Source organism: Sminthopsis crassicaudata, chromosome 1 (genome assembly GCF_048593235.1).
Source record: "Sminthopsis crassicaudata isolate SCR6 chromosome 1, ASM4859323v1, whole genome shotgun sequence".
Lineage (NCBI taxonomy): Eukaryota > Metazoa > Chordata > Mammalia > Dasyuromorphia > Dasyuridae > Sminthopsis > Sminthopsis crassicaudata.
Window position 1 is genome coordinate 153077211 of NC_133617.1, and position 72089 is coordinate 153149299.

The 72089-nt window shown below is 34.0% G+C and overlaps 1 protein-coding gene across 2 annotated transcripts; it reads left to right on the forward strand.

The window, feature by feature from the left end:
* The first annotated feature begins 32111 nt into the window (after positions 1-32111).
* TMEM64 (transmembrane protein 64) lies at positions 32112-59892 on the forward strand. 2 transcript variants are annotated; one of them, XM_074269886.1, is made up of 3 exons: positions 32346-33157; positions 48180-48335; positions 57461-59892. In XM_074269886.1, exons 1-3 carry the CDS (start codon positions 32375-32377, stop codon positions 57650-57652), a joined length of 1131 nt encoding a protein of 376 aa, XP_074125987.1. In that variant the 5' UTR covers positions 32346-32374; the 3' UTR covers positions 57653-59892. The 2 variants fall into 2 exon arrangements, with proteins under 2 accessions (XP_074125995.1, XP_074125987.1); XM_074269894.1 differs by lacking the exon at positions 48180-48335 and having other exon boundaries at positions 32112-33157.
* The last annotated feature ends 12197 nt before the right edge of the window (positions 59893-72089 follow it).

Consider the following 72089-nt stretch of genomic DNA (forward strand, 5'->3'; position numbering starts at 1 on the left):
TTAGAGCTCTAGGATGGTATATTTAAGCAAAACATAACAATTGCCAAAAAGCAAATGTGTGACATGATATTCTCCACTATTTCTGAAGATACATGTTTCAATCAAGATTCTAAAACAATGACCCCTGGGGAGTCATAAGTAGTTCTGGGGAGATTTACTTCCTTAGTTAATTTTTTGCACAGCTTCACACTTTCATTTTAGCATTGCTTCAGGTACTTATCTCCTTGGAGATGCTGTCACAGTTTAGCTTTGTTCTGATGTCCTGCAATGTATTCAGCACAATTTTCTTTTTTAAACAGCAAATATAAAATAACCAGAGACTTAATAATAGTCTTTTCCATTATCAGGAAGTTGCTAAAACAAAAGCCCCCTTACTCTTTATGAATGTTGGAATCCTTTGCATTTATCTTAATATAGTGATATTTGTAGATTTGCAAAAGGAAAGCGATTAGGTGACAAATGTGGAGATTTTCTGAGGGCCTCTTTCTCTCTCCTCTTTCTCCCTCCCTCTCCTTTTCTTCTTCCTTCCCTTTCTTTCTCTCTCTCTCTCTCTGTGTCTCTGTCTCTCTCTCTCTCTGTCTCTCTCTCTCTCTCTTTCTGTCTCTCTCTCTCTCTGTCTCTCTTTTTACCTCTCCCCCATTTTTCCCTCTCTCTTTCCTGTCTTTCTTTCCCTTTCTCCCTCTGTCTCTCCCCCATCACACACACACACACACACACACACACACACACACACACACACTTTGTGTGTACACAAAGAAGCTAGCCTTCAGCATCATCCACAAAGGAGATACCTGACTGATTAAGAGAAAGCATTCAAAGTATCTGCTACAGTGTGCCTTGAAGCACTCTCAATGAATTTCCTCATTCCTGAACATTTTCTGATTTTTCTTCTTTAACTGCCATTGCCCCTTTACTCATATAAAGTATGGAATGCCTTTGTCATTGAAAAGTAGGTCTTGACATCTTACACAGATGCTGGAGGTATAGAAATCATTATAGAATGTTCACAAATGATGTTCATTTGTTGCTAGTTCATATACAGAGAATGAAAATTTAATCTTGGCTTTACTTAGGTTGAGAGAGGAAAGAAAAGATGGTTTTGTTTTTAGCTACAAGACCAGTACAAAGCAATTTCAAAACTTATTTTTGTGAATATTTGGGTCAATTGTTCTGTGACCCAAATACAAAATGCATATTCAATTACAATGCAATGTGACTAGAATGAAAAATGAGGCTTATTTTTAAAAGTATGCTCTTTTTTTCCCTCATAGATTTAGTTTATGTTGCATTCTTTGGGTTGCATTAGGAGCAGATTACTTGCTGTGCAGCTGTGTGCCCATACATCTCTTAACTCCTAGTGACTCGAGTCAGTACTATAGGACTATAAGTTTCAGAAACGATGCCAGCCTGTATGGTGTTGGGAAACTACTCATCTGAGTGACCCCTATATCGATTAAATCATAGATCCAGTCTTTAATCCTGCCCTAGGAGCAGGTAGAAGTGGGGAAACAGAAAAAAATGTGAAACAGGTATACATGGGAATGCTTCCAACTTCTTATATCAGAATATCCCATATAAAATTATTTTTTTTAAATCAAAAAACTTGTTTTTCTTTTTTAATCAGCATTTACACATTATCAGTTAGAAATAATGCAGCTTAACAACTAGTTGCTATTCAGCTATTTCTGTCATGTCTGACTCTTCTTGACTCCATTTGGAGTTTTCTTAGCAAACGTACTGGAATGATTTGTTGCTTCCTTCTCCACCTCATTTTACAGATGAGGAAACTGAAGCAGCAAACAGTGTTAAGTAACTTGCCCAGAGGTCACACAGCTAGTGAGAATCTGTAGCCAGATTTGAAGTCCCAAAGATAAATCTTCCTTACTCCAGGCCCAGCTCTTTATCCACTGTTCTACTTAGTGGCCTTAACAACTAGTTATCTAGAATAATTACTTACAATAGTAAGCTAACAGTTTCCTATTTTCTACATTCTTGGTTAGCTATTCTGGGCCTGCTTTCCAACTCTGCTTCCCTCTCCTCAAGCTTTCTCTTTGCCTAAGCCGGTCTTGTATTCTTGTATCTCAATCCTTTTTTATAATTTGTCTCTGAGACAAGCAGCTTTTGAGTTCCCTGACCTGAATACAAAAACTATCCAGATAGGCTACTTCAACTCTGATAGCTTCTACTTCTTTCACCATCTCCCTCTTCTATCCCCATCATTTTTACCACCACTGACACCATTTTGCCTTCTTTTTAGGAACTGTCCCAAGTTAAATCACTTTCATTCCCCTTCTAGCTCTATTTCTGACTTTCTGGACTTCATCACTAATATATTTTCCACTCCTTCATGCCTAAGTTTTTCTAGCTACCGAGCTACCCCTATTAGAATGTAAGTTCCTTTAAAGCAGGGACTGTCATTCTTTCTTAATAGTATTTGTATTGTTTAGAACAGTGCCCGGCACTTAGTAAAACTTTAATAAATGTTTATTGCCTCTCTCTCATTCCAGTACCAGGCTTCAATACTACCCATTTGGCCAACAAACAGCTACCCAACCCACTGACTTGCCTTTACTCTCTTCCATATTATGAAAACACATGCACATATATTTTATATATATATATATATATATATATATATATATATATATATATATGTATATATATATATATATGAAAACAGAAGTGTAGATATGAATACATGTGTGTGTGTATCATTTAAAACGGCTGACATGCCTCCCCTGACAGTGGCATAGGAAATTCTCAGAAGTCAAGGGAATGACAGCTGCAATATGCTCAGAATAACCGTGGACGTGGATCACATGTATTAATAGTTTCACCCTTTACCCAGAGTCTTAAATGAGACCTGTAAACAATGCATCCTGGTAATAAGCTGTTATAGGACAAGTCTTGCTTGAAAGGAAATTTCTATATCTCTATATCTTCCAGAAATTCTTTCTTACAAAGATATACTGAGGCCCTCTGTATCTTAGTCATTTGGGACACAGCGCTTTCCAAATATTTAAGGAAATGATTCTACTTCTTTCAGAAAAAAATGCACACCTTCAAACCAATGGTTTACTTCTGGCCCTAAATGACAAAAGCATAAAATATCCATTGCCCACTGGGTTTAAGGTGTCCTTCATTAAAATAATTGGTTGTTTAATTTAAATTCCTAAAGGATAACCACATATAACCCAGAATCGGCTCTTAAAAGGAAAACTAATTGGTTCCATTGTTATCTCTTTCATCAGAGGACAAAAACATTTAAGTGTACTTTAGTGCAAAGTCTATTAATATTCATCTTATCATGTAATTATAATATTCACCTTTCTGTTCAAAATTTTTTTTCTCCCCATTTTCCCTATGTTAGGGCACAAATTCTGTGACTTCTTTCAAGTTTCTTCTCAGGTGTAATATTCTTAGATAACAATTTCCTAATATCTTTAGTTATTATATTCTTTACCTCCTTGAATTATACTAACTTTTTTTCAATTAGTTAAGATCTATTTCATGTTCTTTCTTCTGCTTCTCCTGCACTGGGGAAAAAAATCTTTGTAAGAAATATTCATAGTCAAGTAAAACAAAATATGTCCAACAAATATGTATCTTATTTTTAATTGTTATTTTTCCTTTAAGAGAATAGCATGTTTCAGCATCAGACCTCTAAAAATATGGTAGGTCCTTGTTAATCACATTTCTTAAGTTTTCAAAATTATCACTAACAATATTGTTGCTGTTATTGTGAAAATTGTTTTTTTTAAACTTCTATAAATTTTGTAACTTACTCTACCATCTAAATATTAGACTGAACAAAGAAAGAAAGCAATCTGTCTTATCATCACTTATTTTTGTCTAAGTACTCAATTTGGGGCACAACTCCTGCTCATAGCCCTTGATTCAGGGAAAAGACTTTGGTACCAGCCCAAGTTCTTGGTCTTAGTGGAAGAGTGATGAGGCCGGACTCCTGTAGGTGGTCAAACATGGAGTCTGTTTATTCCAAATTCTCTATCCCTTATATACCCTAATAAAAAGTTAGGTATACCTAATATACTTTATACCCTTAGATAAAGATATATATGCCTATATGCTAAGTATATACTGCATATGTGGGACCACGTGAACAACTTGCTATTGTGTGTAGTTTGCCACCTGGTATCACTCTGCTTCAGTCACAACACAGGTTGTCACCGCCCCCTGACTTCTTAGGAAGGTCAAGAGCCCTTAGAAGAGATGGGGAGCGGAACCAGACATTGTCAGCAGGTTCTCTCTGGACTAAAAGGTCTTATACCTCACCCAGAGCTCCCCCACTGTCTGTGACTCTCTACAGAGGCCTGATTCAGCCCTTGATTTCTATATTCCCTAAGTAAAGAATCTGGATACAAGCACAGTAACTGAGTCATTATTTGTATCCTGGATGATAGCCATTGCCTCTAAGAACACAGCTAGCTTGAATGAATCACTTGGATAAAAAGCAGCACTTAGAATGGAACAGGTAAAGAAAGTAAAGTGAATCGGCTTTATGAGGGGTAGTTAGTGAGAATGAACTCAAGACAGTCTGCTGAGATCATGGATGCATTAGACACTCATGGTAGAGAAGGATGAATTATAAAAGGATTCTTACCTTGGTCAAACAGAACAAGACATTGGGAACTTGGGGGCAGGTCAAGATTCAGGATTGGTACCAATACACTGGGAGGAACATAAGAAGGGATCAATGGCTAGTCTAGATGAAGACCCAGTACAAGAGGGGAAAAATAATGGTCTTTCTTTCATCTTTTACCAATTGAGAAGACTCATTTTTGAGGTTTGGGGTTTTCAAGTTGGTCAATCTCCTACTCTCTTTTTGAGCTTTTGGTCCTCCTTCTGCCCTCATTGCTATCTAGCAGATGACTGCTGGGAAGATTTTGATATCATTCTCCTCCAGGGCCACTAACTCACCCAAGTTTATTTCTGCTGAATCAAGGTCAGAGTCCCTCTTGTTGGGGAGGGACCATTTGTTGATTTTTTTCTCTAAACAAATTATTATTAAGTTGTCTTTGGGGAGTTCCTCTGTCTTGCCCTTTAGTGTAAGTGGCTTTTACATTGAAGAATTACTGAATTACTGCCAGTTTTATAGCAGTTCATCATTTCCCTAACTTCCTCAGCATCTCTGAAGCACACAGAGCCCTTCTTCATAAGGGCTTTCCTCACACCACAGTAGGAATGTACAGGTTGTTCAGAAAGGGTCAGCACCTCTGATTGAGTCCTTTTCAGGGCTGTCCATTCATGTTTAGTATCTACCTTTCACCCAAATTTTACTTTTGGACCCAAGAAGCTATAGCATGTGCAGTGGCTCTAAGTAAAACTGGCTCAGCTGTCAGACAAAGCAAGTTGAGAATAAACCACAAACCTCAGAATGAGTGGTGAGTTAAGGGGATGTCTTTCCCCAATGAAATGGGCAGATGAGATAAATTTCTTCCAATGGCTGTGAAGGCAGATGAAGCAGGACTTGTGGAGTGCTTAGAGCTGGTCAGACTTTGAAGACACCAAGATCATCAAGGCCATTGCCTATCATCCTGACTTTTATCTTGGTGTTGGATTTCAGTGACTGCTAGACTGTGATTAATGACTTTGTGCAACTCTGCATCACTTAAATCCAATTCAAATGCAAGTTATTGGTCCTCTTCAAAAATAAGGAACAAGGATTCAAGAGAAGATAGCCCTTGGGGCTAAGCCTCCTCCCCCCGCCCCCATTAAAGCAACAACAATAATGTGTGCTTAATTCTCTGCCTAGTTTCCTATCTTGTCACAGCTAATTTATTTGAGAAGGCTGTTTGGAAGGTTTGGGCTGCAAAGTGTTTTTTTTTTTTTTTTATTCTTTGGAGGCCAGCAAAACTTACCTTTCCAGACTCAAGGATCTCCAGCATAGGGAAGCCACCCTGTAGGTAATTCAGTTTAGGCCAGTGGGAGCAGGATGTTCCCACATTAATTCAAATTCTGAAAACCCAGTCATGTGCCTCAGTTTTAATTTGGACAGCTTCTAAATTTCCTAGTCAGTCTCAAAAAATCCGTTTTGGACAATTCCTCATAATCTCAGTTTAGGCAGTTTGCTGTGTAGTAAAGAGCTCAAGCAATAATCAGTTCTTTCAGAGCAAGCTTCCCTATTAATGCTAGTATTTTGTTCTTGCTAATTGTCTTATCAGATTTAGGAAAACTCAGGATAACAAAGTATTATGAGGAAGAATGCAGCTCACAAGAAAATACTAAAGTAAATCAGATTTATTGACATTTATTTTCAAAGCTTAATGATATATATTCACAAAATAAAGGGCAGTCAGGGAGAATGAAGCAATCAGGTCAGGTTTGCTGAGCCTTGGAATAAAATTTGTTTTATTCCACTGGGGGCTTTAGAGGGAATGAAGTACCCTATTCCTAAATAAGAAAATTGTGGTGGGTTTTTATAAGTTTCTTATGGAGTAGTTATAGGGAAATGGTAGCAAAAAGGCTGATTGAGGGAATGGTGTTGATTTTTCCTACTGAGGGACAAGCAGAGTCCTGAGGAATTGAAGGGTAGATACCTGCTAGTGGAGCTTTGGGCTGCTGATCCCATTATGACATTTTTTAACTCATCTGGGGGCTTTTTTGTTTAGCAATATGGGACTGTTAATGGGGTCTTTGTGATGAGGTTTAGAATTGGGGTAGTGGCAGATTCAGGGCACAAGGAGTCAAATAGAGCTCTCCTGCAACCCTTTTGGATTCGGCACAATGAGGTTTAGTGGCGGCACAGAGTCCCCTGAAAAGGAATTTACAGACCTGAAAACCTAGATTGATAAAAGAGGTTTATTATGGGGTTTGGAAGCAAAGTTAAAGTCTAGTTAGTAAAAGGTGAAGGTAGAGATAAAAGGGCACCAGCAATAGGATTCCAGTGGACAGAGATCCTTGGCAGCCAGGCATAAGGCTGCCATGTTAGGAATCTCTGCCAAGAGAGAGCCAGTTTGGCTCTTTTATAGCTAAAGGGGCTTGTGGGTGATGTCCCAAGTTGGCTCAGATCCAGTGGGAGCTGGGACAGGCCCAGATCTCCTATTGGAATTCAAAAGGGTACTTTTGACAGGATTTGTGAATCAAATTCTTGAATTGATAATTCATCAGCTAGGAGGGGTTGGGAATCATAAAGGAATAAATTCATCTGAAAGGATTAGTTTCCCAAAGGGAGCACAATCCACATCATTCCCTGAAAGAATTAGTTTCTTTTTTTTTTTTTTATTAATTTTGATAATTATAAATTTTTTTTGACAGTACATAATGCATGAGTAATTTTTTTTATAACATTATCCCTTGTATTCATTTTTCCAAATTTTCCCCTTCCTCCTTCTACTCCCTCCCCTACATGACAGGCAATCCCATACATATTAAATGTGTTACAGTATAACCTAGATACAATATATGTGTGTAAATACAATTTTCTTGTTGCACGTTAAGAATTGGATTCCGAAGGTATAAGTAACCTGGGTAGAAAGACAGTAATGCTAACAGTTTACCTTCAATTCCCAGTGTTCCTTCTCTGGGTGTAGCTGTTTCTGTCCATCATTGATCAACTGGAAGTGAGTTGGATCTTCTCTATGTTGAAGATATCCACTTCAATCAAAATATATCTTCATACAGTATTGTTGTTGAAGTATATAGCGATCTTCTGGTTCTGCTCATTTCACTCAGCATTAGTTCATGTAAGTCTCTCCAAACCTCTCTGTAAGAATTTGTTTCTTAAAGGGAGCACAACTCACATCATTTTACCTCCCCACCAATCCCTCCCCAATAAGCCCATTGGCGGTTCTGAAAACCTATTAGATCAAACAAGAAAACTGAAGCTGAAGCTCCCTGAGCCTAGTGTCTTGCCTAAGGATGCCCAGGCTCTGGAATTTGAACCCAGGCGCTCAGATTCCTGAGCCGGTCTTCTTCACTGCTGTTCTATTGTTGAACCTCAGTCATTTGACACCTAATCATTTCTTGTGCTGTGTCTTAGGGACTAAGTGTATTTTAAATGTCTTTGTTAGAGCTGACAGTGTTTAATGTGTTTCTGTGCATCTAATAAATGTGATAGATATAATTAAACTAACAAATGTTTGTTTAATAATAAATGTAATGACTCTTCTATTTGGGAGTATCCATGATGTTTTATCATAACTAGCAATAGTCTGAACCTAACCCAGAGTCCAGAGGGTCATATAGTTTTGAACTTTATAAGTGAACTGGATTGCTGAAATATTTTATAGGTCCAGAATGGGGTGAGGAGGAAGGCTAACCTTGGGGACTGCTAGTAATTAATGATGATGATGATGATTTACATTTAATGTTTAAATGTTCTAAAATTTAAATCATATGACAGCATGTTAAAAAGGAAGTTGCTGCTGTAGACCACAGCCAAGGCAACTGAAAGTATAGTATGAGAAATATTACCAAGTTTCTATAACCCATACTTACCAATTTAGTCATTTATCTTTGGTTCTGAATTTTACAGTTAACAGTAATATTGGGCTAATGTAACCCCAGCTAAGGAATTTGCTCCACTGTTTGAAAAAGTGATAATCTTATAATTGACTTAAAAGCTAACATATAATGATTTTCTCAAGAAATCTATCAAGCAATCAATCAAGGAGCATTTAACAAGCTTCTTGTTCTAGGCACTATGTTAGATACTAAAGACACAGTGACCAAAAAAAAAATTAAACATCCCCTATTCTGAAGAAACTTACATCTTATCAAGGAGACAAAAGAATCTCTCTTTTTCTCCCCCTCCCCTTTCCTTTTGTCTCCTTTTCCCTCTCCCTCTCTGTCTCTTCTAATAAAGAAAACAGTTCAACAATCATGAGAACACTAAATATCATATCTTTGTACCTTCAGAAAAGACAATCTTTATTACATATTTTATATATTATTATTTCTGGGTTGGTAGATATTGTATTGGGTTTTACTCTTGATTGTTAATGGTTCTGAGGATATCCTTAAAATGATTCATTCTGTCACAGCTCTCATAGAGCTTAGACTAGTAACAGTTTCTATCCAGTTATGAATCAAGCTAGAATCAAAATGGTTCAGCAATACACATAAATGTTCTCCTGTTTTGTCTAGTATACACAAGCCTGAAATATAGAGGTTAACTCTCAATGTATATGTTACGGTTTTTTGTGAATAAAATTTAAAAATTATTTTCCTTCATGTTACATGATACCTCTGCATCAAAGGGTAAAAAATAGGTTATACTCTGCATCAAAAGGTAAAAAATAGGTTATAGTATCAATAATGAAACCAGAGCAAAAACTAGCTACTCTAAACCCCTATTTGTTTCATTGCATAAAATAGATTACAGCAGAGTAATATTGGTTTATTTCTTTTTCCTGAGAATTATATACTTAAAGTGAAATTTGTTGCTTAGAGTTTTCCATAACTAATTAGACTTTTCTATTTTTCTCAATGTAACTCTGATAAGAAAACCAATATGAAGTTTGATTCTAGTTTATGATGTTTACATGAATATTAAGTCTCAGAATATCTGAGCAAGATAAGGGAGCCCAGGTGGATTTATAGTAGATGTCAATGCCATAACAAAAATGGAGAAAGAAATAGTCCTTAGATAAGCAAGGATATGGGATAGAAAAATAAAAAAGGTTTTAGTGATCACTAACAAAGTAATTAATGAATGGGAGAACCTATAGTACATTCAAGTACATACATGAAATCTATCCCAAATACCTGAATTTGTAATTAGTTAAGACTAAGGATCATCTGGGTATGATCTCTAAAACTAAAGATACTGTACAATTATATTTATTTTCTGTTAATACTGTAACAGACATAGGGCAATTGTAAAAATTTATGGTTAGGGATACAAGACTTGTTCCAGGCAGAACTCTCCACTCCATAGGTAACAATCAGCAAAAGATTAAATTGAGCAATCAAGCATTTTTATCTATATGATTTGCAGATGACACAAAATCAGAAAGAACTGCTTTCCACTATCCCTACATGACAGATTCAGGATTCACAAAGATAATAAGAAGCTAGAACACTGAGAGAGAATGTAATAAATTGAAATTTAGAAGGGATAAATTTAAAGAATCTGTTTTTGGTTTCAAAAAATCAATTTCATAAATATAAAATAAAGTATGAGTAGGTAGCAATTCGCCCCCATAAAACTCGAGGGCTTTAAGTGGATTGCAAACTTTGCATGAGTCCACAGTATGGTAGCAGCCAAGAAAACTAAAGCAATATGAAACTGCTTTAAGAATTACAGTACATAAGCATTGGAAGAGATCTCAAAGGTCTTCTAATTCAAACTGTATCTTACAAAGAATACCTTCTAAAGCATGCCTAGCAATGCTTATCTAACTTGACCTACTGACTTCCACTGAAGGAAAATTTATTACCTTATCATTACATTTTTGGATAATTCTGATTATGAATAAATTTTCCCTTATGTAAAGCATACATATATTTCTTTGCAACTTCTACCTGTTCCTCTTGGCCTTGCCCCCCCAAAAAAAAAAACTGAGAATGATTATTTCTAAGATATTATATTCAATTCTGAACATGTCCTTTTAGGTTGGGCATTGATAAGATAGAAAGCCTCCAGCTATTGTTTTCCTGAGCCATAAAATATGAATCGACAAAAAAATACTTTTCATCTTAAATTCTATATTACTTTTAATTATTAGCTTATTTCTACAATTGAGTCTGAGGTGGGGAAGTGAATATTATAGATTATTTTTACTTATTTAGAAAGGCTGGTTTGACTAACAACTAGATCCAGAAAAGAATAAACCTGCATAAATGCATCCACAATGACATTCCCTCTAAAATGAATAGGAACTTACAACCTTCCAAGGCTTTTTTTCCATTCCATGTCTAGATAGTTTGGACTATTAGAGTATTTCTTTTACATCAAGCCTAAATCCTTTTCTTTGCAACTTTCATCCCAATTTTATCTTCTAGTCAAGTGAAAATTCTAATCCTTCATCCACAGGACAATTTTCAGTTACTTGAATACAGCTATCATTTGAATGGGATAAACTGAGTGAAGACTTTTCCTGGGAATGTGCCTTCAAACTATGCCCTAATTGTGACTTGAGATTTTCCAATAGGTTGAACTATAGTTAAAAAGCTGCAGGTGTTCGATTATTTTAAACTAACATTTCCAGTCTTGTTACCACCACCACACACACACACACCCCTCTCTTAATTAGCATTTAAGTACTTCTTTTAAAGGTGATTATGGTTTTGGGAACTCAAGTAACAGAATTCTTCCATCCAAGAATATCTACTTGTATAGCAGTTCTCTATGGAAATTTAAATTAAGAGTTTGTTATTTATTAATATTCTTTTGTTTCTGGGATAGATTCCTTCCTTTAGAGTGTAAGCCTGGCCTCCTCCAGACAATGAGAGAAAAAGTCACAGGGAGGATGGGCTTCTATTTAATCTTATGTTTTGCAGTTTGTGTTTTGCACTCCACTATTGACAACTTCTCTGTTGTGGAGTTGCCCTATCTTGCAAGAGCACAATAAGTCTTTTTTTTTTTTTTTTAATTTTTTACCTCTAGAGTCTCTGATTTTAGTTTAGGTAAGGTGTCCCACACATATCTCTCCTAAGTCTTTTCTGCAGGTTAAACATTCCTGAATCCTCTAGACAGTACTTATATTGTATGGTTTAGAGGCCTCTCACCAATCAGATCACTCTTCTGCAGGCTTAAATATGTGATAAAATATATGTGAATTGATCTATCTATCTTTAGTGTTAAGGATCTTTGAGGAGAAAGTTATAGTATTGGGTCCCTACTAAAAACATAGATCAATTATCACCCATTCAATGAGATGTCTGTGTCCTTCCCACTCATCTTCACCTCTCCTCCTCTTTGAACTCCTTCAAAGAGTTCAAACAACCTTTCTTTAGCAGTTGTAGCTAAAGTATCATTTTACCATCAGCTGGAAAAAGTTTTTTTAAGAGCTGACAAATACATGTCTGTGCTCTCTTTTAACTTTTAGTTCTAGGATCTCTGAGCCACAAAACTAAGGTCTTATTTTGAACCCTAGAAATTACTTTTGCTGTCACTGATTCATCCGCTGATTGGAAACATTCCCATGTGGCCACTTCACTTACAAAAGGCCTTATTAGCATATCTAACAAAGATGAAGCATAACACTAAAACTATTAATAACTAAATGGAGAAGGGAGAGAGACAGAGAAAAATAAAGAAAGAGAAGCAAAAGAGAGAGGAAAGGAGAAAAAGTGGGAAAAGGGAGAGGAGAAATAAGAAATCAAGAAAAGCAGTGAGAAAAACAGAAAATACTACATATATCTCCTCAAAGATATATTTGTGTGTGTGTGTGTATGTTGAATTATTTAAAAGATGAGAAGAAATAATTTAGTTTAATTGTCCTATAAATTTTCTATTTTATATGAAAATGAAAATTCTTGATAAAATGATTCTGTCCTGGACCAGTTATGAGAATGATGCAACCATTCTGGGTAAGTGGTCAGACCACATCTTTATAGTTCAGGTAGGTTACAAAAAGACCTTCTAATAGCAAATAATTAACAGTGATTTATTCAGTATCCATTATATTCCAGGCACTGGGAATTCAGTGAGAAATGAAAAAGCCTTACCCTGCAAAGAATTTACACTTTATTAGAAAGCAAACAACCCAGAAATCTAAGTGATTTTTGTTTAGCATTGTTCCTTTGTTATTACTCACAATGGACCTTTTTGCAAACACCTTTGGTTAACACTTAAACTCAAAAATATAACAAGGATACTTACTACTTTTGAGGAAGTTTACAATTCACTAGGGAAGATGATAAGCAGTTGGGGGAAAATGTATTTAGAGTTACAGTCCTGAGTTCTATTCTTAGATTTAAGGTAACTATGTAATTCTTCTTTCTTTTTCTCATTTGCTTAAAATGTTTTCTTTTGTGTCATGTAGCCTTTTGGATCTTTTGCTGATGTATGGGAGGGATATAACAGAAGTATCCGTATCCATAAATTCAGAATAGCAGTTAGCAAAAGAACCAGTTAAAACAGGATGTCTTGCTCAAGGACTGAATATAATTAATTGGGTAATGGTTAAACTTTACTTAGAATGTTCATGCACAATAATCTCATAAATATTACTTTCTCCTCCTCTGGAGGAGCAAAAATTCATCTTAATGGTTATGCAATGTATGGGATAGGGAAAGGGAACATATCTAGGGGTAAATGTATAATAGACATACCAGGAAGTTGTGCACTCTGTAGTACCCTGCAAATGGGAAAATATGGGAGCCATTTTGTGACTAGGAATAGGGATATAATGTATGCTCTTGCTTCTGTAAGCATGTGCCTATTCCATAGGACACTTGATTTTTGTGACTCCATAATAAACTGAGCTTTTCACTTCACTCCTGAGAACTTATCATAGGTGTGAGGTGTTGGCCTACATCTAATTTGATAAAACTAATTTCCAGTTTTTCCAGCATTTTTTTTTATCAAATAGTGCTTGCCCCAGTGACTGAAGATGTTACTGTGTTGGTGTATTTCTATATGTTATGTACATAATCTGTTCCAAAAATAGTTTTCTCTCCCCTCCCAACTAGCATCAATTTATTTTAATGGATACTGCTTTATTACACAATTTGAGATCTAGTACTATAGACTTTTTTTTCTTCTCTCTCTTTTTTTTTTATTATAGCCCTTAAAATTTTTGACTTTTTGTTCTACCACATGAATTTCATTATTACTTTTTCTAGCTTCATGAAATGCATTTTTGGGATTTTGATTGGTACAGCACTAAATACATAAATTAATTAGGTATTGTTGTTATTTGTATTATATTGACTTTATCTATGAACAATTAATTTTTTTAGGTCCATGCCTATATTTATTTCCAAGGTTTTCATAAAGAACACATGAAAATGCCTGGATTAGATGATATCTTGAAAATAAGCCAATTTGGTCTAAAAAAAAAAAAACAACCCAAAAAACCTTTTTTAATACCTGAAGAGCTAAAAGACAATAAGGAAGAACTAAAGGCTTAGAGGTTGAGTCACAGACAAAAGCTAATTGTATATTCTTCCCATATATAATTTTTTCTAAAGGATGCTAATGTTTTGGATTAATAAATGTTTTGGATTAATACAAACATCACAATTTCAATAAATCTACAATATTATAACTTAAACATTTTGTACTCAAGAATGACTATCATTCTTTGCCTCATCTGGCTTCAGTGACTCTTTCTTGTATTCTATGCCAGTTTAAATTATTTATCTCAACCTAAAAGAGCATCTCTAGAATCAAAGGCCAGATTACAAATCCTAATTGGTGAGTTTTATGAATATGAATAAATCACTTCCTGTCTGAGCCTGTTTCCTTATCCAATCAGACAAGGTCCCTTTCAGCTCAGAATTTTATGATCCTGTAATATAGTCTTTAATTTTCTCTTCTTATTGATTTTATTCTGGTCAAAGAAATTAATTCATTAAAATTTTTTTCCTCCATTTTTTTCTTCCACCATGTTTTTTTTTCCCATACTATCCTTTAGTTACAGAATAGATTTCAAATCAACCTTGCTGCTATTCAATATTTTCAACTCACTAGAAAGGTACCTATATTTTTCTCTAGGAAGTATCCACTAATTAACCCAGGCAAAATGTCAAGTAAGATTAAGGTATGAAGTTGGCCATATTTTGTTCTATCTTGGCAAGTCAAGAAGCAATCAAATAAGCCCATTTATAAACAAAATTATTTGTGCTCTTGTTAACATGCACATTCCTTGGCAGGAAATTATTTGCATTATTTCCTAATTTAATGTATTTTAAAAATTATTTCATTAGTGAAAATATTTATTCTACTGGTACAGATTGGTACAGATTGCAAGCCCCTCCACATCTCTCCATGGTTTGCCACAGACAAAATATAATATGTAATTATGCAGTGGACAAACTTCTGATAAAAAGCCTCTTTGAAACAGTTTTCAGATTACAGTTCACTTGATGAACCTATGCTCAAGATCTTTTTAGCTTTGTAGAATCTGCTAGAACTTAAACTCAGTCTTCAACCCAATCACATCTACAGGAAGATGAGGCATCAGGATGGGACTTTAGTGATACTAAAAAAAAAACCCAGCAAATATTATTTTTACCATATTCAATTGTGAGTACTATTGTACTATGTCTAATCTCATGTGATTCTTACCTATGCCATCTCATATATTCTTCCTTGAAAATATATTCAATAGTGATAAAAACAAAGAAGTACTGGCATCTACAAAGTATAGAATTTTTTTTTTTGGAGGAGCATTTTTTCTTGTCTATATTTTATCACTCCTTTCCTCAAACATATAGTAATTTCTTGACTGAAAAATCTGACCTATGACCAAAATCATAATGGACAGAAATTAAAACACAGAACCTAAGTAGCATAGATTCACAAAGTTATAAGAATCTAAAAAATCACAGGTAACAATTTTGTCTTGCTTTTAATCCAATAAAACTTTGCTAAAATAGGAGATTGCATAATTTTCCTTGTAACATATCCAATTCTAAAAGGGAATGTCTTTTGTATGTACTAAATTTGCACAACTGTCTTTTAATGTGCTGAATGCAAATAATCATTGTGATATATACATGCTCAAGAGAAGTATTTATATTATATTTCCAGATTCTATAATGTGGTAGGTTATTAAATTAAACCAGTAATTGTTGATTCATATTCAACTATGATTTGTTAAAATTTCCAGATCTCCATTAAATCAATCTTTTCCCATCTCTTATTAATAGAGTTATTTTTCTCTTTCAGTTTCAAATACAGGATCAGAAACCTAAAATTTAAAGGGACCATTTAGCACAATCTTCTCATTTTACAGATGAGGATACTGGAAACAAGGTAAAATAGGTGATTTGCCCAAGATAAGACAAGTTCTAAAGATGGAAGATAAATGCAAATCTGACCTTAGACCCGGGTCTTTCTACTACACCACTGACTCAACATCCATTGTAGCATACTTATGTACTTATTTTTTCAACTAATAATGACCAATTTCCATTTAAATTAGAGCTTTGTATTACCAGATTCTCCATCAATTTTGGGTTGCTGTAATATCTGGGTATATTGTACAAGTTTTAACAAAAATGAAAAGTAAAAGCAACTAGGTGTATAGAAAGTTGGACCTAGAGTCAGAAAGCCCTGGATTCAAATTCAGCTCAGATGTTTATTAGCTTTGTTACTATGTGCAAATCACTTAGCTTCTAGCTGCTTCCATTTCCTCAACTAGAAAAGTGATAATTACAGCACTTCCACATGCTGTTGTGAGGATCAGATGAGATAATATTTGTAAAGCACTTAGGCACAATGCCTGTTTCCCTCCCTTCTTCCTTCCTAGTCAGTTTCATTATTAATAAAAATAAAAATAGCTGGTACTTGTGTAGCATTTTCACATTTGCAAAGTCTTTTATAAATATTATCTCATTTTATCCTCACAACAAACCCAGGAGTTAAGTGCCATTATTATTGCCATTTTTCAGATAGTGAAATTGAGGAAGACAGATGAAGTGACTTGCAATCAAAAAGTATCTTAGGCTGGATTTGAATTAAGGTATTTATGAATGTAAATCTAATGTTCTATTTGTTTTGTTACCTAGGAAGTCTACTTTTTTTTTTTAACACAAATATGAAATGAAATATTCTATGAAGTTTTAGCTGAGATATGGGAGTCAGGATTATTAAACTGTAATACAAATTTATTATACTATATTACTAAAAACAATACTAGATTATGATCACAAATAAAACATCCTTCCAGTTATAAAGTTTTATTGAATCGCTGAAAAAGGATGTTAATTTATCTACTTTATAAAAAATTAGGGCTATGCCTTCATACATTTTTTTATCATATATCCTTATCAGCTAAACATTTAGAATATATATTCCAAATTTATGTATATACTTTTTGATAAGACATATAAATATAATACTCTGATTTTATGTGCATTACAAAAAAGGGGTTCTCAAACTACGGCCTGCGGGCCAAATGCAGCCTGCTGAGGACTTTTATGCGGCCTGCCGGGTTATGGCAAATGGGCCAGGAATGGAGACAGAGTGTGAGTTTTTGTTTTTACTATAGTCCGGCCCTCCCACAATCTGAGGGACATTGAACTGGCCCCCTATTTAAAAAGTTTGAGGACCACCGAAAAAGATAAAATATTTGCTCCTAAAGTCAATAAGGAGCATTTGAAATTTGTTGAATAGAGGAGCAATATGACCAAAACTTCACTTTAGGAAAGTTAATTGTCATTATATGGAGAATGAATTGTAAAAGGAACAGATTTGAGACAGGGAAACCAATTAAGATGCTATTGCGTAATTCCAGAGGGAGGTGATGAAGACCTAATTAGGTTTGTGGTCATTTGAGTAGAGAAAAGATAGACAGGTTTACTCTTCCTAAACTATTCACTTCCATTAAAAATTAACTATATAGTTGGGAGGGAGAGGCTTACTTACTGCTCCCAATCAAGTGCACAGCCTTCCCATCAAAGGGTATCTGACAGCCCAGTGTGTGTGTGTGTGTGTGTGTGTGTGTGTGTGTGTGTGTGTGTGTGTGTGTGTGACAGGATGTGGGGAACCCAAGGATTGGAATTTTGCCTATGCAGCTGCTGTAAGTCTGGTGGGAGGGGAAAGAGTAGGGAAATATTGAAGGGGGCATTGTTGTTCTGTTGGAGATAAGCCCAATTGGCTATGGATTAGGGGAAAGTGAGATGTAACCCATCTTTCCACTCTCTGATTGGTTGGTCACACATGCCTTAGGGTCAAGCTACAGACTTTTGGGTGTCATTCCATAGCTCCCCAAGGAACCCTAGAGTTAGTAGTTTGGAAACTACTAGACAATTAACTGAAAATATCCTTCCATATGCATGCCAAATCATTAATGACTATTTTTTGTATCTAGTTATTCAACCAATTCTGAATTAATCTGGTTGTTCTAGTATCTAACTCATATCTGCCCACTATTCCACAAGAATGGCATGAGAAACTTTGTCAAAAATTTTGCTAACTCTAGGCAAACTATATCTAAAGTATTCTAATAAACTAAAAATTCATTAACTTTATCAAAAATTAAATGTTTAATCTCATATGACCCATAGTTAATAAAACCACAGTGGCACTTTCCTTTTCTATATTTTCAGAAATCATCCCATATCATAATATATTCTAGGACTTTGTTAGGAATTGAAGTTAAATTCATAAACCTATAATGGAGTGAATTCTCTTTCTTTTTTATTAGGACACCATTATCATCCTGTACCATCTCTCCTATTCTCTAGCATCTTTCAAAAATTACAGACATGTGCTTAGTAAACCCATATGTCAGTTCTTTAAATACCTGCAGATAATTCATCTGGGCCCAGTGGCTTAAATTCACTAAGGACAGTTAAGTGCTCTTCTATCTGCCTTACATATTTTGAATATCCATTTATATTGAATATCAATTTCCCATTAAAGAATACACAGGATTTTGTAAAGTATTAATCACAAATAGTATCTACATTCAAGTGTAATTATTTAAATATAGGAGTCACATGAATTGTATGGGTTAATTATAAAAAGACATTTTCATCTAATGAAATTCATAAGAAGAGCCACAAAGGAATAAGCACTACTAAGGAATCATGCTGACATGTTCATTTCAACTAAAATAATACATTTTTAGAAGACATTTTATTTGACCTTTTAACATCAGGTATAATCTTGTGGGTGGCATTTTTAAACACCTAGACTTGCTTATCATAGGCATTTAGCATATTTTCTATTATCTGCTAAATCCTGAAAAGTTCCTAGATTGATTGCACAAAGAAATTTTTCAAGGAAAATGTACCATACATGAGAAATTATGTTAATAATCTTAAATAATGACATAATTATGAACTGAATTTCATATATCCAATTAAAAGAAGAAGAAAAAGTTCTGGAAAAACACTTATTTGTTCCTGAATGGATAAAAACTCTGACACAAAGGAAAATTTATTTTTAAGGCCCCAGTTTGGTCTTTTTTTTTTTTTAAACAAGTTTTTTGCACTTCAATAAGCACTTACCCTTGAAAACTATAATATATTATTGTGTTTTTGTTTTTGTCAAATAGTGACTTCTTATTCCAGAAGCTGGAGTTTGGGGGTTTATCAAATGGTAGATTACTATAGGTCTTGATTTTTGTGTTGTGTGTACCTAATCTATTGCCCTGATCAACCACTCTATTTCTTAGCCAGTATCAAATGGTTTTGATGACTGCTGCTTTATAATATAGTTTTACATTTGGTACTGCTAGGCCACCATCCTTTGTATTTTTTTTTCATTAATTCATCCTTGATATTCTTAACCTTTTGTTGTATCAGATGAATTGTTTTTTTTTTTTTTTTCTGTAAAATAATTTTTTTGGCAGTTTGATTGTTATGGTACTGAACAAGTAGATCAATTTAGGCAGAATTTTCATTTTTATTATATTAATTTGGCTTACAATTTTATCTCTCCTTTGAGTGTCAGAATTTCTAATTTGGTATTTAATTGTTTTTTTTTTTAATTTATTCTTTTTTCTAGTTTTTTTAGTTGTGTACCCAATTCATTGAGCAACTGATATTTTTTCAATTGTTTAGATCTGACTTTATGTGTGTAAGAAGTTTTTGTAATTATATCTATATAGTTCTTGGGTTTGTCTTAACGGGTAGACACCCAAATATTTTATTTTTTCCTATAATTATTTCAAATGGAATTTTTCTGTCTCTTGCAGGTGGGCTTTATCAGTATTATTTAGAAATACTGATGACTTGGGTGGGTTTATTTTATATCCTGCTACTTTGCTAAAGCTGTGAATTGTTTCCAGTAGATTTTTGGATGATTTTCTAGGATTTTCTAAGTATATCATCATATCATCTGCAAAGAGTGATAGTTTTATCTCCTCATTGCCTATTCTGACTTCCTTTAATTTCTTTTTCACTTCTTAGTGTTAATGCCAATATTTCTAGTACAACATTAAATAATAGTGGTGATAATGAGCATCCTTGTTTCACCCCTGATTTTTATTGGGAATGCATACAGCTTTGCTCCATTACACATAATGCTTGCTGTTGGTTCTAAATAGATACTGCTTATTTTAAGAAAAGCTTCCTTTATCCCTATGTTCTCTAGTGTTTTTAATAGGAATAGACACTGTATTTTGTCAAAAGTTTGTTCTTCATATATTGAGATTATCATATCTGTTGGTTTTATTATTGATATGATTGATTATGGTAATAGTTTTCCTAATATTGAATCAGTCTTGCATTCCTGGCATAAATATCATTTGATCATAGTGCATTATCCTGCTGATAAGTTTCTGTGATCTCTTTGCTAATATTTTATTTAAAATTTTTGCATCAATATTCATAAGGGAGATTTGGTCTAATTCTCTGTTTTGGCTCTTCCTACATTAGGCATGAGTACCATATTTGTGTCAGAAGGAATTTGGCAGGACTCCTTTACCTATTTTTCCAAATAGTTTATATAGTTTTTGAATTAATTGTTCTTTAAATGTCTGGTAGAACTCACATGTGAATGCATCTTGCCCTGGAGATTTTTTCTTAGGGAGTTCATTAATGGCTTTTCTGATTTCTTTTTCTAAAAGGGGACTATTTAAGTAATTTATTTTCTCTTCCTCTAATCTGGGCAATTTATATTTTTGTAAATATCCATTTCTGTTTGATTGTCAAATTTACTGCCATAGAGTTGAGCAAAATAACTCCTAATTATTGCTTTGATTTCTTTTTCATTGGTGGTAAATTCGCTCTTTTCATTTTTGATGCTGATGATTTGGTTTTTTTTTTTTCTTTCTTTTTTCTAATCAAATAAACCAAAGGTGTATGCATTTTTTTTCTCACAAAACTCTTAGTTTTATTAGTTAGTTCAGTAGTTTTTTAGTTTCAATTTTATTAATCTTTCCTTTGTCAAAATTTCTAATTGGTATTTAATTGGGAGTTTTTAATAAGTTCTTTTTCTAGTTTTTTTTAGTTGTATGCCCAATTCATTGATCTTCTCTTTCTCTATTTTATTCATGTAGCTATTTAGTAGATATATAAAATTTCCCTTAAAAATTGCTTTAGCTCTTTCTCATAGGTTTTGGTAAGTTATCTCATTGTTGGTTTTCTCTTGGATGAAATTATGGATTGTTTCTGTGATTAATTTTTATTTTGACCCACTCATTTTTTAGAACTAGGTTATTTAATTTCCAATTGGTTTTTACTCTGGTCCTTTATTGAATATAATTTTTATTGTACTGTGATCTGAAAAGGAAGTATTTACTATTTCTGCCTTTCTGCATTTGATTGTGAGGTTTTTATGCCCTAATCCATGGTCAATTTTTGTGTAGGTACCATGTCCTACTGAGAAAAAGGTGTATTTCTCTGCATATATATTCAGTTTTCTCTATAGGTCTCTCATGTTTAGGTTTTCTATGATCCCATTAAGCTCCCTAGTTTCCTTCTTGTTTATTTTGTGGTTAGATTTTTCTGATCCCGAGAAGGGAAGGTTGAGGTTCCCCACTAATATTGTTTTGCTGTTTATTTCTTCCAGTAACTGGCTTAATATCTTCTCTAGCAATTTGCATGCTCTAATATTTGGTGTATATATATTTAATATTGTTACTATTTCATTGTTTATGGCACCCTTTTTCAAGAAGTACTTTCCTTTTATCTCTTTTAATTACACCTATTTTTACTTTTTCTTTATCTGTGATCTTTTTTTTTTTTTACTTCATCTGAAACAAAATAAATTTTTAAATCCACTCTGCTATTCACATTTGTTTTATGGCAGAGTTCATCCCATTTACATTCACAGTTATGATTAGCAGCTCTGTGTTTCCCTCCATCCTATTTTCTCCCCTATATGTACTTTTATTCTCTTTCCACCCTGTCCTCAGTAGTACTTTTTTTTCACTGACCTACCCCACCCAATACCTTATCTCCTATCACCCCTTTGTAAGGATATGGTTCCTGCAAAACAAGAGAAGGGAATTGTAACGGTCCTTTAAATGGGTGGCCACAGCACAAAAGGAGATTGAGTGGCCCAGAAATAATCTCTGTGGATATAGCACTGCTCTGTGGGTGGGATCCTGTCCATATTGAGATAGCTTCATAATGGGTGATGGCTGTCTCACTGGTTGGCTGTGCATGTGACCTCACAGGCCCTTTATAAGCCCACTGCAGACAGCAAGTTGCTCTCTTTAACCTGGCACCCTAGCCTGGGGTAGCTGAGCCAAGCTGATGGAAAGCCGAGAGGTAAGGAGTTTGGTAGTGAACACGTGGGTCTTCAGACCAGGTGTTCACTAGGGAGCTGACAAGTCAGGGCATTATGTGAGTAGGTATAATAAAGGCTTTTAAGATTACACATGGCTGTTCTTGAGTGCGCTATCGGTTATTAAACTATAGATTCAAGAAATCATGGCCAGAGACCTCTGAAGGCTTCAGAGGAGGCAAGCCAGGTAGAGTTGACACTGCAAAGGTCAGTGGTCAAAAGTACTCTGTTGGGCATAGGATAGACTAGTAATAGTAACTGCTAGGAGGGCATGTTACAAATGGCACCTGAATATGGATGCATCAGAAATTATCAGGTTTTGAAAATTAATATTTAATATTCAGAATTAAGATTCTGAAAGATCCGGTAGAAACGCCGCCTAAAAGGGAAGGTAGAGAGGCAATATGGATCCAGGTAACCCTGGGATCAAGCTCAAGGATACAGCTGAACATAATGCTTATATAAGTAGGTTAAAGAGCCAGATGGAAGATCTTTTAACAAAGATCACCACTGAAGAACAGCAGGAAGCTTGTAATCAAGCTCCAAGAAGGCTACCCCTACACCCATTAAATATATCTCAGACAGGGAGCAACCTCGAGCTAATGTGGCCCTTCAACCCAGAAACCCGCTAGCAATCCCCACTTCTCTTTGGTGCTTTTCATCTCCCTTCCTGAGATGTCAGGGGGGGCGTTATCACCTCCTTTTTTGGGGTTCTCACCTCCCTGAAAAGTCAGGATGGCACGACCACTTGTGGTCTAAAAGAAAGCGGGAGATGTAAAGGGCTAGAACTGAGCAAATGCACTTGGATAATGAAGCACGTGAGACTAATTGCCAATTGGACAGTTCCTTATTAATTTGTTTGAAGGTTGACCCTCCCCAGATGTTCTGTGCTGACTTGATTGGTGGGACAAAGAGGGGAAAGTGACATGTGTGGGAGGAGTAGGAGGAGGAAGAGGAAACTGAGACTCAGATGCTGAGTCAGTCTCTCCTGGCATTTGAGGGAGGAAGGTGTGTGTGAGATGGCTAGACCTAACCCCCTGACCTTGATCGTAAAAGATCAAGAATAAAGATGTTTAGTGATCCTGAATCCGGCTGATTTCTGGGAAGACAGAGTTCCAGCACCCCTTCCCTCTTCTCTTACCTTTTCCCCTAGTGTTTCTGTCCTCCCTTCTATCTGGCCCCTCCCTCTTCTTTCCTCTTTCTCCTACTTCTTTATAGGGTTACATTTCTATAGCCAACTGAATGATTAAATTATTCCCTCTTGATCAAGTTTCAGACAATGCTCATTCCCCTCCTTTCTTTCCCTTGATTGCAATAGGTTTTTTGTTCCTCTTTATGTGGACTAATTTACCCCATCATACCTTCCCTTTCCTCTTCTTCCAGTACAGACATTTTCCCGTCTCTTAATGCCTTCTTCTTTGATATCATCATATGAGAGTCCATTAAAAACCACACCCTCCATCCAGGAGATACCCTCCCTATCTGCTGCAGTAACAGATAAAGTTCTCAAGAGTTTTCCCATCTAGGGATATAAACAGTTTAACCTTTCAATAATATATATATATATATATATATATATATATATTCCCCATTTACCTTTCTATGCTTCTGAGAGACCTGTGTTTGTAGATTAAACTTTATGTTTATTATGTTTTTTTTCAATAAAAATGATTGAAAGTCTCTTACTTCTTTGAAGATCCAGTGCCTCACTGAAAGATGATGCTGAATCTTGCTGAGTAGTTAATTCTTGGTTGTAACCCCAGGTTCTTTGACTTCTAGAATATGGTATTCCAAGCCCTCTAAATCTTTATTGTAGAACCTGCCAGATCCTGGGTAATTCTGACTGTTGCTCCTTGATATTTTGAATTGTTTTTATCTGGCAAATTGCAGTATTTTTTCCTTGATGTAGTTTTGGAGTTTCGCAACAATGTTTCTTGGGGTTTTCTTTGTGAGACCTCTTTCTAAAGGAAAGAAATCTATGGATTCTTTCAATCAGTATTTCCTACTCTGTTTCTAGAATATTGGGGCAGTTTTCCTTCATAATCTCTTGAAGAATGCTGTCCACGCTCTGGTTTTGGTTGTGGTTTTCAGGTAGTTCAATACTTTTTAAATTGTCTCTTCTAGATCTATTTTCCAAATCGGCTGTTTTTATAATGATATATTTCACATTTTCTTCCATTTTTTCATTCTTTTGTTTGTTTGACTGATATTTCATGTTTCAGAGGGTCATTAACTTCCATTTACCTTACTGTAGTTTTTAATGTGTAATTTTCTTTAGTTAGTTTTTGTATCTCTTTATCAATTTGGTTAATTCTATTTTTGAAAACGTTATTTTCAATGGAATTTTTTTTTTTTTTTTACTTGTATGGTTGAGCTCTGCTCGTGGGTAAAGAGGGTGCTGTCCAAAGCTTCCTGTTCAGTTTTTAGCTTTGTGTTTGCATGGGGTAGCTTTGCCTGCTCTTTTTTGGCAACAACCTGGTTTCCCAGAGTTTGCATTCTGAGCAATGACTAGAGGCTGTTCAACTGATCTGTTCCCCTACTGAGCCAGAACTGAAGGTCCTGATTTGCTGTGATTAAGAACCTCTCACTGGCTTTTCTAGAGTCTGTCTGACTGGGTTGAACACCCTTTTCACTTCAGTTAGAATGACCTTTCTTGAAGTTTTTCCAAGCTATCTTTTAACTGGAGCATGGTTTCATTCCATCAGACTCTGTTCAGAGACTTGGTTTCATGTGGTTTTTGAAGGAAATTGGGAGAACTTAAGAAGCTTCCTTACCTCATTATACCATCTTGGCTCCACCTCTGGAACTCCCCAATAATTTTCTTAAACTGTTTCTAATGCTTGTGCTAGGCTTCTGGTTCCATGTCATGTTTCTAATATCCTCTTCAGTACTCAGAGCAGGGATCTGTAAATACTATATATGATAACTTTTTATGAAATGTAATTAAATTTAATCTTATAGTATTATTCTTTTTACAAGCAAGCCACATGCAATAGAGATTTAAATTTGTATATACAATTCTCCTTTTCTTTTCCACTATGAATAGAGAAGGAATTCTTAATCAAGCGTCCTCAGATTCTGGAGGTATATGTGGATAGACTTCAAGAAGTTTGTGAATTGAAAAAACAAAAAACAAAAAACAACATCTTTATAACCATGCTTCATTATAACATTTCTTTTGTAATCCAATATATTTTATTTTATGCATTTAAAATCATTATTCTGATATGTCCATAGGTTTCAGTAGACTGACAAAGGAGTCCATCACACAAAAGAGATTAAATACCTCTAATATAAAATATTCATTTTATTTGATGTTTGTTAAATACAAGGTAAATATATATATAATAATTTTTTTTTAAAAGATGGCATTGTGGTTATAAATCTGAGTTACCTGGAGAATAGTTATTTTCAATAGAAATGGTGGTGTTTAGAATTCACGAAAATTTAATGAAGAAGAGGACGATGTTAATAGGACATCCAAATTAATTTGTAAGGAAGCATTTGGAAATGCACAACAAGAGTTTAGAAGAGAGATTAAGGAGAGATATATTGACTCAGGATTCAGTTGTATGTAAATGGAAATGAATATAATTACCAAAACAGAAAAGAAAAAAATCAGGACAGAATCTTGGATGATAATATGAAACTGGGTGTCCATGTTTGATCCTGTAATGTTATGAAGATACAAACATTTCCTTTTGTTTATGGGAAAACCAAGCTCCAAATGAAGTGTAATTTTAAACTAGAAAGCATACATTGTCAAGACTAGTAAAACTAGAAACAAAACTAGAGCATAGGTCTAATTGGTCAGTCAACAAGCAATTGTTAAATACTATTTGCCAGATGCTTGTGCTACAGATTATATATAGATATAACGCTTTTCCCCACTATATCATGCATTTCTGTCTCTTAAGTAACTGAGTTAGCAAACAAAAAAGACAAAAGAGGGGCAACTAGTTGGTGCAGTGGATACAGCACCAGTCTTGAAATCAGTAGGACCTGAGTTCAAATCGAGCCTCAGACACTTAACCCTTCCTGGCTGTGTGATGCTGGGCAAGTCACTTAACCCCAATTGCCTCAGGAAAAAAAAAAAGACAAAGGAAATAGCATTTATTAGCTTATCTCTACCTTCTGCCCACAGATAAAATCAACATGGGCAGAAACAGCTCAGTTGAAATAAACTTTGTATAGCAGAACATCTGGAGTGAGATTTACCCATAAACTCCCAAATCTTAGTTGACCACATTTTACTAGAACTCCCGTGTGGCTAACTATGAGCTTCTTAATTACCTAATTTCCATTAGATAAGTAATTTTGGTTCTTTACTGCCAGTGTGCCACTCCAATCTAACCTCTATATTTTTTCCCTTTTTGATCTGCTTTTTCTTATGCAGCATGATAATTGTGGAAATATGTATACAAGAAGTGCACGTTTAACATATATTGAATTACTTGCTGGGTAGGGAAAGGGATTCAGAGAAGGGAGGAAAAAAATTTGAAAACACAAGGTTTTGCAAGAGTGAATGTTAAAAATTATCCATGCCTATGTTTTGAAAATAAAAAGCTTTAATAAAAAGATGGATTTTCTTGACCCAGGCCTGGCACTCTATCCACTTCTATAGAGCTGCTCAATATGTAAGGTGACTAAAAAGATAAGAAGGAGCTAACATGTATAAGGGTTTTAATATCAAACAGAAATTTATATTTGATACTGTAGATAATTCAAAGTTGAGTTTATTAAATGTCTATGGGGGTTATAAATGTTTTAGGAAAATGTTTTTAAAACATATTGATAGCACTATGAAAGGTGGAGTGGGAAATCAATTAAATAACTACAGATACTCCAGGAGAAATATGTCAATCTAAACTATATTGTTGACTATGTGAATGTAAAGAAGTGGATATGTCCTAGAGGCATTATGAAGAAATAAACTAGCATATTTGTAAAGTTTCTACATAGGGTACTTGAATGATAGTAAGGGGCTTAAAATTACTGTGAAGCTAAGTGATTGGAGTTTGAGATACCCATGGGACATTTCCTTTGAAATGTCCATTAGACATTTATATATATATATATATATATATATATGTATATATGTATATATATGTATATATATGTGTATATATATATATATATGTATATATATATATATATATATATATATATATATATATATATATATATATATATATATAAAAGTTATATGAAGGAAGAGAACATAATATAGGGAGTACAGGTCTATGAGTCATCTATATCGAAATGATAATTAAACCAATTAGGCTGATGAGATCAACAAGTAAGAGAGTATAAAAAGAAAACAAAGCCCAGGAAAGATGTTTGGGCCTACATTTAGTGGACGTGACAGATGAAGATCCAGCAAAAGAGACTGAGAAAGTAAGACAGGTAGAAGCAAGAGAGAGCACGTTCACAAAAATCCCAGGGAGATTATCCAGCAGGAGAGTGTAGGTCAAATGCCAAAAGCTGCAGAGAAGCCAAGAAGGATGAGTATTGAGAAAAAAGTCATTAGAAGGAGCAATTAAAGAAAGATAAACTGTTTCAATAAGTGATAAGATGGAAAGCCAGAAAGGAGAGGCATTAGAAAAAGGTGAAAGAAGGGAAAGTTCCAAGGGTAGGTTTCTTTTTCAAGATTTGCTAAAGAGAACTCTAAGGCAATATCAAAAAGGAATTTTTATTTGTATAGTATTGGTAAAATCAATTACTTCATGGACTGCTACCACTTGAAGGTGGATATGACTTCTAAAACTCTCCCACTAAATAGTTTTTCAATGATTTGTCCCTAAAGCTGAAACTTATAGTTCTTTTCATAAAGAATGACTGCTGGAATAGCATGCCATTGCCAGTTCTTCTATTTACAAGATAAATATTGATCTGATTACCAAATAGTGAGATTAACTCTTCTTCCTTCCACCAAGCTATGCCACCTTGTATTCATTTTACATAACTAACTGTGTTTTGATTATATTTTATTTTTTGCTTAGTAAAATATCAAAATTAGAAAATAAAACTAAGTAGGAGGTACTAAAGATCTTGCTGAATGCTGCTCTGTTTATTTTTCAGAACAGCTTTTGTGGATGTAAAGTGTTTCACCTCCCCTAATCAAGAAATGTGTAGAGCTTTGTGGGTAGTGAGCCAGCACAATGGAAATAGCTTGTCATAAATCTATATAGATTTGCACATTTTACTAGTTGCTGCTACATTTTATGATTCCTGAATCACGTGACTTCTTTGCAACAAATCAGACCTTTTTTTCTGCTTTTATTGCCATTGTGATTGATAATCTTCCCCTTCCATATCTAAAATTCTGTATTATTACTATGTAAAATTAGTCTATTACTATTTTCTATTATAAGATACAACTGCTGTTGTTTTTTATTATCTGATTGAAATATTCTTTTCCCTTTTCTCCACATATTCAAGACTATCATTTCCTTTTACTTATGAATCAGAACTCAATTCATCTATGTCCAATTTGTAGATGAAGAGCCCAGTAAAAAGGAGAAATCGGAAAGAGTTGTTGTAGGGAATGAAATAAAAGAAAGTAAAAACTTGGATAGAAAAACAAAATAATTCAGAACAGGACCCAGATCTTTGGCTTTTAAAAAGGGGTTGGTAGTCATCCTACTATATTTTGTATCTCACATATAGCCTGCTTAATAAGTGCATAATAAGTCTGTTGAATGAATAAATAAATGGTTAAGCTGAACAGGCATCATTTAGATATAGTTAAGAGGTGAAACTTGGTTAGCAATTTTGCAAAAGGTCACAAGCTATGCTAATTTCAACTTTGGTAACCAGTTGCAAATACAAAGCTCTAGTTCTACAAATAAACTTCCTACTTAAATGCTTTACTTTTTTGGAAATGGAAAGTTTAAAACCTGCTATTTACAGATTCAATGATCAAAGGAAGACCAGCAGTATTCTTTTGTAATTCCTCACTTACCCAGGCTTTTTTTTCTCTTCTCACCAACCTCGGTAATTGAATTATAGGCAGGTAGAATTAGCCTTCCAGGGCCTAATATTTGAAAGAGAATCTACATATTTTATGGCTTTTATCTTTCTGGGGAAAGTTTAAAGCTTCTGGAAACCTGATTAGATATGAGATGTTGATTGCTACACCAGTATCCTAAGCCCAATGAATACATCTGAAGTATAAAGACATTTCATAGTATTTTAGTAAAAGATGTGAGACAGAATTTCTCAAACTAATATCTAATTCATTTTCCTAATAAACTTTAACACTTGCTTCTACTGTGACTGTTACCAAAACAGATATATCTAGCTTTAAGTTACAAGCAGGTAAAAAGGGAGAGTGTGTAGAATTTGGAGGCTAGTTCAAATCCTGCTAGATACATACTGTGTAAGTTATTTGACTTCCCTGTTACAATTTCTTTATCTGAAAAATGGGGATAATAGTGCCTCCATAAGGCTATTGTGAGGGTTAATATATGTAAAGTGTTTTGCAAGAATTAAAGGTTATATAATGCTAACCATAGAGAAACTTACATTTATAAAATATATAAATTCACGCTGACATTTCTTTAAATACTTAGCTTCCTAAAATAATTTACATTTGCTTAACACTTTGAGGTTTACAAAGTACTATTTTCCTAACAACAACACTGTGACGTGTCTCCATCTTACAGATAAAACAAAAACCTGAGGCCAGAGTGTCACCATAAAGATTCCATCTCAGAAGATAACTGAGAAGATTGAGTATAAATTGTAGAAAATGGATTTTATAGAAAATTGAATATAGATATACAACTCAAATATTTTCTGATAAATCACAATTTCATAACCCCCACATTGTTGGGAGATTCCATATGGCGTGGAGACTTATAGTTTAAGAAATTAGGGACTAGGGGACAGCTTGGTGAAGTGGATAGAGCACCAGCCCTGAATTCAGGAGGCCCCAAGTTCAAATCTGGTCTCAGACACTTAATGCTTCCTAGCTGTGTGACCCTGGGCAAGTCACTTAACCCCAGCCTCAGAGGAAAAAAAAAAAAAGAAAAAAGAAAGAAAGAAAAGAAACTAGGGACTAGATGACTTCAGAAATGCCTTCCAATTCTGCAACTCCAAGACCAGTGTTTTTCTATTTAAAAAAAAAAGGTTTTTCCTCCCAATCTGTAATTTCCTAAATTTCCCTCTCTTAAAAGAATTCTTTTTTCAAACAAGTACAGTCAAACAAAATAAATATATTGCCTGTTTCTGTAGATATATGCCTTATTTCCTAAATATCTTCCATTATCCTCTTACGGAATCTAGAGAGGTATTTCACCATGGAATCCCTTTGGGTCTCTATTGTTAGCCAATGATGTTTTGATTGGAGGCAGTATTGAACCTATCGGACAGCTGCCAGGGGCTGGAATCCAGATGTGAGTTCAAAGCCAGTCTCAGCCGTTCCTCTAGCAAGTTATTTAAATCTCTCCGTATCTCAGTTTCCCCTACTGTAAAATGGGGATAATAGCAGCTACCTACTAAGGTTGTGCGGTTCAAGGAAAGTTTCTATAAAGTATTTAGAACCGTACCTTGCATATATAACAGGTGCTTAGTAAAATCTGTTTCCTTCTCCTCCCCTACATCACAATTGACCAACATTATTTCGGGGAAAGTTGTAATTTTTGTTGAATATAACAACAAAAATTTGAAAAACCGATGTATTTTCATTTCCTGACCTAGCAGCCTTTCCCACCCACTGAACTTAACATGAATGCCCACAAGTAATTACAGAGTTTAAAATTTTAGTGGTGAGTTGAAGCAAGAGAACAAAGAGCCTGGGAAATCCACAAACTAGATAATTAACACCTGGGACTGACAATCTGGCCATTATCTGTTTGTTTTCGGGGAATGGAAAGTCCTAGGGAAATACCGAGGCCTGGGGGCAGCTGGGTAAACTTTCCACATTTCTGCCAACCTCCTCCGGACTTTAGGAGTTCGGATTGTCCCCAGGCAGATAGTCGCCCTTCCCCCTCCCGGGCCGAAGGCCATCATTACTCCACCCCCTCTAGGGCTGATGCTCAGCCCCCTCCCCCCCAAGGCTATTTACAGATCGGAGAGGTGAGGTGGCACCGCATTCCCCAAGGCGTTCCGCCCTGGTCCCACCCCCTCATAAACTTTTGGGTTGGCGGTCCAGGAACGCGCAAAGCCCCCTGGTCCCAGGCCCCGCGATCTCCTTTCCCCTTTCCCAGAAGCGAGTTAGTGTAGCCAACCAACACTCTCGGAGCTTCGCTGCCGGACTCTGTGAGCCAAGTACCACTACAGCTTCAAGTTAAAAGTGAAGGGCTCATGGCCCACTCCCAAGGCCCGAATGGCTCGCGCCAACTCCCCCAGCGCGCACGCGCACACTCACGCACGCGCACCGCGGTGAAACGTTCTGTTAGAGGGGGCGCGCGCGCGCTCTGCTTTCCCCGTTTACCCCCTCACCTCTTCCCACCCAATCGCTGAGACACCCCTTCTCTCTATCCAAAACCGGAGGGTATGGGGAGCGGGTGGGTAGGTGCACTCCTCGGGATTCCTCCGGCTGGGCCCCTCTTCTGTCAGCGCTCCCTCCCTAGTATTCTCAGGGGCTGGTCCCCAGTAGGTTCACCCCTCCTTCTTCCTTCCCAACCCTCTCCTCCGGACCCCGAGAGTTCAGCTGGGTCGGCAGCACGTGACGTCACGGGGCGGGGTCTGACGGCGCCCCGTCCCTTTTTTCTTTGCCCGGCCCTCTCGGGGGGCGGGCTGGCCCCGGTCGGGGGCGGGGGGTGCGACGGGACTCTGCTTGGTTTCCCTGCTGGGCTGGTCTGACGCCGCGGTGGCGGCGGTGGGTCCAGCCCTTAGCTTTTTGGTTCGATTTCTGTTAAGTGGAGGGGACTGCAGGGTGAGGAAATCGGGGAGGGGGGCGCGGAAGGAGGGGACCATGAGTCGCAGTAGCGGCTGCTTCTGCCTCACGGCCCCCGGAATAGCAGAGGGGCTAGTAGGCTAAGAGGCCGGGATTTTTCGGGGGTGAAATTGGGGTGGGGGGCGGGGTGTGCGGCGGCCGCCGGCAGCGGCATGTGGAGCTCTGCCGGGAGCATGCTCCAGTTGCTCCCCAAGCTCCTCAAATACGCGGCTTTGCAGAGCCGGCGGCAGGAGGTGCTGACCCGCTGGGGCTCGCCGAGGGCGGGAGGAGGCGGCGACCCTGTGGAGCGGCTCCCTCGGGGGGGCGGCGGCGAGAGCCCCGGGGCTGCGGGCACGCAACTCAGCCCCTATCAGGAGCGCAACAGTTTGCAGTCGGACTTGGAGCTTCCTGCCTCGGGCGGCTCTTATCTCGCAAACAGTAACAACAGCTGCAGCAGCGGCTCCGCCGTCGCCGAGGTGAGGACCTGGCGCTACTGCTGCTTCCTTGGCACCTGTTGGTGCAAGAGCTTCCTGCTGGTGTGCGCCCTGGCCGCTCTCTGTTTCTTTTCTCTGGCCCTGGTCCGCCACTACCTGCAACATCTTCTTCTGTGGGTGGAGAGCCTGGACAGCCTGCTGGGCGTGCTCCTCTTCGTCGTGGGCTTCATCGTGGTCTCTTTCCCCTGCGGCTGGGGTTACATCGTGCTGAATGTGGCAGCCGGATACTTGTATGGCTTCGTGCTGGGCATGGGGCTCATGGTGGTGGGGGTCCTCATCGGCACCTTCATCGCGCACGTGGTCTGCAAGAAGCTGCTGGCCCACTGGGTGGCCTCCAAGATAGAAGGCAGTGAGAAGTTGAGCGCTGTCATCCGAGTCGTGGAAGGGGGCAGTGGCCTAAAAGTGGTGGCTCTGGCCCGGCTGACCCCCATACCTTTTGGCCTTCAGAACGCAGTGTTTTCGGTAAGTTCTCCCTACTCCCTCATAGAGGCAGGCCCATCTTCATTCTGTGCTTGGCCAAAGGAGCGGGCATTGGAGTATTTACTGGTACCCCCAAAGAAGATTCGAAATAACTTTCCTCCTTGAAGGTGAATGTACATGTTCGGCCAAAAGTCTATTATAAAGTTTAAAAACTGCACAAAAGATTTTGGAACACCTTGTATGAAGGAGTTAGGAATGGGAGAGAGACTGAAGGCGTCATTGTGATGCAGTTTTTGCTTAGCACAATACCTGACAGGAAGTGCTTAAGAAAGGCTTATTGACTGGGACATGGAGTTGAGAATATATTCTTTGGCCACTAACTAGCTAACTGACCTTGGATAAGTCATTAAGCTCTTAGAAGCCGTACTTTCCTTACTACATGTAAGATGAGGATATTTGTAAGATTTCAAGTCTTTTTAAGTACCTATTATGTGCCAGGCACTGCACCAACCTCTGGTGTTTGCTCTTGAGATTGCATTCTGAGGGGGAGACAAGCATAAGTAAGGATGGAAAGAAAAGGGATACTAATGCTTTTTTTTATACTTTGTTGGCTATTTCTGTTCAAAAGTAAGGAATCATCAAACTTTCTTCCCTCTTTCTGAAAGATTACCAATCCTTGATATATGTTTATAACTTTATTTGCATATGGTTATATTTTAGGAAGATTTATAGTTTTCTTAAAGTTTATATTTGAAATATTTCCTCCACTATGATAATTCTTCCCATTAAAAAATCAAAATGAGTTTTTTGTAATAAAGGCATGGTTTATTTTGTATGGTACTTTTAAAACCATAATCATCCAATATGTCAACTTTCTGTTCTTGTGGTTTATGTTTCAATAGTCTTAAGTATTAGCATGTCTACTTCAAACTTCAAGTAGTGTTTAAAACCATGAATAAAGTGCAGTAATAACTTAGAAATGAAATTTAGCCATCCATACTCTGGAGCAAAATGATACTTTCTTCTCCCCATTAACTCTGTTTTAACTTTTATTTAGTACAGAAAGACATCTGGATTTTTTAACCCAGGGGAGATTGGAAAGACTTAAAAGGGCTTCGAGAGGCATCCTCAGAAACAGCAACAGGATAGCTAGGAAGAGATTGGGGAAAGGGGAGACTGAAATCTTATAATGCCAGAGATAGAGGGAAACAGAATTTATCTAGACTAAGCCATATGGGAGGCATAAATTCATCCCCCTTAAAACATTCCTGACAAATGAGCAAGTCTTTTTGTTTTAAGTAGTTCCTCTCCCTCTCTTCCAATCTTATTTAAACTGGAAAAACTTCCCCTTCCAGACTGATCTTTGTTTCCTTCATAATTGTCTTTTCTTCTTCCTCGGTCTTCCTCACCACCTCCTTCTGAAAAAGAGGCTATTCTTTGCTGCATTTCTTATCTACCTTGAATCACTAAATGCACATTGTTTCAAACTGAGACCTGGGAAAGATCTTGCCACTAGACCCAGGCAACTCTGGAGGAAAGAGTGAGACTAGTAACTTTGCACAGCCCTGCCTCAATTAAATTCAGTTCAGTTAAATTCATTTGCAAGTCATGACATCATTTTCCTGATGCCATGATCCTCTTTGAAATGAAAGATAAACAATTATTCTTTGTATTATATGATGTATATATTTCTCACGAGATTATCATAATCCCTGAAGAGTGTCAGTCCTGATTTAATCTATTTCTTTTGACTAATTTCTTTGACTAATACAACAAATAACTAATATTGATAAGAGAAAAATATTGATAAGATATTTAATAAGACTGCAGGAGCTATGGAACAAAATCTGTTAAAATATATTGTTCCTTTGAAAATTAATCATAATTTCTCTTAATCATAAATTGCCTAAATTCTGAGAATACTTAATTTTTCATGCATCTGTATAGAAAAACTAAAATATTTCAACATCTTAAGAGTATAGATAGTTGTATGAAGTTTCAATTCCTAATGTTACAGTCATGTATTTTAATGTCCTAGCAATATATATTGTCATCTCTCAATTTGGAGAACTTGGAAGATTTTTTTTCTAAATAAATGTCAAAAGTAGTTGTTACTTTACATCAAAGTCTACAAGAATTAAAAATATAAGTCGAACTTTGGAATCATGTATCAAATCCAAGCTAAGAATCGTATTCTGAAATAGAAAATTTGAAGTTTTTAAATACTTTCCTCTTTACCTGATTTGACTACCTGAAATGAATATAAGGATATAATTTATGTAGCACTCACTTTTACAGGTCTATGAGGCAGGTAGTTAAACATATTATTTTCTTCTTACAGATGAGGAGACCAGGATTCAGAGAAGTTAAATGACCAAGTGAACCAGGGACACAGTAGTAATGAGTAGGAGGCCAGGACTTGAACTTTGAATTCTCTGATTCTGTGGTGCTCTCCTAACAGGTCTATCAATGTTTACAGTAAAGGAATCAGTGGTGAGTGGGTGCACATTCATTCCCAAATTTTTAATAGAAGCACTTTGATTACCTATTATTTTGAGGAAGTTTTTTTTTTTTTTTTTTTTTCTTATGTAATGGATAGAATACTAGATTTGAAGTTGAGGAACTATTTGATTCCCAGCTCTACTCTCAAAAAAAAAAAAAAAAAACAAAAACAAAAACACATGATTGCTCTGGAGCTCATTTTCCTTAGTATGAAATGAGAGGGTTGGTCTAAATGACTTCTGAGGGTATTTTTGACTGTAAATATTTGATCTTGTGTCTATAAGTTAAACCTGCTTCTTTGCATCCATTGATCTAGTTATGCTCTCTAGGACCATAAAACAAGTCTCAACTGTTTTTCATGTGATGTGTCTTTACATTCTTCAAGAAAGCTTACAAAGTTTACAAAGCATTTACTTACATTGTAACACTTGTGAGGTAGGTGTAATTATTATCCCCAGTTTTTGCAGATGAGTAAATTGAGAATGAGAAAGGTTATAATGTGACAAGAGATCATATAGTTTTGTCTTTGATCTCATGTCTTCTTTGCTCAAACTCCAGTGCTTTTTCTGCTATGCTACTTAGCTCTCTTTAAACCAAAGAAACCCAGTTTCTTCAGGTTAATTTATAAAGTCAAATGTATTATGTCAAGTACTTTCAAGCTACTTTATACAATTTTTGCTCAATAAATTTGCATTTTAATTATATGGAACTCATGTGGTTTGCTGAAAGTAATAAATTTGAGTTTAATTGAATTGAGACCATAATTTAGGTTAATTTGTTGCTTCTTTTTTTTGTAAATAATATTTTATTTTTTCTAATTACATTTAAAGATAGTTTTAAACATTCATTTTTAATAAGAGTTTGAATTTCAGATTTTTTCTCCCTCCCTTCTAAACCGTTCCCAAGACAGCAAGCAATTTGATATAGGTTATATGTGTACAATCATGTAAACATTTCCACATTAGTCATGTTGAAAGAAAAAAACAGGACAAAAGGGAAAAGCCATAAAAACAAAAAACAAAAATGAAAATAGTATGATTTGATCTGCATTCAGATGTTGTGATTCTTTCTCTGAATGTAGATAGCATTTTTCATAATAAGACTTTTGGAATAATTTTGGATCATTGTATTGCTAAGCAATCATAGTTGATCATGATCTGCTCACTTCACTCAACATCAACATGTAAGTTGGTCCAGGTTTTTCTGAAATCTTCCTGCTCATCATTTCTTAAGGCACAATAGTATTCCATTACTTTCGTATAATAAAACTTGTTCAGCCATTTTCCAGTACTTTGTCACCACAAAAAGAGCTGCTATAAAATTTTTTGTCCATATAATAGGTCCTTTTCCCTTTTTTTATGATTTCTTTAGGATATAGACCTAGTGGAATTGCTGAATCAAAAAATATGTATAGTTTGGTTGCCTTTTGGGCATAGTTCCAAATTTCTCTCCAGAATGGTTGGATAATAATTCCACTAGCAATTTTCTTACATGTTCAATACTAATTTTCCTTTTCTGTCTTATTAGCTAGTCTCATAGGTGTGAGGTGCTACTTCCGTGTTTTAGTTTGCATTTCCATAATCAGTAATGATTTAGATAATTTTTTTCATATCAACTACATAGCTTTAATTTTTTCAGCTGAAAATTCCTGTTCATATTTTTGATCATTTATCAATTGAAGAATGAGTTGTATTCTTCATAACATAACTTTAGATCTGGTACAATTTCTTTTCCATTTTTTCATCAATTTTCTTGATATTCATGACCTTTTGTTCTTCCAGATAAATTGTTATTTTTTCTAGCTCTATAAAATAATTTTTTGTAGTTTGGTTTGGGACTAAGTAAGTAAATTAAATTGGGTAGAATTGTCATTTTTCTTTTATTAGCTCATCCTGCCCATAAGGAACTTTTTTCCAATTGTTTAGATCTGACTTTATTTGCATAAAAAGTGTTTTGTAATTGTGTTCATATAGTTCCTGGATTTGTCTTAGAAGGTAAGTTCCCAGAGGTTTTATATTTTCTAAGCTGCAATTTTGCTAAAGTTGTTAATTATTCCAGGCAGATTTTAGTTGATATGCTGGAATTCTCTAAATATATCATATCATATGTGAAGAGTGATAATGTTATTTTCTCATTGCCTAGTCTAATTCCTTCAATTTCTTTTTATTCTCTTATTGGTAAAGTCAACATTTCTAGTACAATATTGAATAATAGTGGTGATAATGGGCATCCTGTTTCACCTCTGGTCTTATTAGGAAAACTTTTCACTTTCTCCCAGTACAGGTAATGCTTGTTCTTGGTTTTAGATAGATGATACTTATCATTTTAAGGAAAACTCCATAAGTGTACTTTCTAGTGTTTAATAGGAATAGGTGCTGTATTTTGTCAAAAGCTTTTTTTTAGCATCTTCTGTTGGTTTTGTTATTGATATGGTTAATTATGATGATAGTTTTCCTTATATTGAATCACCCCTGCATTCCTAGTATAAATTCTAGCTCCTTATACTATATGATCCTTGTGATTAATTGCTGAAATTTCTTTCCTTATGCTTTATTTAATATTTCTGCATCAGTAGTCATTAGGGAAATTGGTTGACAATTTTCTTTCTCTGTTTTGAGAAAAAAATACCTTTATGTTTCTTCATGTGATATTATTTATTCCATTCTACCTCTCCATTTCCTCTTCTTCCAGTATAATTTTTTTCATTCCTTAATTTTATCATCACATCAAAGCTTATACCCATACCCTCTAAGTACATTTCTCCTAACTGCTCTAATTAGGCATATAATTTTTAAGAATGACAAGTACCACTTTCCCATTTAGGTATGTAAACAGTTTAACTTTATTGAATGTCATGTTTGTGTTTTTTATTGTTTTTGTTTCTTTTGTTTTTTTTCCTTTTCTATTTATCTTTTTATATTTCCCTTGATTCTTGTATTTGAAGATCATATTTTCTGCTCAGCTCTGATTTTTTTTTTTTTAATAAGAAAAGCTTGAAGGTCTTCCATTTCATTAAATGTACATCTTTCCCCTAAAAGAATGTGCTCTGTTTTGCTAGGTAATTGATTCTTGGTTGTAATCCAAGTTTTTTTGTTTTCTCCTTCCAGTATATCAAATTCTAAGCTTTCAGATACTTTAAAATGGAAGCTTGTTAATTCCTTTGTAATAATGATAGTGGTTCCTTACTATTTGATTTTTTTTCCTAGCTGCTTTTAGTATTCTCTTTTTGACTTGATAGTACTGGAATTTGACTAATATATTCCTTGCAGTTTTCATTTTGGGATCTCTTTCAAGAAGTGATTAGTGGTTTCTTTGACTATTTTACCCTCTGGTCCTAGGATATCAAGGCAGTTTTCCCTAATTTTTTGAAAGATGCTGTCTAGGTTCTTCTTTTTTGTTTCTTTCTTTTATTAAATCATGACTTTCAAGTAATTTGGTGATTTTTAAATTCTCTCTCCTGAAACTATTTTCCAAATCAGTTATTTTTCCAATGAGACATTTTACATTTCTTTTTATTTTCATTCTTTTGATTTTGTTTGATTAGTTTTTAATGCCACATAGTCATTAGCTCCCATTTGCCTGATTCTAATTTTTAAGAATATATTTTCTTTGGTAAAGTTTTCTATCTACTTTTTCCATTTTGCCAATTCTTCTAAGTGAGTTATTTTCTTCAGTGGATTTTTTTTCCCAACTCTATTTTTTAAGGAATTTTTTTCTTGTAAATTTTTGTGTTTCATTTTCCATTTATTCTTTTTTCATAATTCTCTTCCATAGCTCTCATTCCACCCTCCCCCAATTTTCCTTCTTTCCTTTCTTTTCTCTTACCTGATTTTTAAAATTCATTTTAAACTCTTCTAAGACGACCTTTTAGGCTTGAGACCAATTCACATTCCCATTGAGACTTCATTATGTTTTGATCTTCTCTGTTGCCATAATAATTTTCTGTGATCAGGGCTTTCATTGTTTTTTGCTTGTTTTTAAAAGTTGAGCTCCGAAGGGAACTATCCCAAGTTTCTTGTAGCAGGAGCCCGGGGGGCCTGGTCACTGGTGTCTCTGGGCCTGAAGGCTTGCCCACTGTGCTAGGTGACACACCCTCCCCAAGCCTATTGTGCCCAGAGTTTCAGGGCTGGCAGTTTGTTTGCTGCACTGGACCTGGAGGCTTCACAACCAGGCTGCTGTTCCACTTGTTTGTTGAGCCAGACCTGTGGGTCTTCAGTTCCTGATCAGTACTGTGGCAAAGAGCCTCTAGTTGGCTTGCCTGGGCACCACCTGCACTAGTTGCACTTTCCTCTTTGCCAAGTGAAACAGATCTTTTCTGAAGTCCTTTTAAGTTGTCATGTGCTGGAAAGTTATTTTACTCCATCTTTTTGTGGATTCTTTTATTCCAAAATTCTTAGAAGCTTGATTTAACATTGTTTTTGAGAGAAATTGGGGAGAGCACACACAACTTCTCTTTTCTATCTTGGCTCCACTTCTTCATGAACTTTTAATAATGTCACTTTATAGTTGTACATTGCATTATACTTTTCAAAACACTTGAACTTAAGGGTCTTGCTATCTAAGTATTTAGGTATTCTATGTAAAAATGAACTAAGTTTCTTTAAATGAGTAAACTCACTTTCATAATTGTACAAATAAAAACTAGAGGTGCTTATAAATCATTCTGTTGCTTTTTTGTGTGTCCTGAAAGATAGTAGGCTGTAACTTCAGTGACTCATTGAACAGTGAGAGATCTAAAGATAGAGATTTCTCTGCTGAAAATTTTCTGTTGCCAGCTGCCTAAATATCATATTCAGAGATGAAACAGGATGTTTCTCCTGTTGAAAATTAAGTACTGTTTTATGGAGTTATTGACTATTATTGTTAGGTTCTACTTGCTCTCATGTAATGCGGTGAATCAGTTCCTTGTGACGTGGATGAGTGTATAGAATGGAAAAACATTTATTAAGAATTTAATATATTCTTACTGTGTATATTATCTTATGACAGTGAACAGTAATCTACATTTTATCTTTCCTTTACAACCTTCATTTGAGAAACTTTGATCATTGTATCAACTCCAGCAGAGTAGATTTTATTCCCTAATAATGAGGATTGTACAGTATATAAGAGACATAACCTGTGCTGCAATTCAAGTGTTTTTGTTCCAATAGATTCTAGATTCAGGGATGTTTTCCCTAGAAAATCCTAGGTTCAGGGATGTTTTCATGATAAAATGGATCTGTGGTTTAACCATATAAAGATTGGCTCCATTAATACAATAAACATTTGTTGGACACCTACCATGTATAGATACCAACTGCTCCATCTCTTTTGATATCTTGTGCAATTTTTCCCTATATCTTTTGCCAATCCACCTAAATCACTAGATTTTTTAAAAAGTGACATTATCATTGTCACTTATGAAGTCTATCTCTGACTTTCCTTGTTTATGAGCAGCTTTCTTTCATAGCCATGTGTGCTTCCAAAAAGTATTAAAAAAATTGTTCACGAGAATTTTTCATTGATAACATCCTACAAGACTGTACCTATTTGTGATTTTTGGATTACTTGTGGTTTTTATTCTTCTAAAATTGCAATATTCCATGATTCATTTCTATGTAAACTTGTTGGGTAATGTTAGTTTTTGTGGTAGTGTGTGGTTTTTGAAATCATTGAAAGCTTGGTTTAACTTCTCAAATACGAGTCAGTCTAAGCACTAAGATTGCTTGTTTAATATCAATATATTGATAGACTAACCCAACCAACTTATTCTAACTTCATGTACTATTATGATTAAGCATTTTCATTCATTCTGTTTTGAGTTTGTTGTTTTACTGAGGAACTTAACAGTAGTTTCCTAGGGCTTCAATTAAAGACAAATATTGCCTCTTTCAGAAGAGGGCTTTTTACTTCTTTGATCATCCAGAGGATAGCACTCAAAATAATGAATAGAAATTATGGAGAGTCAGATTTCATCATGATATTTAACAAGATAGAAACATGTTAAAAATCAGATTATTCAAAAGTAGAAATACGTTGGGAGATGCAACAAATTTCTTCACTCAAAGTCTTATTTAAATACAAATTGGGCTCAATCATCTCTGTAGTCCTTATGAACTATGAGATTCTATGATAGTATAATATATTGTCTTTTTCTGGAACATTACTTTGTCAGCATCAATGACAGAATCTTTTATTTTAGTTTTGCTTAGGCTATCTTCCCAGATTGATGAACACTTGGAGAAAATATCATTTTGTATTTTACATTTTATTCAAATTAATATTCAGATCATTGAACAAGGTTATTTATTTGTTTCCATCCATCATAGAAGATGATATAATTTTAATATAATACTGAGATGAGATTTAAAGGATGTATTATTTTCTAATTTAAAAATGAATAATACAGTGGAGTACCATTGTGTTTATGCTTTTCACTGAGTCTGCTTTAGTAGTCTATAAGAGTTCATTCTTTTCCTTTTACCTAAAAATATTCTTGATTATTCTAGAATGTTCTTAGACTTTATTAAAATGAAAAAGTAGTCTTGTAGTTCTGTCTTGAGTTACTTATTGAGGATGCTATCTCTAGAAATCTTAGTCTTTGAGATCTTGAAAATTGATCTCTAGGTATTTTAAAATTATATTACCTTTAACAATATGTTCTTCAACATTGTTTCTTTCTCAGTACCATTTTCATTTTCTTAACGTCATGTATTGGATAATGAGGTGGTAGAGGTCTAGTGTTTTGTTTATTAGTGATAATCACTATAAAATGTATTTCTGTGGCATTTTGCATTGGGATAGTGGACTGATAGGCAATGTTTAAGAAAGCTGTAAAGAAGATCAAAGGCAGGCTTTGTAAAGGGCTTTGAATGTCTAACAGAATTTAAAAATTGATTCTAGAAGTGAAATGAAACTACTAGAGTTTATTGAATTGGGTATGACATTGTTAGATGACATTGTTAGAACTTGTGTTTCTGAAATATCAGTTTGATAGCTGAGGGGAGGAGGAAGAAAAGCAGGAGGTGATTGGAGTCGGGAAGACTTATGTCAGGCTATTTACAGAAATCCAGAATTGGTTGAAGAGAGCCTGTAGTAGGGTGGCAGCAATGTCAGGAGAGAAGGAAGCATATATAATAGAATGTGTGAAGGTAGAATTGAGAGGTTGTGGTAATTGTTTGGATATGCTGGGGGGAGAGGGAGAGGGGTGGGGATAAGAGAATGAGGAGTTGTGGATGACCTATTGGTTGTCAGCATGGGTGACTGTTATTCTCTGATTTCATTTACAGTTTGGGAGTATTGTAGAGTGGAATTCTGTCTGGATATAGGTTGAACTAGATTAACTCTACTTTCTTATGACTTGAAGTTTCTTTAATTGTGTTTTCAAGATGATCTTGCTTGATCTTATCATGCCAAGATTATACAGGCTTATTTCTTCATAATTGCCTCTCAGTTTTGAGATGATATTGCTCAGTTTTTTGTCCTCCTCCTTAAGGCTGATTTATTTTATTTTATTTTATTTTTTTACAAAAAAGTGTTTGCTGGCTAAGGTTTCCATGCCCTTTTAGTTTCCTTTTGACCCTTTTGCATCAATTAAACTTCTCTGAAGTAATGATGGTGTCTTTACTTTTATCCTTTTCATTTTTTAAGAGTTGTCATGGTATTTAAATAGCTCCTGTTAGATAATCTGCAGTCATATAGTATCTTTTCTGTATACTTATTTTACAACTGTATATTTACAGATGTATATATCTGTATACTTATTTTAAATTATTTTATTTCTCTTATTAATTGAATATCTGATTGCATACAAGCATCTGATTCAGAAATGACTTCTTTATCTATAGCTTTTTAAGATAGTTAGTTTTTAAATGATGTAATTCTATACTTGATATCCAACACCTTGTGATTCCCTTCTTAGAAGTTAATGTTCTTCATGGAATGATAACTTTCTTGATTCTAAACCATATTTTCCAGAATAATATATAATTTTTGCCTGTAAAATTTTTTTTGATGATAGCATTTAGCACTAGAAGGGAAAGTAGAAATGACCTAATTTAGTTTGCCATATTACATTTCAGGATCTTGAAGAACAGAGAGCATGACCAGGTAGGTGTTCCATGAATTTAACATTTTGTGCATCATAAAAATCAATTCTGCCAACTACCTCTTCAGGTAGTAGATTGAAAAATAGTCTTCATTTTATCTCTATATATTTTTAAACTTGTTTTTCTGATATATAGCAGTATATCTCTTCTCAGAATAAGGTTTTTTAATGTATAAAATAACTTTTCCTTCTGTTTGACTTGATGATTTAATCAGTTCCCACATTTAAAAAATTTTAAAATTTATTTATTTTTGCTTTTTTTTTTTTTTTTTTTTTTTTTTGCTGAGGTAATTGGGGTTAAGGAACTTGCTCAGGATCACACAGCTAGGAAGTGTTAAGTGTCTGCGGCTAGATTTGAACTCGGGTCCTCCTGACTTTAGGGCTGGTGATCTATCCACTGCGCCACCTAGCTACCCCTAGCTCCCACAATTTCAATTATCATTTCCGTGGGTGCTTCTTGGATCTATTTATCCAGCTATGACCTTTATCTTGACCTCCAATTTCACATCATCTACTGCTTGGTATTTAAAACTGAATTAAGTCATCTCCTAACTTCTGCATTACAGTAAAGGGTAACCCTATCTTTCCAGTCACCCAGGCTAGCAAGAAGGTGTTATCGTCTAGTCTTCACTCTCATCTCTCCCATGTGTAACTAGTGCCAATTTCTCTCAATTCTACCTTTTATAATGTTTTATACCTTATTTTCCTCTGACATTGCTGTCATCCTGGTGCAGGTCCTCATTACCTTTTGATTGTAGAAGCTTTCTGGCTGGTCTCCCTGTCCATCCTACATTTAGTTGCCAAATTGACCTTCAAAAGCAAAAGTCTGATTGTGTTATTCCCTCATTCAGTATATTCCAACGGCTCCCTTTAATCTTTAGAAGCAAATAGAGGATTTTATTCCTCTATTTAGCATTCAAAACCTGTTATAACATCTCCTTCCTGCTTTTCCCAACTCCTATACTCTGCTCCCTGTATTTGGCAATTTAGTAGTGATACTATCTTCAATGGCTATTTTTCACATGTGATTGATACTCCCGTCTTTCCATCCTTGTATTTTCATTGGTTGGCCCCGGTTCCTGGAATTCTCTCCTTCCTCTTCTTCTAGATTCTCTAGCTTCTTTCAAATTCCATCTAAAATTCTGCCCTCAACAAAAACCTTTCCTGATTCTACTCTTCATTCTAGTTTCTGCCACATGATTACCTTCAGCTTATCGTAATTTTCAGAATTTGATTGTTCATAATTCTTTGTGTAATATCTTCCTTTGAACTTCTTGAGAGCAGTAACTATTTTCTTTTAGCTCTTTCATGTTAGAAAAAGGCAAACTTTTTCTTTATCCCTAGCATTTATTATAGTGCTTAGCAAATACTAGATGTTTAATAAATACTTTTTGAATGAATACAAAGGAAACCAGTTATGTAAATGTAGTATATTAATTCAGGAATAGTAGGTTAAGAACCTCTAAATCAGGTTAAATATTTAATTTGGGTTTTAAAAAGAATTCAACAGATGAAGTTAGAGAGGGGGAAAGGGAGAGAGGGTTTGAGATTTAGGAAAACAATGTAAGCAAGGTCACAGAATCAAAGGAGTATATTCAAGAAATAATAATTGAATATTACTTAATCAGGGAAAGAATGGAAGAGAGAAATAATGAGTGGAAAGATAGAATAGTATCAGATATCAGTACCAGGAAAAAACTGAAGGAGTTAGATTATAGCAACCTTTGATTATTAGGATGTTGCTGAAGATTTTTGAGCAGTGAAATGACATGACATGACAATCTCTATATAATAAATCCTGGAAAACAAATACTAGAAACAGTTTGTGGAAAAAAATTGGAGGGGATGACTTAAGTTTGAAAATCTTTAGGTGATTGTTACTGTAGTCTATGCCATTGATGATAATGAATACGTGGTTGAAATATGAAAAGAAGAGACAGTTCCAGAAATTGGGTTGATTGGACCTGAGATATGGCATGTGAGAGATCTGGAGAAGCGAGAGATAATCCAAGGCTATGAATGTGGGAAATTAGTTAAATTAATTATGAGGTACCAAAAGACTATCTAAATAGAGAGATACTTTAGTTGAAGACATAAGAAGAGATGGACACTAGTGGTATAAAAAATGAGGATGCCAAGTGAAAGAGTGTAGTAGCCAAATTATCCCTTGTATTTATAAATACACTTGTATTTATAAAACCCAGAAGATGAATATTTTGCAAGAAAGAAGTTAGAGAAATATATGTTTCTGAAACCAAAGGAAGAGAGAATATGCAGTGCAAAATAGTGATCTCTCATGTTAGAAATTTCAGAGTATTTAAGAAGGATGAGAAATAAAAAAAAAAAAATTGGTCATTGAAGAAGGCCTTAACTTTTGATAGGCAGTAGGATGATGGATTACATCATGATGATGAAAAACAGATTACAGTTGAAGAAAGAGTAGTTACTGATAAAATTTAATATAGATAGCTTTTCCAAAATTTAGCAGTGAGGTAGAGAAGACAGATCAATAAGTAGCTTAATGAAAAAAAGTTTAAAGTAATTTCCAAAACGGGAAATAGTCCCCTCTATTTTGCTGTGTTTGCAATATATGAGGTCTTGTGTTTAATTTCATACTTGATATTTTTCTTCTTTCTTTTTTACACAATTATTTAACTTTTTAAAAAAAATTATGTTCCAGATTCTCTCTTTCTCTATCCTTTCTCTTTGGTTAAGCAAGCAATATGATATATTATACATGTGAAATCATGCAAAACATTTTCATATGAGTCATGTTATAAAAAAAAGAAAAATAAAGAATATAACCAATGCTATGCTTCAATTTGCACTTGGAATGTATTATTTCTCTCTGAAGGTGGATAATACTTTTCACCATTTTCAAGTCCTTTGGAATTGTCTTGGATCATCAAATTGATAAGAATAGCAGACTTTCACAATTGATTTGATTTATAGTTGCTATTTTGAGTATGATGATCTTTTCTGTTTATTTTACTGCATCAATTAATTTAGGTTTTACAAAGTTTAGTGAAATTAATACTTATACAAACTGATTGCAATGAAACCTTCTTAGATCAATTAAAATTATTTTCCCAATCTTCATCTTTACATATCACTTTTAAAAATATATTTTATATACTTATGATCTGCTTTGCATTCCTTTTTTAAAAATGTGTTTTAATCTCTCTTCTAGGTTGCTTGATAATGGTCCTTATCATTTTACATTTTCTATTAGTTGCAGTGAAAGGTACCTACTCAAAATTGAAGACTCTTGTATTTTTATCCATTCCATGGCACAATATGTCTATTTTTTTTTCCACTTGATGAAACCTGGTATATCTGGCCTTGAGACAGCAGATGCTTAGTTTTTTGGAGATGTGGTATTTTTGGAAAGAGCTCAGTTTAAATCACCTTAGAAAAATTTGATAGGTTGTATGTTTAGGAGAAGGAATGTGAGCACACACTTCATATTAAATTACACAGGGTGTTATTTTCAGTCATTTATTTAAACATTTTAACTGTAAGGATCAATTCTTAGGTGAAATCCAAACAATAGGCCAATTCATTTTTAGTGATCAAAAGAAATAATATTTTAAGAAATGTTTCATATTAAGTTTTTCAAAAGAGAAAGATATACAAACTGTAGAGGATGAGGGAAAAAAAAAGATTCTTTTGGTCATGATCAAATTTAAAGGTTCAACAGTTGTTCCTTGATTGTCATTCTTATATTTACTGGAGAGTTTGTTTTTAAGTGTTGGAAATCTATTGTAAATATTATTTAATTGGATATTGTTGGTTTCATAGATAGATGCTAATCATATATTGTAATCACTTCAGTTGTTAGCTATAAATTTGCTTGTAGAATTTTAAAACATCAACTTTTCATCTGAAGATATGTTATTAGTTTTAGTATTAAAATGTCATACAGCCTAATAACATTCATATTCCTTTTATTTTATTTGGATTACATTGCTTTTTTGTAGCAATGTACACAGTTTTACTTTAAAATGTAATTGTTAATTGAGAGGCAGGGTTACCCAGTGAATAGGAAGCTGGTTTCTCAAATCAAGAAAAAGAGGTGAGTTCAAGTTTTACTTCTGACAAAAAAAGGCTGTATAACTCTGGGTATTTTACTTATTTAAACCCTTACTTTAAAGGTAAATTTTATATTTAAAATCCAAGAGTAGAAATTGTGAAGATGCTGATATACATTGTTAGAGGAAATTACTCACCAGCGTATGCTACCTAATTTTCTAATTATTTAAACTTAGATGTTTATAATAGTTTTACTGGACACGTGAAGATGGTTAGAGTTTAAATGAATAGTAAAGTTTTAGCATATTTTATACAACCATTTTTTTTAAAGAAACCAAATATTTTTACATGAAGATATTTTAATTTGTCTTATAGAAAAGTTTTTATTGAATCAAAATGGTATTAAGTAATTCATTCCTCCTTTTTAATCTACTATTTTAGATTACAGACCTTTCATTACCCAACTATTTGATGGCATCTTCAGTTGGACTGCTTCCTACTCAGCTCCTAAATTCTTATTTGGGTACCACCTTACGTACAATGGAAGATGTTATTGCAGAGCAGAGTTTTAGTGGCTATTTTGTTTTTTGTTTACAGGTAAGTTGGGGTGAATAATTGATCTTTTTAGTGTTGATTTTTAAAAATTTTGGCACTTTGATAAAAATGATTTGACAAAGATTTTCCCCTTTGCTTTTTGCTTGGGTAATGCTACTTTAATTAAAATCATATTTAAACCTCATAGAACGCATACATTTTATATGTGCTTCTATAACTCAGCAAATTCCTTGAGAATGGAAAACAAAAGACCAAAGTGTTGGATGTTGATGGAGTTCTGTTTAGATCTGTATTTTCTTATAAGTCTTGGGAAGTTTCACAATATTCATTATATGTAATGTATTACAGTCCATTTTGAATAGGAGTTCTGCCATGGGTATGCAACTCCCATCTTTAGAATCTTTAGAACAATTTTCATTCCCTAAATTATTGTGATACTACTGATTTTTTTTTTTGAGAATATGGAGGAAGAAGCGTGGTAGTGGTAATGCAAAGAAACTCCTCCAAGTGTGGAAATTATTTCCATCAATGTAGATCTGTAGTTGATCTGCATTTTAGTCTTAGTTGACTGGAGAGGCTGATTTGATTATGGTCACACTTTTAATATGTGACAGAGAGGCAGAATTTGAACCCATAACTTGTTGACTTAAAGGTAGGTTATCCATTCCTCTATTCACTGCCTTTGATTGTATCATTAAATAAATAAAATAACAATATTTTAATTTAACTTTATTGCAATTCATTGTCAATGAACAGCACAAGTAAATTTAACTATCTTTAAGTTGCACACAGGAAGAGTTCATCAGAAAGTCATTTGATGATGATACTTTTATTTCCTGAGGCTTATCCAAATTGAATAGTTGATAGGATAAGCTAATAAAACTGTAGCAGTAACTTTTAAATGACATTTTTAGATTTGTAGAAGCAAAAACTGAGTGGCTTTGGCATAGACATCAATTGAACAGAAGATATAATAATGGAAAATTTATAGTATAGTTGGTACTAAGCTTTATAAATTCTCAGGGTATCATTAATATTAGAAAATGTGATAATTAAGTGTGGAGCTATTAATTTTCTGTGTGCTTCTGATATAAAAGAAGGTCTTGGGATATTTACATTTGTATATTAATTAAAACTTTAGTCAAAATGATGTGTTAATTTTGTAAGAAATTCTTATTGAAACAGGAATTTTTCTCTTGGTTATAATTATTTGAGTATCATAATTTTCTGCAGAATTTCATTTCATTTAAGCAAAATGAGACTTTAGGATTAGAGTTTGTCATTATGTGATTTGATATATTCTACTAGAATTTACTTACATGGAAAACAAATCTTCATTAATTGTATTTTCTACATATCTACAATTTAATATTAGTTGATCATGTCTTTGAGGTCCCACAAGATTTAGAAATACCTTTTGAATCATAAGAAAAAAATCAATTATGTTTAGAATTATGTATTATTCAACCTTAAAAAGATTACTAAACCATCTATAATTTATTCTCTGGTCAGAATTTTTCATTATTTATTGACTGACAATTCTTGTATTTGTAAATTAGAATTTATTGCATTTCTATTCAGGCTTATTCAGTGGAGCTATAACAACTTGAAAGGATTGATGTTCATTATTTGTAAAGAGTTTTGGTTCCCTAAAATAACAGAGGCTGATTTCTCTAGCTATTTTTTTCTTCTTTAAATGAAAACTGGCAGACTTTAGATGAGGAGGTAATTAAAATGTTATAATTTCCATAGAAGTCATCCAAGGTGGATACCAAGGCAGGAAAAAAAGCAAAACACTTGGAAGTTCCAATGGAAATGGAAGTTCAAACTTAGTCCAAATATTCAAAGAGAAACCTAAAGAATATTTATTCATCAAACTAAGTAAAACATGTTGATTCTAAAAATTTTTTTTTCTTCCTCTGGTATTTAATATTCTCTCAGTCTTCTGCCATAGTTCATCACTAGTCATTGTAAACATTCAAAATGCCTCTGAGGTATAATTGCTGTTTGCCTTTTTTATCTCATTAAGATGTATAATTGAAACAAGTTTTCAGTTTTTATTCTTTGCTGCCTTGAAAGGACTGTAGCAAATTACAGACCACAGGTGTGTGGTTTGAAGAGTAAACTTTACTTCTCCTTACTATAATAAGTGTCTGAAATTAGTTTGTTAGACCTATTATTTGCATAATTCTTAGAGATAAAGGGAATCTTAAAATTTACTAGATAACATATAAAGCAGAAAATAAGGCTTCATAAAAATTCTGCTATACAAATAATTAAATATTTTAGGCATTCTTACTAATATTATTCTTCAAAATAGTAAGACTCTTGCATCCTTTTGTAGTAGAAAAGAGAAGTCAAATCCAAGCGTCAAATCAGTCAACAAACATTTAAGTGCCAAATATGTGTTAGTCACTGTTAAGCAATGGAGATGCAAAGAAAGGTAAAAGGCAGTTTTTGCTCTCAAGGAGCTCTCAGTGGGGGAGAAAACACAAAAACAAATCATATGAAGGAAGATATATATGGGATAAAGTGGAGATTATCAGTAGAAGAAAGACACTAGAATTAAGGGGCATCAGAAAAGTCTTCTCACAGAAGATGGTATTTTATTTGGGACTTGAAAGAAGCCAGGAGTTAGAGATGAGGAGGGAAACTATTCCAGGTATGAGTGACATCCAGTAAAAATTCCTTAAGTCTGGAGATAGAATGTCTTGTGCAAAGAACAGAAATGTCAGTGTCACTGCATGTTAAAGTATAAGAAGACTTGAGTGGAGGCAGGGAATGGAGCAGTTTGTGAAGGATTTCAAATACCAAGAAGAAAATTATGTATTTGATTTGGAAGGTGATAAGAAGCCCTTGGAGTTTATTAAATTGTCTGGTTACATGGTCAGATCTGTACTTTAGGAAAATTAATTTGTCAGCTGGGTATAGGATAGACTAGAATGGAGAGAAATTTGAGGAAAGAAAACGAGAAAACTCATTACTGAGGAGTATCAGGATCACATAAGATTTAGTGACTGCTATAATGGAACAGAGAATAGGAATATTATACTTCAAAAGGCAAAAGATACTGTTGTATAATTAACATTGTTTTTTCAATCATATCTGATCCTTCTTGACCCCATGGACCATAGCATTCCAGATGACTTTGTCCTCCATTATCTCCTGAAATCTTATGTTCATTGCTTCTCCATCTCATCCTCTGCTGTTACCTTCTTATTTGGCTTTCAGTCTTTCCCAACATCAGGATCTTTCCCAGTGAGTCCTGAATTCTTATTATTTAGCCAATAAGCTTTAATATTTGATCTTTCAATGAATAGTCTGAATGAATTTCTTTAAATATTGACTGATTCAACCTCCTGGCTGTCCAAGGGACTCTCAAAAGTGTTTTCCAGCACTACAGTTCAAAAGTGTTGATTCTGCAGTCTTCAGGTAGTCCAATTGTCACAGCCAAACATTGCTCCTGGAAAAACCATTGCTTTGGATCTTTATGGACCTTTGTTGGCAAGGTGTTGTCTCTGCTTTTTAATATGCTGTCCAGATTTGCCTTAAACTCTTCCTCCAAGGAACATGTATCTTTTAATTTCATGGCTGCAGTCATTGTCCCAATGATCTTTGAGTCCCAATGATCTGAATATGTTTCTATTTCTTCTCCCTCTATATGCCAGATATCAATAAGACCGATTCCCAAGATATTAGGGTTTTTATTGTCGTTTTGATGTTAACTTTCAAGCCAACTTTTACATTCGCCTCTTTCATCCTCAATTTTGGCTTTTAATTTGTCCAAATTGGTATTTTTCATAATGTGCTCTCCATATATGTTAAATAAGGTGACTATGGCCTTGTCATATTCCTTTTCTGATCTTAAATCAATTTATTGTTCCATATTTGGTTCTAACTGTTGCTTCTTGACTAACGTCCAGGTTTTTCTGGAGACAAGTAAGATGATCTGGTACAACCTTGTGTTTGAGGACTTGTCACATTATTGTGATCTACACAGTCAAAAGCATTAATTTAGTCACTGAAGCAGAAGTAGATGCTTTTCTGGAACTCCCAGTGCTTTCTCCATAATCCAGCAAAGGTTGTCAGTTTGGTCTCTAGTTCTTCTGCCTCTTTGAAAATCAATATATATTTCTGGTAGTCCTTTGTTTGCATATTGCTGAAGTCTAGCTTGCAGAAACTTAAGTATAAACTTGGTATGTGAAATAAGCACAATTTTTTTGTAATTTGAATCTTTCATGACATTGCTCTTTTTAGGATTGGGATGTAAACTGATCTTTTTTTAAGATCATTGTCCCCTGTTGAATTTTCAAAGTATACGACTTTCACAGGATCATCTTTCAGGATTCTAAATAGCTCAACTAGAATTCTCTTACCTCCACTGGGCTTATTGTTTAGCAGTGATTTGAAAGGCCCACTTGATTTCTTTCTCTAGTGTATTTGGCTCTAGAGAGTTAACATGCCCAACAAAATTGACTATTAATTCTTCAGAGAAAAAAAACTAAATACACAAAAATTAACCTTTAATGAAATATAGCATTCTAGTCAATCAATAAACATTTATAAGATTCTTTATGTTCCAGGAACTTAAAATATTGTAATCTGTAAACACATTATCATATTGTGTAGTGTGCATTCTAATTATTTAAGAGCCCAGTGATCTGCTTCTGAGTTACCAACAAACCTTGCTTTTCTCTCTTTTTTTTTCCCTGAGGCTGGGGTTAAGTGACTTGCCCAAGGTCACACAGCTAGGAAGTGTTAAGTGTCTGAGATCAGATTTGAATTCAGGGCTTGTGCTCTATCCACTGCGCCATTTAGCTGCTCCACTTGCTTTTCTCTTAACCTAATTCTACATGCTTCATATTTCCTTGGGGTGGGGGAGGCTCTTTTCTTAGTATTTGCCCCATTTTGGGCTGAAAAATTAAAGTGACTTAATTTAGTCCTTATCAAATCTTCCTACTTGTCTGTTTTTATTCTTACCCTATTTTCGGGTCATGGAGACTTCTCCACTGAACTTGATGATTGAGTCAGTCGAGCTATTGAGTGTAGGACCTCATTTCTAGAGCCTCATGTTGGGCACTAAAATGTAGTGTGCTTTCTAGAGCCCTCAAGTTGGGGTGCCAAAACATACTGTGCAGACTAGCTCTTGGGATCAGCCCGGGGTCTTGGCCTTTGTGGAGGAGTGAAGAAGGCAGCAGACCCATAAGGATAGTCAAAGATAGAAATTGTTTATTTCAAGTTCTCTTAGCCCTTAAATACCTTGGTAATTATAGCACTCTAAGCATGTGCCATCTAGAGAACCATTACATCACCACATCACACTGAGCAAGTGCTAACTATAAGCACCCTGCTATTGATATGAAAATGCCTCTCTTTACAGTAAGTATCCCTTGCTTCAAATAGAATACAAGTGGTCATGCCCTCTTTGACTTCTCAGAAAGGATGAGAGCACCAAAGGGAGGTGGGGAGCCAAATCAGACATTGTCAGCAGGTTCCCTCTGGGCTGAAGGGTCTTATATCTTACCCAGAGTTCCCTTACTATCTTCGGCCCTCTACAATATTGTATTTTGCATTGTTGAAATTATATTTTATATTGTCTGTATCCAAGTTCAGAAAAAAAAATTCAGCTCATTAGGACCATCTAAAACCATTAGAATTATAGACTGATTTCAGATTAGTGGGATAAACAGCCCTTTTAATTAATTATGTTCATTTTTAACCACACTCCTTTGCAAAAACTTTGAATCTGATTCAGTTGTCCAATAAGAGCCATTTAGCACCTCTTTACCTGGGCAGTTTACTTATTGTTCCCTAATGCAGAACACTAGGACAGTAATTGACCTAGAGAAATGTTTCTTCCTTAGATGAAGAGAACTAACAAGTAACTAATACCGTGTTGCTATGCTAGTGCTTTCTCCAAGGTCAGATGTATTCTTTGAGTTAAAACTCTAAATATATTTTCCCTTTGAAACAGTGTTATAATTGAAATAATACCATTATTATTATATTTAAATTACATTACACAACAAATAGAAGAAGCACCGGATTTAGAATTAGAAGACCTAGATTTATGTTAGCTTCTATCCCAATTGGAAGTAGAGGTAATCCTTGACCCTCAGTCTCTTTGACTCTAAAATGAGAAAATAGTATTTATGCTACCTACATCACAGAATTATTATGTAGGAAGTGCTTTCTTTTTTCCATTATGCATATGTGAACAAATATTAATCTTTAGTAGAAAATGGAGACTTAAAAGCAATGAAATTGTTTTAATGAGAAAATTCAACTACCAAATGACTAAAGTTTGGAGACTGCTTTTCCTTTCTAATTCTAATTCATTGTATTTTTTTTATTTATGGCCTCCTATTCCTTGTTTTGTTTATTGTAATTTTATGGCTCAATTTAGAGTTGATTGAACGTTTCATTTTGTTTAGCTGTATGGTATCTAGTCCATTTGCAGGTAGGGATTTCTGTAAATGAGCTATTTCTCACTTCATTGTGGAAGACTAATGAAATCTTCTTTGAAAATGTAGTCATCTTGTCCTATCTTTTTTACTTAATATAGAAAATAAAGATTTCTTACAGTATTTATCAACAAAAACTTATTTAATGCCTGCTTGAAATATGTCCAGAGATAAGAATTTATAACTTTATAAGGTAGCTAATTCTAGATTTGGAAATCTTTAGGAAGTTTTTTGAGGAGACATCTTCATCCCTATAATGTCTACCCATTAGTACTAGTTTTATCTTCTAAAATTAGAATAAGCATAATTCTTCTATCATAGCTCTTCAGATGTTTTTAAAGAGCCATTAACTTGCCCTTCCCCTTCAGGTCTGTTTTTTCTTTTCTTTAGGTTAAATATCCCTAATTCCTTAAATTTGTCTGCTTAATAATGTGACTTTTAGACCCTTATTATCTATCTTATCTTCTTCTGGATGAACTCCATTCGTCTTTATGGAACTTTTGACTTATACATAATATTCCAGGTTTTATTTGACTGGCACAAATAAACCTTTCTTGATCTGATGACTGCTTCTGTCAGTACTATTTAAATATTCATTCTTTTGTTAAATATCTTGTACTCTTGTGACTCTGCATGAGTCTGTAGTTGACTAAAAGCTCTACATCTTTTCCACGTTTGTTACACCTATTAAAATACCCGTATTACCTTTTACAATTTTTTGTTTGTTTGTTTTGCTTAAATAAAGTTCTAATTTATTCTGTAAAAAGTTATACTTCTCATTTTGATCTATTGTTTCAGGCTAGCTATCAACATGTTATTCTTAGCTTTGATAAGTATTCCTTTATTTCATCCTGATAGTTGATAAAAATGCAGTTTAGAATAAACAGAACCTGGTAGCCCACTATTAGAGACACTCTAATTTGATTGATCTAAGTTAACAGATGGCTCACATTTGCCTTTTTTCTTAAAAGGGTATCCTGACAAATACTAGAAAGATCACAGACTTTAGAGTTAGAAAATCTGTATTCTTGCTTACAACTTGTATGACTTTGTGTAAATCACTGAACTTGTCTGAAGCTCCTCTTTCTCATATGTAAAATTTAAGATATTAAATGACTATTAGATCCTTCCAGTTCTAAATTTATTACTATAATCCAGGTTTAAATGAAGATTTTGTGACAGTGGTGTTTATCTAGTTCAATAATCTAAAAAGGTTTTCAAAAAAAAGGGAAATGAAATTAGTTTGACTTGATTTCATAATGATTTTCATGGTGTTCAGTAATTATTTTTTTTCTGGTGTGCTCACAAAAACATAAAATTTGGCTACTTTATTGATTTTACAGTTTTAATCCTTCTTTGAAAACTTAAACCTCCTCCATTTTCTGTGATTCATTATACATCTTAGATGTATAATTTAATCTAATCATATGTAATTCACTAATTGTAATAGCAAAATATAGTTTAAAAAAAGTCTCCTCACTTATAGAAATACACCATTCCTTATAGGAAAATTGGTTTGTTAGCATAGCAAAACAATTTAAATTGGAGGACACTATTTCAGTAGCAGGGGATGTGCCCTAAAACTGAGTCATGACTCTTTTTTTTTTTAGTACTGTTTTGTTTGGTGATCTTGTCAGCTCCCACTGATTGAATTATCATTTTCCCACAGATCATTTTTAGGTATATTGCTCTTTCTTGATACCTTCTTTCAGTCTCTCAGTCTCTTTCCTGATGTCTAGTCTCATAACTCCAACCGAAAATTGGCATCTCATGTCAAAATCTGCAGGATGTAGCATGTGCAAACTTGAAGTCCTGACTTTTCCCTCAAACTTTCCTCTCTTCCTGACTTTTCTATTGCTGTCTCCGGCATGTCTCCTTGCTTCTCTGGATTCCCTCAAGCCCTAGCTAAAATCTCAACTTCTACAAGAAGCCCTTAACCACTCCTTGTGTGCTAGTGCCTTCTCTTGTGATTATCTCCAATTTTTTCAATGTAGATATTTGTTTAAAGTTGTTTGCAAGTTCTCTTCCTTTTGGACTCTGAACTCCATGGATTTAAAAAAATTTTTTTTTTTCTTTCTTTGTTTCCCCAGCATTTTGCCCAGAGCTTGGTACATTGTAGGTATTAATACATGCTTATTGACACATAAAACATGTATAATTTGGATAGGCAAAAGGGACCTTTATGTTTGTCTTATTTACAGTTTAAAAATAATAATTTGTGAATTGTGTTAGTACTCTCAAGGAAAGCAGCTAAGGAAATATGAGAGTATATATCCACAGCTATAACAACATGATAAATTATACTTATTTCCTTGTAAATTGTTATGTTTTCTCATTTTATCCTCATAACAACTCTTGTAGGTAGGTGCTATTATTCTTCCCATTTTTACAGTTGAGAAATTGAGGCAAACAGGTAAAGTAACTTATTGAGGGTCATACAGCTAATAAGTTCCTGAGGCTGGATTTGAAAGGGCCTCCTAATTCCAGGGCCAGCACACTACTGTGTCTATTCTACTGTGCCAACTACTAAGTAATAGTTCTTTTCCCTCTTCAATATTCTTCTGTAATAGTATTTTAAAAAACCCACCTAAACCATTTGTTGAAAGAATTTTATTTCTTCTTTGAATTTAAGTACTTAAACATTTTGAGTATTCTCCATATAAGCATTATTTTCAATTCTTAATGTTTCTCTTTTATTCACAGATTGTTATAAGTATAGGCCTCATGTTTTATGTAGTACATCGAGCTCAAGTGGAATTGAATGCAGCAATTGTAGCATGTGAAATGGAACTGAAAACCTCCATTGTTAAAGGCAATAAACCAAACACCAGTGGCTCTTCATTCTTCAACAAGAGGACTCTAGCATTTTCTGGAGGTGGAATCAATATTGTATGAACTCAGCAAAAAAAAAATGTATATAATTGTTAAGAACCTGATGTGTTGCTAAATGCCTAGAAATTACTTTAGTAGTGGACAAAGTCAGGTTAGAAATTAAAATTAAAGTTGTATTATTAATGGCACAACCAGCTGACCAGTTCTTAAATTGCACAATGGATTTTTTAGTTTTTAGTTGAAAGACCATTAAAGAGTAGAGTTTAAATCTAGATGTAATTTTGACTGCACCTTTTTACCATTTATTATGCCTGTTTGGGCCTATAGGTACGCACTTTAGTGACTTTTTATTTTGTTTTTAAAATTATTTTATTTCTGTGTACCTTTTAAATGGAGAAATAGCCCATTATTTTTCTTCATAGGATTTTTTTTTTATTTATAAATCTGTGAATAACTGTATGTATCTTTCTTATTGATAAAGAACCATAAAAGTATGCAATTTAGTGTACAATGTTCTTGAATGTCCTTTGCTTTGGAAATATTTCTGGAACTGATAAACAGTATTTTATATATTATGGGACCATTTGGCTTCCCCTTCCCTTTTTATTTTAAAAAACAGACATTGACTTTTGGTTGAATGTATTTTTGTATATCATCAAATCATTGCAGGGCCATTTATGCATATTCACACAAGCTTATATCCTACATTGTGGGACTGAAGTGCTCTTAAGATATCTTTTTTATTTACATTGTGTAATATGCAAAGCAAAAGGGAAGCTATAGAATAATTGATGGAGTATATGACTTCAAAAATGTGGGAATTGAAACTCATGATCTAATTGTGTTACAGTGACATATTATCCTCACAAGTTCTTTCATAAAAGGGCTGTTGCATTGCAATTAAACTTTAAAAAAAATTTTTTAAGATACCTTTTTTCTTTTTAGTTTATAAAATATATTTAATTAGGCTTTCAAAAAAAGGAGAAATTTCTCCCCTTAAAAACGCTGGAATTACTAATACTATACATATAACACAGGTGGCCTTTAAAAAATAAAAGCAATGCCTTTTTTCATGTAAAAATAAGCTTTAAATAAACTTTATAGTATATTTTCCCCAGATTTCAGCTTTAAAAAAATAATTATATTACTAAGTTACATGTCCAAATTTGGGGATGCTTTCCTCTTTAAAGAACAAAATTTTTTTGTTTGTTTGTTTATTTGTTTTTGTTTTATTTTGGTATGACACTCAGGAATTCAGAAATGTGAAATTGGAATAAACATGGGGTCTTGGTTCTTCATTATGTAGCCTGAATTTAGTATATTCTGTGTATAGCACTTACAAGTGTAGATACTATATATTGTTTTTAGACATGTTTTTATACAGTAGATATACATTCTTACCTGTTTATTGACTTATATTTTAGCTTGATTTTGAATTTATAATTTGCTTTTTACAAAGTGATTGTATATTTTTGTGTTAACTTAAAATTATGGTTTATATTATTGGCTGTGATGAGTCAACAGTCTTATGACAGTGCCTCCTTTCCTTTGGCCTTTAGGGCCAAAATTTTGTCACTGATTTAACAAACATACATTCTAAAAGAATATTTTAGAGGCAAAGGTTCTAGCCTAATTCTGGGGATGCATTTAATAATTTTGGTATTTTTCCATTTTCCAATTTCAGTTTTACTTAATGGTTAATATGTTATATAGCTCTCCCATTTTGGATCTTATGAATGTGTAAACAAAACTGGATAGAGCTAATAGTGAAATTAAAAGACAATCAGTGCAAATGCTCCAGAAGCATACAGAATACAAAACTGGCTTCTGATTTTTATTTTCTATTTTCTTGAATTACTATTAGAAGAGAAAGCTCTTTTATGATTTGATACAAAATCATTTAGTAAAAAGCGAGTTTATTCAACCGGTGTGAGTGACATTATGCCATAAATTATTCCCTAGTTTGATCTGGTAAAAGATTTTAACCATGTGTTTTTTTTTTTTATTGTTGTTGTTGTTGTTGATTTCTTTGAGTAAATAAAGGTATGATCACATTAACAATTGTTTACATTGAAAATTGTTTAAAAATTCACAAAGTATGTATTTTGAAGTGCATTTATTTACATTTTTGTAACTTGAGTAACTTCAAGTTTTTGGTAGTTTGAAATGAGTTCTTCCATTTGCATTTTGATTGGTACTTGTAATACTTGTGTACAGATTAAAGAGTAATGTACATTTAAAAAGATTTTTTCTGTATCCTGCCAATCATAATTTTATATAATAAATTCACTCAGATTCCTTAATGAAGTAGCTTGGGTTGAATATTCTTAAAATCTTAAATTTATTTTTCACTTCATTGTTTTTATCCTCTTCATGAATCCAAATCCTTTATATTTTATGTTGATGAACACAGAAAGATATTTTTCAAGCTCCATAGCATATAGCAAGTATGTGGATAATAGTTAAATCAATGTTGATTACACCTGCAACCTTGGATTCTGCAAGTCATTTAATCCTGTTTGCCTCAGTTTCCTCATCTATAAAATGAGCCAGAAAAGGAAGTGCCAAACCATTCTATAATCTTTGTCAAGAAAACCCCAAATGGGGTCATGATAAATTAGACACAACTGAAACAACTAAACAGATTATTATATAGCAGAGTTTAATGAAAACAACTAAGAATAGTTTTTGCTTTAAACTTAAAAAATCCCATAAAATAGGAATAATGAAATCTTGCTTTTATTACAGTTAGTCCAGAATTTCTGATAAGATTATTAGTTATCTTAGTAACATAGTAACAGTTAAAAATTCAAGCACAAAAACTCTGAATTGATTAATGGCTACCTGTAAAGCTTTCTCATTGCTGAAGATAATATGCTGTAAGCAGGTAAGTCTTTAATGGACCTGATAGTTCATTACGGACCTGAAAAAAATAAGGTATTAATGCTTTTGTTTTCTTTTTAGTGACCATGAATATGCAGTCAATTTGAAATTTAGTTATTTAGATCTAAGCTAAATTCTTTTTCATATTAACTATTTATGTTATTAGTGAATAAATAAGAGGAGTTAAAGAACCCATTTATGTTATCCTCTACTTTGGTGATCACTTACTAAATGAAAGAGTAGTTTTTATAGAAAGTATTCTAATAGATAAGGGGCAAGGGAAAGTTTTAATGGAGGGCATATTGGGCCAAATAGAAAAACTAATCTATGAACTAAGTATTATTAGAATTGGAGAGTCCCATTATTTTAATTCTTTATTCATTTTGTTATATAAAGATAGTGATCAAAATTGTCATTAATGTTTTAAAATCTGAAAATGGTGAAAAAGGTCTTTTCTTTTTTTATCTTTAATTCTGTAAATCTTATATCCATTGAAATTGCTTTGGACTGTATATTAGCCTGCTTAAACTGTAGCTGCAATTACCTTTCTTAGTTAATTTCCCCCCCCCCCCCCGAATTTTCCATCTATTTTGGGTATGGAATCATCCTGTCATATTTATGCCTTAAGATTGTAGCGAGCTGTCGTCTCTAGAAGCTGCCGGATCGCTCTCTGGGAAGAGATCTGCTGTGTCTACTCAAATCTCTCAGACAGATTCTTCTTCCTGTAGTGAACCGTTGTCTCCAGGTAGTTGCTGTTAACTCTTGTCCAGAGAAGTGACTTCCCTTCCTTCAGAGAGCCCCGTCAAGCCTGATGCAATGCAGAGTCTTCTCCTTGAATCTCCTCCAGCTCTTATCCTTCTCCATGTAGACTCACTTTCCAGGCCCACTGTTGCTTTTTATCCTCCCAGAGAATGGGCGTGGGATAATGCAAGGGCTTCTGGGAAGAACCACTTCAGCCAATGAGCTTGCTCCTTCTATCAAGTCAACCTGAGTTCTCACCTTGTAATTGTCCAGAAAACCTGAATTCTCACCTTATCACTGTCCAGACAACCTGAGTTCTCACTTAGTAATCCTAACAAGATGACATAATTAAAACCCATTTGAATACCATCCAGTTGACTAGGAATGTTTCACAGTTCTGTTTTCAAACAACTGAAAAGATAGATGTAGCCTGACTAATAGAGGCACTTCTCTCTGGTGCTGAGTTCATTGTTGAGTCAAGAATCTTAATGATTTGTTATATTTTTCTAAACTTTTCTTTTTTAGAGGGGAGGGGATTAGGCGAGGACATGGGTGGAGTAAGAATGAAGAAGCAATGATTAATTTTATAATCAAGAAACAATCTCTTGATTCGTATAGATTAGGTCAATTATTAACTACCTTCATTTGAACTTCCTTGGGAAAGAGGTCAGAGAAGATATTCACTTAGGGAATTATTAAAAGTTATTTTGAAGGGACTAGTAGAAGATCAGACACTTCCTTCAAAGAGCTGATAATTTGTTAAGAATGACTATGTATACACTCAAGTCACTGAAAAATAATTTTATAGAACAAAATATTATAATATGGATCAAACAGCACATAGATGTTGCCTACAAGTTTTCAATCTTTCTGAAGATGATAAAGTTCATAAAGAGCCAGGCAATTGTGGATAGCATTTGGTAGCATTTGAAAACAAAAGGAGTACCAACAGTTTTTCAACTTTATGCAGTTTGATTTGATATCTAAGTTATGCATTTTTCTTGCCTTTAAATCCCTCCAGAGATTCTTAATTTTGTGTGTTCTGGTATTCTTTGGCAATTTGGTAAACCTATGAATCCCTTCTCAGAACAATATTGTTAATTGTGTATAAAAATGCATAGGAGTAAGAAAGGATTGATTTATCTTTATACAAATGACAAAACAGGACGGAGAAAAATTGACTTGCTCAAAAATCATATACTATGTTACAGTATGTGGCGCAGTGGATAGAGCACCAGCCCTGAATTCAGGAGGACCTGAGTTCAAATCTGATCTCAGACACTTAAAACACTTCCTAACTGTGTGACCCTGGGCAAGTCACTTAACCCCAATTGCCCCAGCAATAAAAAAGTAAGTAAGTAAATAAATAAATAAAAACATACATTATAATGTATGGACAGGATTTCAACCTAGCTCCTTTTGATGAGAAAACCAGTATCATTTCCACTGTTCTATACTGCTCCCTAAAAAAGTTGATGGTAAATAATTTTTTGTATTCTTAGGATTCTTAAGTAATTTTATCTTTATTTTTCATTTGAAAGTTAGGGATTTTATGTCTGATTCTTTGTGGCCTTATGGACCTTAGTATACCATTATTATCATTGGGGTTTGCTTGGCAAAGATATTGGAGTGGTTTGTCATTTCTTTCTTCAGTAGATTACGTGATTTGCCTACAGTCTTCCCATCTAAGTGTCCGTAGCAACCTGGCTACCTCAGCTTCACTTTAAAAGGATAAAAAAATCAATCCTGTTGTAGGTGAATTGTAGAATACTTTGTAAATGCGAAATCCAGTAGAATTTCTCCTTTTCCCCAACAATTGGGGTTAAGTGACTTGCCTAGGGTCACACAGCAAGACATGGGTTAAGTGTCTGAGGTCGGATTTGAACTCAGGTCCTCCTGACTTCAGGACTGGTGCTCTAACCTCTGAGCCACTTAGCTGCCCCTCCAGTAAAAATTTTTAGGAATAATTAAAAAAAATTTTAAATAATGAATAAGTATTTTCCAGATCTTTCTTCTATTTGTCATTAGGATGAAGGAAAGTAAGTGTCCAGGATATATATGCATAAATTTTGTTACTTGGCAACATTGTTTATTTCATAGTAAAGAAAAGTAGAATTTTCTTTCAGTGTTTGAAAGTGGAAACTTATTAGAAGTAGTGATTTAACATTTAGGAAAAAATTGGAAGAGAAGGGAAAACGAATCTTTATGTACAGGTTTGAAGCATTATTCTTTTAATGTACTATTAGGTCATGTAAGGTTAAACACTATTTTCTGATCTAACAGTAGCCTCAAGGATGAAGAACCTTTGAACTTTACTCTGATCATGAGCCAGCTAAATGGACCCTGTGGGTAGATTTTTTTGCTTGAACTAATGAAATCATCAGTACATCTTGTATTATGTTTGTTGCTTTTCTCTAGGTGCATACAGTTATAAAATGTTTTCAAGTGCTCATGAAGTACCCTAGAGCACACGTTGAACTGCCACACAAACTAATTTTTATTGAAGTTTTTTGATTTTTGTATTGTCCTAATTTTCCACAGTATCTCTCCCCCTTCCAGAAAGTCATCCCATTTAACATAGTATTTTTTCAAGACAAAAAAGAAAAGAAAAATAAGCATAACCTATCATTGAAAACAGTAGGAAAAGTTCAGTAGCATGTACAACATGTAACACTCATTGACCTTCCATCTTTACATACATTGATCTCCCATTTCCATGGAGTATGTTTGTTAGTAGTATACACTCATGTCTTTTGAGTTATGCCTGATCTTTTTAGTTTTAATACATTTACTTGATTTTTTTTGTGTAGTTCTTTATAATTACATTGATGTCATGTATTTTGTTTAATTGATTGCTTATTTCATTTTGCATGAGTTCATGTAGGACATATGCTTCTCTGTATTCATCTCATAAATCATTTTTTTTTTGTAGCACAGCAATAATCCCTTATATTGGTGTATCTCAATTTGTTTAGCCATTTCCCAATTGATGGGCATCTAATTTGTTTGGAATTCTTTGGTATCATAAAAAAATGCTAGTATAAATATTTTAATGCATAATAAGAAATTTATCAATGACTTCCTTGGGCTATAAGCTGGTAGTGAAAACTGAATCAAAGAATGTGAATATTTTAGTTGCTCCATAATTCTAAATTGCTTTCTAAAATGGCTGTACCATTTCTCACTCCACTCAATTGCTTAAGTATGCTTATTATCCCACAATCCTTTGCAATTTGTAAATTGTAATTTGTAAGATGCAAGGCGAAACATGTTATTTTGATTTGTATTTCCCTTATTATTAGTGATTTAGAGCATTCTTTTCATATATTTTATTAATACTTTATAATTCTTGTTTTGAAAATTTTTGATTTCTATTCTTTAGTTCTTTATCTATTGAGGAATGGCAATTAGCCATATGTAAACACACATATGCATACATATACATACATATAAATGTATTTGTTAATTGTTCTTAGATATAAACCCTTACCAGAGAAATTTAACACAAAGATTTTTTTTTTGTCCTCTTTTAACCATAGTGGATTAAATTCATTTGTGCAGAAGCTTTTCAGTCCCAAGTAATCAGAGTTAATTTTATCTGTTGTAATTTCCTTTTTCCCTTATTTATTTAGGAATATATCTCCTGCTTCCAGCTCCGAGAGATATAAGATCTATTTCTTTTATAGTTTTTCATAATATGATTTTTAATATTAAGATACTGTTCATGTAGAATGTAGTTCCTATTTTCCCAGCAGTTTTAAATCAAATAAAGAATTATTTCCTAAGCAATATAGGCTTTCTACTTTATGGAATAATAGGTTATTGAGTTTTATTGTTTCTGATTTTTCCTTGTCTAGTCTATTCCATTGATCTCTACCTTGTTATTTTTCAGTAATATTAGATGATTTGATAATGGCTATGCTATTCCTTTTGTCTTAATCTCTTCATTTTGCTTAATACTCTTAATTTTATGTTTTTCCAAGGGAATTTAAAATCTTTTTTAGCAAGTTTTTAATTTGATATGTTATTAAAAGTGTACATTAACTTGGCTAACATTCTTATTATTTTGGCACTGACTTAGCCAAAAGCACTAAATATTCCTCTAGCCATTTAAATTGTCCTTTATTTTAATAAAGATAATTTCAGAATTGAATTTATACAAGTTTTTTGTGAAAATTCCCACATATTTTATGTATTTTGTAGTTAATCTGGAATGAAGTTTTCCTTTCTATTATTACTTCTTGGATTTTGAAACACATTTGATTTTTTGTCTTTATTTTGCAGCTTAAACCTAAAAGTATTGTTTTAATTAGTATCTTTGCTGAGTCTAATTCCTTAGGATGTTCCAAGTGAAAAATCATATCAGCAAGTAGGCATAGTTTTAATCTCATCTTTGCTTATCTTTATGCCTTTAATTTCTCTTGTTTTATTGTTGTTGCTGTCATTTCAAAACTATATCAAACAATAATATAGGAGATGAGACATCCTTGCTTTATTCCCATATTTATTAGAAAAAAATGTAGTGAATCCTCATTGAATTTGGGACTTGCTTTTGATTATAGGTAAATGTTTTTATGATTTAAAAAACCTGTTTTTTTTGTGCTTGTACTTTGTAATATTTTTAGCATAAATTAGTGTTATACTTTATCAGATTTTTTTTTTTCTTTTTTGGCCACTATTGAGATGACATGGTTTTGGGTGTTTGGGTTTCTAAAAATTAATTTTGTCGATACGAAATGTACTTCAAAAGATATGTTTTTAATATATAGATATGTTATATTTAACATGTATGGGACTACCTGCCATCTAGGGGAAGAGGTGGAGAGGAGGGAAAAAATTGGAATTGAACTTTTTGCAAGGGTCAGTGTTGAAAAATTACTCAAGCATATGTTTTGTCAATAAAAAGTTATAATAAAATAAGATATATGTTAGCTTTTAATAATTCTTAATTTTTTAGAAATTAGATTTTTAAAAGATATCTCAACTTATTTCCACTACAACTCTATTGAGAAGTTAGGGTTTAATTTACAAAACAAACATGTCTTTTTGATTATTTCATTTAGAAATTGTATAGTAGTTGAAAGATTGCTGTATTTGGATTCTTCTGAACTAGTTTTGAATATGAACTCTACTAATTACTGTTAAGTCACTTAATTATTCTGTTTCTCAGAATTTTTTTTAACTTTTTAAAATGAAGCATTGGACTAGATGATTTCCTTTCAACTTAAAATTTTAAGTTTACATTTATGATTTTCAACAGTAATCCTGTCTCCATTCCCTGTAAGTTAACATTCTCTAATATGATTGTTTTTAATCACTTTTATTGATTGCTTAGCAAAAATAAACTTTTTTTTTTCTTCCCATGAACATTGCTACTAAATTTTGTTTAGAATTTTAGTCTTACCTTTAGGGATTTTAGCAAATAGTAAATGCTAGTTTGAGAGAGGGCAGAATAAGGTAGAAGATAAAGTCATTCAGCAAATGGTTGCTCTGAGTTCATCACTGTTTACATCAAAGAGCTTTTTTTTGGGGGGGCGGATTAGTTCACATGATTTTGGCTAAAGTCACTATATATTCTTACATATATGCTCCTGTAGTTTTTATATAAAATATATTAGCTATAGTCAGATGAATTACAAGTGTTTTTATGTTTACCTATATTTTAAAATATCCCTAAATATTTTACAGCCAATTTTACAGAATTAAGTTATAAATTAAATTTTGTCATGGCCAGATTTTGATGTCTGAGATATTGCCCTGAAATTTAAACACACACACACACACACACACACACACACACACACACACACACACACACCAAAAGAGGATTTAGAATGAAATTTTTAATACTGTGTTCATCTCATAGAAAAATCATTAAAATTGAATAAAGCCTATTAGGATTAAAAATATTGCCAAGTTATGTTGATAAAAGATGGGACATGAATTTTGAAAACAACCAAAAAAATTGCCAAATTAAGGAATTTAAAAGTAAAGTAATATGATTGTAGAGCTATTCTACTTGATTTCTTTCACTGCTAAAATGTTTTTTAAACTTTGTTTATTTACAGATTATTCCATTTTTATAAGTTTTCTTATAACAAAAAGTTCAGTTAATTAAAATTAATACCATGACTTCATTTAAAAGTGCATTCAACATTTCATATCTGTAGCACTTGCCCACCTCCCTTTTTTTAATTAATAGAAATCTTTTTTTTTTCTTTCCCTCCTATCCTACTTGCATTGGAAAAAGAAAAAAAATTCTTGTAACAAATATGCGTAGTAAAGTAAAATAATTTTCTTTCATGGCTGTATATAAAACATTGTCTCATTCTGGACTCTATAAATTCATAACTTCTATGTAGTGCATAGCTAATTTCTTTGTAGAGCCTCTGGAATCATGCATGGTTATTCTTTTGATCATATTTTTTACAATTTTTAAAGTTCTTTTTTAACGGTGTTATTTTTTAAATCATTCTGGTTTGATTCACTTAATTCTATAACTACTGGAAATTATTCATAGTTATAATATTGATATTACATTTTTTTCTAATTCTGCTTACTTCATTATGTATCAGTTCATATAAATCTTAACATTTTTCAGCAACTACCACTAATAGGTTTTTCCTTACTTTAAGACTTTAAGAATATCAATTTCTCCACTAGATTGTAAAATGTTGAGAATAAGAACCATGTTATTATTTATCTTGGTCTTTCCCTTTGGTAATCAGCATAACAATAAATCTCTTATGTGCAATCTTTTTAATAAAATGTAATTTATTTGAGTTTGTTTCATTATTGAATAATATGTTTTTACATTTGGAAACAAAGTGATGAATAAGTCTGATAGATTATTCTGGAATAATACTTAAAAACATCAGTGCTAGAGAAGGTTGTTTACTGACCAAGTGTTTGCAGACTTAATTGTTCTTCCTTTTATGAAAATTAGGAAAATTGGAGTAAATTCATTCTTACCTAATTTTAATTTATTTTCCTGTTGACTCTTTCATGCATACTTCTCATTTCCTATCTCATTTTTTTCTACTTATTTGCCTTTTAAAGTTTTATGGGCACTTCCAAGAAGCCCCTTTGGGCTTGAGACCAATTCATGTCACTCTTTGAATTTTCTTCTTTGCACAATTTGCTCTCCACTTGAGTTGGTGTTTTGGTCTGTCCTGTCACCATAGTAGCTATCTAGGGTCAAGGTTCTTTTCTGTTTCTTGCTAATTTTCTTTCCTTTCAGTTTTTTTTTTTAAACTACTAACTTGGAGCTCTGCTCCTGGGGTAAAGAGGGCTCTGTGCAGCCCTGAGCCTTGGCACTGAGCCTTGGCTTTGAGCACAGGGGGCCCTTTGTGTGTGCAGGGGCAGTTTTATATCCTCTTTCTAGGAAAAGCCTGGTTTCCCAGAGTTTGCCTTCTGAACTGGGACTGGAGGCTGACCTATTTGTTTGCTCCTCTGCTGAGCCAGTCCTGAGAGTCTCAACTGCTGATTTGCTGTAAATAAGATCCTCCCACCTGCTTTCCCAAAATCTGCCTGACCTGGACTGAACATCCTTTTCACCTCAGTGAGACTTACCTTTCTTGAAGTTTCCCTAATCTGTCTTGAGCTGGAGAGAGATTTCATTCCATCAGACTCTGTTCAGAGACTTGGTTTCATGTGGTGTGTGAGGGAAGGTGAGAGAGCTGGAGCAGTTTCCTGACTTTACTCTGCCATCTTGGTTCTACTCCTGGAAGTAGTCCCCATTCTTATTCAGTTTTCAAAGATGCTGATAGTTACCAAGCAATCATGTGCACTATTTTAGTAGATTGGGAATGGAGTTCATTTAGGTCCTGTGTCTTGAACTTAGTTTCAAGGTGTGGAATCATGGAAAGGCTCCTTTTTTTTTTTTTTTTTTAAATCATTCAAGATTTATTTAATTTGTCTAAAACTGTTTTAATATCTGTGAAGTAGAAACAATAATATTAAATTATCTATAATAATGGGTTGTTGTAAGAATTAGTTCGTGTGTATGTGCGTGCGTGTGTGTGTGTGTGTGTGTGTGTGTGTGTGTGTGTGTGTGTAACTGAACTTTATAGCATTATATAATTACATCTTCCTCCAAATCCCAATAGTTAGCCACTTGTTGGGAAGGAGAAACACAGGAACCTTCCTTTTCTAAGAGTTCCTTTAAGTGTGGTGGTTATAATTGTAATCCTCCAGGGGAAATGTTTATTTAGAACTTTGCTACTCAGATTAAAGAATAATTCTCCATCCCTGCTGGTCAGTTGTCTGTATATTCCAGTATCAAAGCTATTACTTGGAAAAATTTCACCAATAAAACAAATCAAAGAGAGGGGAAAGAAAAGAGAGAGAGACAAAGACAAATTTGAGAGAGACAGAAAAGAGACACTACTTTTGAAAAGAAAAGAACTTCATCACAAAATGATCTTGACAAATGCAAGACTCTTCCTGTCTTCCCCTTTTCCTTCACATGACACACTGGGCGAGTAACATCTTAAGATACAGAAAGTAAAGAAAAAAGGAGATTCTTCCAGGAGATTAATGGAGAGTTGTGGAAGTTCTTTTTTTTAAACCACCACTATAGGATTTTCTTGGTTTGTCAGCATTATGCCAAATAATTGCCAACTTCGTTAAGGATTGCTCTTAGGAGAATATTTCAAAATAGAGGTATCTTAAATGTTCCTTATAGTGCATATTTGGGAACTTTTTTGCTGAATGTAACTGGCTAGAGAAAGGCCTTTAGTTTTTATTTTTTGGGAAGAGAAAAATTTTTAAATAGAAAAAGCATCTGGTTATAATTTTTAGTGTACTGGCATAATTAGGACATTTATAAATCCTATTAAAAATTTTAAGGCATTCTGAAAATCATGGGGAAATTTTTTATGCCAATTTTATAATCTTAATTAGTACCATTAAAATTAATGCTTTAAATGTTTTAAGATGCATGTGACCTAAAAATGATGAAATTAAGGGGTGAGAGAAGAATGTTCTGGGAGAAAGGGAAAGGAGAAGTGGAATGGTAAATCATCTGCCATAAATAAAAGGCAAGAAAAAATTTTTACAGTGAAGGGGGAGGACATCATCAGAATTGGTTCAAAGTGGAAATAACATTCATTCAATATAGGTAAAGAATTCTATATTGCAGGAAAATAAAAGGGGAATGGAATATAGGAAGAGGATAGAGTGATAAAAAGAGGGCATATTGGGGGTGGAAGTGGCCAGTAGCAAAACACTTTTGAGGATAGGGTGAAAGGAGAGAGTAAATAGAATAAATGAGGGGAAATGAAGAAGAAGGAAGGAAGGAATGGAGGAAGGAGGGAAGAGAAAGAAAAGAAAATCTTTACATTATGCTATTTTCCTCTCTCCCTTCCTCCCCTCCTCCCTCCTTCCCTTCCTTCCTCCTTTTCTTCCTTCCCTCTGTCCCTCCTTCCCTCTCTTCCTCCCTCCCTCTCCCCCATTTACAAACATTATATGTTTACCAGTACATCCTGGTATATAGACCTATATACCATATATAGGTGAGCTATTTACAAAACTTGTAAGAGTAAAAGGAAAAGTTCCCATTGTATTGAGTAGACTTCCTATAGAGGATTGATAGGAAGATATAGTGCAGAGCTACACAATCAGCCAGCTTAAATCTGATTACTAAAGGAGTATGATGAAATCAGATCCTTTGAAGTATCAAAGAGTAATATCAATTGTCAGAATTGTATAAACATACATAAAAACATTTGGCCTAAAAATGGACTATACTAAATTGGTGATTATGTTAATGATTTGTGATCATTGGGGCAAGGTTCTAGAGTTATCAACCCTTAAGAAAATCTTCATTGTGGTCTTCTTTAAGCTTCATGGAGTTATTCTGTTGTAGCAAATTAAAATTTATTTTTAAAGTAATGGTTGAATCCAGTTAGGGTGAGTTTTTTTTTTAATTTTTCATTTGCATAAGATAGTTTTATTCCTCCTAAGTGCTTTGGGAATTATCTCTTCATATTATATTCTCTGTTACCCTTGGGTCTCATTAGGAATTTCCTAAGTTGGATAAACAGGTAACTATTTACCTCATTACATTTTGAAAGAGATTGTTCTGTTCTCTCTTTTTAATTAGTTGCTGGCTTAATTCCTGATATAAAGTTTTTTTTAAAGTCAGTATCTATCTAGATTTTCACAACCCTTATAAAAATTATAACTAGCCTTTCACTGGTCTCTGTCAACAAAGAAATCAATTAAAATATTAGTTGGTTTATATAATCCATAGTCATTTTGGCTATAACTCAAGTTGAATAAAGTGTCATAGTTGACATTCTTGAGATAGAACAGTTTAACCTTCTGTTCTGATTTTATTGGAGATTATGTGTGTAGATACTTGAAGAGTACTGGCTTTTTAAGTTAATAGCACTTCATAGCAGGTTGATCAAGTAGAAGAAAGTAAGTTTAACAAGCTGCAAAAATTTTCTGTGAGCAACAACAATAGAAAGTTTTGTGTTACTATGTAGAATCAGTTGCCAAAGGGAAAAGATTATAATCTTGGTACCCCAGAAGGATGGACATTGAAGGATCTGTATCAGCAGGTTATGTGCTTTGTCTTTCTTCTTGAGGTTCTTAAGTTTGTTGCAAGTATTATATCTTCTCCCTGATAAAAGAGAAGGTGAAATGGTCTGAAGAGAATCTCTCTCTCTCTCTCTCTCTCTCTCTCTCTCTCTCTCTCTCTTTCTCTCTCTCTCTCTCTCTTTATTGAAAAAATCAAAAATCATTCATTCAATCCTAGGTAGGCAAAACTGTGATAATAACATGCTCAAGAATAAAAACAGGATGAAACTGGTATTATCATGTTATTTTAATACAAGGAAATAAATCAATAAATTGGAACTCCTACCTA

What these genes read in the sequence shown, in the direction of transcription:
- TMEM64 (XM_074269886.1), top strand. Translation starts at nt 32,375, where the DNA reads ATGTGGAGCTCTGCCGGGAGCATGCTCCAGTTGCTCCCCAAGCTCCTC. An exon ending in TTCAGAACGCAGTGTTTTCG is followed by an intron (nt 33,158 to 48,179) that starts GTAAGTTCTCCC and finishes CTACTATTTTAG; the next exon opens with ATTACAGACCTTTCATTACC. An exon ending in ATTTTGTTTTTTGTTTACAG is followed by an intron (nt 48,336 to 57,460) that starts GTAAGTTGGGGT and finishes TTTTATTCACAG; the next exon opens with ATTGTTATAAGTATAGGCCT.